Source organism: Pristiophorus japonicus, chromosome 5 (genome assembly GCF_044704955.1).
Source record: "Pristiophorus japonicus isolate sPriJap1 chromosome 5, sPriJap1.hap1, whole genome shotgun sequence".
NCBI lineage: Eukaryota > Metazoa > Chordata > Chondrichthyes > Pristiophoridae > Pristiophorus > Pristiophorus japonicus.
The window spans coordinates 123,985,976-124,058,064 of NC_091981.1; positions in this window are offsets into that span (position 1 = coordinate 123,985,976).

Genomic DNA, 72,089 nt, shown 5'->3' on the forward strand with positions numbered 1-72,089 from the left:
AGAAGACTTTCTGCTTACAGCAGCACCACTTAAAGCCTCATTAACAACAACCTGAGAGCACGCACGAGACTTCCTTGCCCCACTACACTTCACTCTCCTAGAATCACTGCACTACACTTCACCTCCTTCTCCTCATGCTCACACATTCACCACTAATATAACCGTCACTTACACACAACTCATATCTCACACATTAGCTATTCCACAGCGACAGCAACATTCTCCAAATATTTCACAAGACTTTCCTGAAAACACTCCCTTCTTTCTTGCAGAATAGGGTGGCATACAACGCCAGACAATAGGCTGGAACCAGAGGAGGATGAGCCTGCCTGCATTCCCTCTCCCCCATTGAAGACAGCATGCTGGTTATCGTAGGCAGGGGCAGAGTGGAGCCCATGGTGACTGGCAATGCTAAAGGAGATGTCACGCAGGGTTTCTTCATACCTCGTCCACTTTTTCACTTCTGCCTTCCCTCTCACACCACACATACTTGAAAGCAACTACAAAGTGTAAATGCTTTCAACACATATTTATTTCTCTCTGCTCTCCCTTCACACCACAAGCTAACTCTTGTCCCTCTCCCATCACTCTCCTTCACCATTTCTGCCGCGTGGCTTTTGAATGACCAAAACATATTAAAGGGAACATTGGTTCTAGGAGAGGTGTTGGGGAATCCTGGTGTGATCAGCCAGGCAGAAGGACGCAGAGAGATGAAGTACCTTGATTGCAAAGTACCTTGGTTGCAATCATAGCTGCAATGCTTTAGCAACTTTTTGAATAGGAAACTGAAGCAGGGAGCAATTATTGCAGAGGGTGTAGATGGGCTTTTTGAAATGACCTAAAATTATATGTAAATATCCGATCTCCTATGGCATTGCGCAGATTGAGTTGAATAATACGCTGAAGGTTTATAAAGGTTTATATTTGTATATTACAATCATTTTAAGTGTTTGTTAAGAGTTAATTGCTAGAGTGACCAACACATAGATCAGATGCTTGGAGAAAAACTCCAAAGCAAGGTGGGATTCAAGCAAATAGGAAGGCAAGGGTGATTGTGGTTCAGTGGCGATCGGGAGTCGGGACATCAGGGATTGAGGGTTAGAGGCCACTTGGTTTGGGTCACAAGGTTGGGGTTCATGAGGCATGAGCTGGTACATTCAAGACCCAAACACTATTAATGATGATAGGAAACCGGTGCGGAATTGGAATAGGATCCCAATACCGATTAGCAGCTGGAAACAGGTTAGGCAGGTAGGCCCAAGTACTAAACTCAAAGCCAGCTCATTGTTACTGAGGAAGCAGAATGTAGGGAATGAATCGGCCAAGCCTCAGGCCCCAAATCAGAATTGAGCAGCTGTAACTGGGTCATTTAAATATAGGAGGACCCCTAGAAATTGGAGAAAAAGGTCAAAGATTGGGTTAAAAACACCAGAAAATGGGCAAAAACATCACCTGAAAATCAAGTGCAAAAACAAAATGGCTGGTGAACCAGGACACCTTGCATAACAGCACCACCTACTGGTAGAAAGCCTGCAATTATAATTTGACGAGCAAATGTTGGCATTGGGTTTTCCTATTATAAATGTCGCTAATTTATCATGAAAAATTTTGACATATAGGGTTATTAAAAAATTGTGACACAAGAAACAAGTGGAATGTGTACTTTTAATTTATTACAAGTCGATCTCACATGGCATTGCACATGGTAGGCGGGGTGGTGTGTCATGGAAAGGAGCCATCGGTAGCTAAAGACTGTATTTTATAGGTTGTGGGTAAATGTGTCTCTCAGATGCTCGCTTCCCAATGTCTCCTCAAATCACTTATGGGAATTAAATATTCAGAGGTATTTTAAATTCCAGAAGAAAGACAGAAAGGGAAAGGAGGTGTGGCAGCTCTATTGATAAAGGATAGAATCACTGCAATAGTGAGAAATGATATTGGCTCAAATGATTAGAAACATAGAAACATAGAAAATAGGTGCAGGAGTAGGCCATTCGGCCCTTCTAGCCTGCACCGCCATTCAATGAGTTCATGGCTGAACATGCAACTTCAGTACCCCATTCCTGCTTTCTCACCGTACCCCTTGATTCCCCTAGTAGTAAGGACTTCATCTAACTCCTTTTTGAATATATTTAGTAAATTGGCCTCAACAACTTTCTGTGGTAGAGAATTCCACAGGTTCACCACTCTCTGGGTGAAGAAATTCCTCCTCATCTCGGTCCTAAATGGCTTCCCCCTTATCCTTAGACTGTGTCCCCTGGTTCTGGACTTCCCCAACATTGGGAACATTCTTCCTGCATCTAACCTGTCTAACCCCGTCAGAATTTTAAACGTTTCTATGAGGTCCCCTCTCATTCTTCTGAACTCCAGTGAATACAAGCCCAGTTGATCCAGTCTTTCTTGATAGGTCAGTCCCGCCATCCCGGGAATCAGTCTGGTGAACCTTCGCTGCACTCCCTCAATAGCAAGAATGTCCTTCCTCAGGTTAGGAGACCAAAACTGTACACAATACTCCAGGTGTGGCCTCACCAAGGCCCTGTACAATTGTAGCAACACCTCCCTGCCCTTGTACTCAAATCCCCTCGCTATGAAGGCCAACATGCCATTTGCTTTCTTAACCGCCTGCTGTACCTGCATGCCAACCTTCAATGACTGATGTACCATGACACCCAGGTCTCTTTGCACCTGCCCTTTTCCTAATCTGTCACCATTCAGATAATAGTCTGTCTCTCTGTTTTTACCACCAAAGTGGATAACCTCACATTTATCCACATTATACTTCATCTGCCATGCATTTGCCCACTCACCTAACCTATCCAAGTCGCTCTGCAGCCTCATAGAATCCTCCTTGCAGCTCACACTGCCACCCAACTTAGTGTCATCCGCAAATTTGGAGATACTACATTTAATCCCCTCGTCTAAATCATTAATGTACAGTGTAAACAGCTGGGGCCCCAGCACAGAACCTTGCGGTACCCCACTAGTCACTGCCTGCCATTCTGAAAAGTCCCCATTTACTCCTACTCTTTGCTTCCTGTCTGACAACCAGTTCTCAATCCATGTCAGCACACTACCCCCAATACCATGTGCTTTAACTTTGCACATTAATCTCTTGTGTGGGACCTTGTCGAAAGCCTTCTGAATGTTGAAACAGTTTGGGTGGAGATAAGGAATAATAAGGGAAAAAGTCACTGGTGGGCGTAGTCTATAGGCCCCCCAACAGTAGCTACTCTGTTGGTCAGAGCATAAATCAGGAAATAATGGGTGCTTGAAAAAAGGGAACAGCAATAGTCGTGGGTGATTTTAACTTCCATATTGATTGGACAAATCAAATTGGTCAAGGTAGCCTTGAGGAAGAGGATATAGAGTGCATAAGGGACGGGTTCCTTGAGCAGTGTGTATTGGAACCAACCAGGGGGCAGGCTATCTTAGATCTGGTCCTGTGTAATGAGACAGGATTAATAAACAATCTCCTCGTAAAGGATCCCCTTGGAATGAGTGATCATAGCATGGTTGAATTTCAAATTCGGATGGAGGGTGAGAAAGTTGGATCTCTAACCAGCGTACTGAACTTAAATAAAGGAGACTATGAAGGTATGAGGGCAGAGTTGGCTAAAGCAGACTGGGATATTAGATTAAAGTGCAGGACGGTTGATGAGCAGTGGTGTACAGTTAAGGAGATATTTCACAACTCTCAAGAAAAATATATTCCAGTGAGGAGGAAAGGGTGTAGGACAAAAGATAGCCATCCGTGGCGAACTAAAGAAATAAAGGACGGTATCCAATTAAAAACAAGGGCATACAAAATGGCCAAAACTACTGGGAGGACAGAAAATTGGGAAGCTTTTAAAAGCCAGCAAAGAATGACTAAAAAAATGATTAAGAAAGGGAAGATAGACTATGAAAGTAAACTAGCACGAAATGTAAAACAGATAGCAAGAATTTCTATAGGTATATAAAAAGGAAAAGAGTGGCTAAAGTAAATGTTTGTTCCTTAGAGGACAAGACCGGGGAATTAGTAATGGGGAACATGAAAATGGCAGAAACTCTGAACAAATATTTTGTATCAGTCTTTACGGTAGAGGACACTAATAATATTCCAACAGTGGATAGTCTAGGGCCTATAGGAGGGAAGGAACTTAACACAATCGCAATCATTAAGGAGGTGGTACAGTAAGATAATGGGACTAAAGGTAGATAAATCCCCTGGACCTGATGGCTTGCATCCTAGGGTCTTAAGAGAAGTAGCAGCAGGGATAGTGGATGCATTGGTTGTAATGTAACAAAATTCCCTGGATTCTGGGGAGGTCCCAGCAGATTGGAAAATTGCACATGTACTGCCCTTATTTAAAAAAGGAGGCAGACAAAAAGCAGGAAACTATAGACCAGTTAGCCTAACATCTGTGGTTGGGAAAATGTTGGAGTCCATTCTTAAAGAAGCAGTAGCAGGACATTTAGAAAAGCAAAATTCGGTCAGGCAGAGTCAGCATGGATTTATGAAGGGGAAGTCATGTTTGACAAATTTGCTGGAATTCTTTGAGGATGTAATGAACAGGGTGGATAAAGGGGAACCAGTGGATGTGGTGTATTTGGACTTTCAGAAGGCATTTGACAAGGTGTCACGTAAAAGGTTACTGCACAAGATAAAAATTCACAGGGTTGGGGGTAATATATTAGCATGGATAGAGGATTGGCTAACTAACAGAAAACAGAGAGTCAGGATAAATGGTTCATTCTCGGGTTGGCAATCACTAACTAGTGGTGTGCCTCAGGGATCAGTGCTGGGACCCCAACTATTTACAATCTATATTAACGACTTGGAAGAAGGGACCGAGTGTAACGTAGCCAAGTTTGCTGACGATACAAAGATGGGAGGAAAAGCAATGTATGAGGAGGACACAAAAAATCTGCAAAAGGACATAGACAGGCTAAGTGAGTGTGCAAAAATTTGGTCGATGAAGTATAATGTTGGAAAGTGTGAGGTGATGCACTTTAGCAGAAAGAATTGAAGAGCAAGTTATTATTTAAATGGAGAAAGATTGAAAAGTGCTGCAGTACAGCGGGACCTGGAGGTATTTGTGCAAGAAACACAAAAGGATAGTACAGGTATGCAGGGACAGCAAGTGATCAGGAAGGCCAATGGAATCTTGGCCTTTATTGCAAAGGGGATGGAGTATAAAAACAGGGAAGTCTTGCTACAAGGTATTGGTGAGGCCACACCTGGAATACTGCATGCAGTTTTGGTTTCCATATTTACAAAAGGATATATTTGCTTTGGAGGCAGTTCAGAGAATGTTCACTAGGTTGATTCCGGAGATGAGGTGGTTGACTTATGAGGAAAGGTTGAGGAAGTTGGGCCTGTACTCATTGGAATTCAGAAGAATGAGAGGTGATCTTATTGAATCATATAAGATTATGAGGGGGCTTGACAAGGTGGATGCAGAGAGGATGTTTCCACTGATAGGGGAGACTAGAACTGGATGGCATAATCTTAGAATAATGGGCCGCCCATTTAAAACTGAAATGAGGAGAAATTTCTTCTCTCAGAGGGTTGTAAATCTGTGGAATTCGTTGCCTCAGAGAGCTGTGGAAGCTGGGACATTGAATAAATTTAAGACAGAAATAGACAGTTTCTTAAACAATAAGGGACTAAGGGGTTATGGGGAGCGGGCAGGGAAGTGGACCTGAGTCCATGATCAGATCAGCCATGATCTTATTAAATGGTGGAGCAGGCTCGAGGGGCCGAACGGCCTACTCCTGCTCCTATTTCTTATCTTCTTATGTTCTTATGCTTTTATGGTCCTTCATTCCTATCACTACATTTACCTCTTCCCTTTTGAGTTACCTGCTCAAACCTTGTAACCTGCCCTCTCATAGGAATATAGAATCATAGAATCATAAAAACTTATGTCACAGAAGGAAGCCTTTTGGCCCATCAAGTCTGTGCTGGCAGACAAAGAGCTATCCAGCCGAATCCTACTTTCCAGCTTTTGGTCTGTGCCCTTGCATGTTACGGCACTTCAAGTCCATATCCAAATACTTTATAAATGTGATGAGGGTTGCTGCCTCTACCACCCTTTCAGGCAGTGATTTCCAGACCCCCAGCACCCTCTGGGAGAAAAAAGTTCTCTTCAACGCCTCTCTAATGCTTCTACTAATTACTTTAAATCTATGCCCCTGGTTATTAAATCTATGCCTGCTCTTTGCTATGGGAAATAGGTCTTTCCTATCCACTCTATCTAGGCCCCTCATAATTTTGTACACCTCAATTATGTCTCCCCATCAGCCTCCTCTGTTCAAAAGTAAACAACCCTAGCCTATCCAATCTTTCCTCATAGCTAAAATTCTCCAGTCCCGGCAACACGCAGTACTCAAGCTGCAGCCTAACGCGTGTTTTATACAGTTCTAGTATAACCTCCCTGCTCTTACATTCAATAACCAAGTAGGTAATTTAGCCCCTCAAGCTTTTGTATCTCAACTCCGCTTAGCCTTCTTTGTTATATATCCCTAACACAGTTAACTAACAAAAATCAAGCAATCTCAGTTTTGAAATTTTCAATTGACCTGGCATCAACAGCGTTTTGGAGAGAGTTCCAGATTTCTTCTATTCTTGCTCCAGATTCACTGAGCTTGGCCTCAACATTCTACCCACTCTGCCTCTGTTCCCACTTGCCCTCCAAAAGGGCAAGTAGTAATAAGCTAGAGGCTCCCCCACCCTCAAACAGTTTCCTTTCTCCTCTCACCAAAAACTCCCTTCCTTCTCTTTTCCTCAAAGAATAAAGAAACAGCCTGTTTTTCTATTTGTATTTTTCTGTCTCCCCCTGTTTCATAGGTATAAGAAATTACAATCTCTCTCTCACAGGGGCTTAATTAGTATTGTCCTTTATAAGCTGTGAACAAAACACATTTTGTATCAAAGTGTAACTTTTTATTAATTTTGAAAAGTGAAGTAAAATTTAATGAAGGAAGACACAATTGGCCCCGATCTTAACTTCGAGACGCATTTGGTACGGGGGGGAAGGGGGTAGGGGGAGAGAGGGGATTACAATATCATGCGGGAAACCCAGAGGAATTTCAGCACATCTGTCTGCGGCATTTTAACACAGCCGCCTCATTATAATTTTACTTCTGGGTTTGGCCTCGATTGTGCGGCACTGGGCGTGATGGCACAATCTTAAATCTAGTATTTAAAGGGCCAATCCAAAGGTGGAATGTGGAGGGGTTCGGAGGTTTGGAACAGAGACAGCAATCATAGAAGATGCACTGAGGATGCTCAAAAGCTGTGCCCCATTTTAACGACGCCTCCCTTGATGTACAGCTGAGTGCAGTGAGGAGTCGTACTGAGATATCCTTCCCCAGCAACGGGAGGGAGAAACCTAATGCTGCAACAAAGAAGTGGCCAAAGAGGTCAGCAGCAGGAGCATTGTGCCATGCTCCTGGATTCAGTGCAGGAAGCACATTAATGATCTAACTAGGCAGGAAAAGCGATTACAGTTGCACATTCACCTGCATCCTATTGTGCATCTCACATCCTTTCATTCTGCCTTCACAAGCCTACTCCAACATATCACGACTCACACCCACTTATCTTGCAAGTGAAGCTATTGTTTTCTTTCTATGCACTTCCTCACATCCCCATTTCTCCATCCACCACTGCCACTCACCCTGATTCTAATATGATTTGATGCCTCTCCCTGATAGTCAACCTCACCAAATGCACTCCATCCATCGGGTGAACACATGCCATCCCAGTCACTCTTGGTCTGTTCTTTCCCCCGTTGCAGGAGAAGAGAGCACAGAACACAATGGAGAAGGAAAGAATCAGAGATGGTCTTTCACATATCTCACAGCTGACAATTGCAGAGGAAGAAGTATTGGAGATCAGTGGCCCTTCGACGTCCCTGGCCATCGAAGATGGGAAGTTGGGGACTTCCCAGAAACCTGGTGACAAAAGTAAATATCATTGCCCCACCTGTCATGTTGACTTGATTTCAGCAGCGAGTGACATATGATCATCTTCATTATGATAAATTGCAAAATTCTTACCTTGCCAGTATTAAAACATGTGTTTTCTCCCTGTCAGGGCCTTTACGCATGCAGCAATAGCAAGTGGAGCTCGCAGAATACGAATCCTCACAAGACCCCATTCCTCTCACAGCAGATACTCGCACTTTGGTGGGTCCAGTTGGACAGATAGTTGTGTTTTCACCTGGTGATTCACAGTTTGCAAGTGAGAAAGCACAGAGAGTGGTGGCAAGGACACCTGTGGAGAGTCCACATCAGAGGGTGCAGCCCTCTCCAAACTCTGCTCAGCTGGACATAGATGCTGTACCCAGGGGGCTCTCGATGAAAATGATAATCATTCAGGGGCAGCAGAAAATCTGTGGCAGGCCTTCCATGCACACTGTCCACAATTGCATAGAGAATAGAGCAGTCCAACTCAAGCATGAGTGGGTTGATGTCGCCAGGCATTGCAAGGATAAATAGTGTGGCCAACTCTGTGGAACATCAATCACACCAATCAAATGAGTCGATGCAGGCCTTGACCACGGCTGTGCAGACTCTGGATGGCAACATGTCTGGCACCTTAAATAGGATGACAGGTACCTTAGCCTTTGCCTTACAGCGCAGCACTGATCTGCACCAAGCTGCTCTCTGACAGAGTGGTAGGAGTGAAGTGCAGCTGGCCCATGAGAGGGATGAGGGCAGTGGGGACGTAGACGTGGGAACTCCACACAAAGCGCTCCCAATTCTTATATGTATCCCCCCCCCCTCCAGTCAGTACCCAACATGCTGCCTTCTCTCCCGAGTCTGCCCCTGTACAGATGCGGATGGAGCAGTCTTTAGCAGGGCCTTCACAGGCTCCAAAACACAGAAGTTGTCAACCGAGAGCATCTGAGCAGTCAGAGCAGAGATGTGAACAGCCTACCTCTACCTGCACTGAACCCACAGGGGTTGCACAACATAGGAGCAGTAAAGGAATGGTAAGGCTTTGTAGCTGCACAAGTGTATGCAGGTGGGTTTATCAGAAAGTAGTGGAGTTTCTGTTCTTTAGCAGAATCACATAAAATGGATTACTTTTGCATCACTTTCCCATGTTGCACTTTCTTGGTTGTTGGTTGGCAACTCGCCTTGTCAGTTGCTTGTTGATGAATAGGAAAACATGAATTGATGGGGACCAATGGCAGATGTGCAATGGATGGTTGATTGGTAATAGTACTGCTTTGTGTCAATAAAATTTGGGTGGGGAGCAGTGGATGAGCGTGGCCATTGGATGTGAGTGTTACATCGGTCCAGCGGTAGTAACTAACTGAACTATAGGGGAATCCCTGGCATCCCGAGCAGCAATGTAAGCAGCTGGTGCTGTGTTGGGATTGGTATCTTGCCCTTCCTCCTCCTCGGATTCATCCATAGGTGATGTGTGTTCAGCGCCTTTTTCCTCCTGCAACTCCAGTTGTCACTAATGCGCAATGTTATGCAGAACGCAGCACACCACTATCATTCTGGAGACCCTGGGTGGTGACTGGTGAGTACTAAAGGGTGCGTCCAGGCATGTGAAGCACGTCATGTGCATGCCGATCGCTTGCTCAATGACACATTTAGGTGGCATATGGCTTTTGTTGTTCTCTTGGGCTTCATTGGTTGGGTTTCTCACGAGTTTCATCAACCAAGTTTGAAAAGAGTTTCCTTTGTCTCCTAGTAGCCACCATTAGGTCTGAGTCCAGGTTCAAAGAGACCGAGGAGTTTGGACTGCCACAAGATGAAAGCATCATATCAGCTTCCCGGGAATCTGGTGCACACCTGCATTAACCTTTTCTTGCACATTGATGCAATGGAAGCCCTTGTAGTTTACGAATGCTCCTAGTTGATCTTGGGGTGCACGAATCACCACGTGAGTGCAATCAATGATGCTCAACACCTGTGGGAAGCCAGCCAGAGACGCAAGGCCAAACGCCCACTTATTCTGACTGGCGTCATCACAGGCGAAGTTGATATAATTGCCGGACCTGGCTAACAAGCCATCAGTCACCTATCTTATGCATTTGTGTGCATCCCACTGGGAGATCCTAGATATGTCTCCGGCAGAGCCCTGGAAGAATCTGGAGGCAAAAAGGTTGAGGGCAGTGGTCACTTTCACAGCCACTGGTAATGCGTGGCCACCAGGTCCTCTTCTGGGAGGCTGAAGATGTCTGACATCACCTGCGATACCCTGAGCCTCCTGAAGTACTGCTGTTCCGAGAGATCAAGGAAGTTGAACCTCTGCCTGTTATGCGTGTAGTGCCTCCTGTGAGCTCGACCTGTCTGCTTCTCCCCTCTCTGCTCAACACCTGCTGGTCTACAAACAGCAGGCTGTTGTTACTGCTGATGATCATCTTGCTCCTCGTCCGAGGTCCAATCTAAGGCAGCCAAGGCAACACCCATTCTGAGCTGAGTCTTAATACCTCCAAAGTGCCTAAACTAACCTCTCAGCACAAGTATTCTCAACAAACTCTTTCCCAGTGACACATAAGAAAGCAACTGTGAGCACCGAGTATTTGGCTGACTTTTAATGAGCCCCATGAATTGCGGTTGTGGTCTCACCTTGATTTCAAAGACAAGTTTCAGGAAGCCCAGGAAACCCGTGGATACGACATTAAATTCGAATGTAGGTTAAAATATCGGTAGAAATGAGTGATTAACATATTTATATTGCTAACCCGCCTCTCTGAACAGAACAGTTAATCCCAGAAGTCGACAGACTGGAGCCGGCTTTCAGATACAAATGCATTTTTGTCCATTTTAACTCCCCACCGTATCTAAACATACATGCTGCTTCAGGTTACATTCCCTCCAATGGGGCCAATTTTGGTTTATGGCACAGATCGGGTGGCTGGACACACAGAGCATCTACTCTATATGCCTGATGATGAAGAAGGCCGAATGGATTTTCTTGGTTAGGCTTCATTTAAATGTAGGAGGCCAGCTGCCAGTGCTAATTGTGTTGTTTCTAGGCAGATCCCTATTTAGGAGGGTAAGAAATCTGGTGGGTCTGCCACTGCTTCAGTCCAGCCTGCAGCCCTCAAAGGTGACATGGATTTTTCAGTGGGGGTGAGTGAACAGCACACTAGGAAGGCAGCAGGCAGAATGATGATGAATAGGGGGTACCTGGAGGTCATTGTGCAGCAAGTGCCAAATAGGTAAGAGATCCTCGTTCCTTCGGATAGGTGACGGTGCCCCGGCAAATTAGTCAATAGCAGTGGAGAGAGGTGGCTGGATAAATCAATGCCAACAGCATAGTTTCTAGGACTTGACTGCAGTGCCAGAGGAAATTTAATGACCTTATCGGATTTGACAAGGTAAGACTCTTCCAGATCTCTCTTACTCTCTACACAGCCCTGCAATACGAAACCTTAGCCGCAGCACTTGAAAGAGAGAGTCAGTACACTGACAGCTTCACAAGCTTCTCCTCCAATCACGACACTTCACTACACCTCCTCTGCTTGCTCTCACACACTGAACACCTGCTATTGCCCTCAGAACAACTTCTCTCTCTTGCCCACATCTGTTGCTTCTTCTCAGACTTTACACTATGCTAAGCTGCTTCACACATCGTCAGAGCCCTTTAAAAGATCACACACTTCTTCTTGCAGGAGAAACTGCCATTCAATCAGAAGGAGACCTCAAGAACAGGAGGAGGCCCCTCCATGATTCAAACTTTGACTCCAATGGAAAACACTGCCATTGACACAATTGGCAGAGGGAGGATGCACAGCAGTGGAAATGGTAAGGCTGGATGTCATACACAGCAGGGTATTTAAGCAGTTTCCCTTTCTTTTCTCTATCCATTTAATTCTTGCTCACATACACAGCATGACAATCTGAAGCTGCATTACATTGCCATTCATCTGCTACTGCTTCCCCCTGCCAGTATGTGCTAAACTTTGTTCCTCTGCCCTATTATTTAGGACCTTTACATGACTTGGGCCCTGCAGCTGTACAAATGCCCAAGCACTAACACAGAAATCGGCAGCTCAGACAGTGAGTTTGTCATAGCTCCTGTCTAGTGCCTTTGGATGTTTTGCTAGGTTAAAGGTGCTATAGAAATGCAAGTTGTTGTTGTTCGAGGAATCTGCACAGGATGATTCACAGAGCATAAGTTGGCAGGAGCAGGTGTAAAGGGAAAGGACAGCCCAGGAAATGGTGCATCGGAGGACAAATTCCAGTCCTAAAAACTTTTGGAGGCTCAACCGTTAAAAAAAGATAAATGCTTTCTGTGCACCATTTGCCTGCCAAGAAGCCAACACAATATATTAGAGATTGTGGAAACATTTTTCTTTTTTTTATACGTTCCGGGATGTGGGCATTGTTGGAAAGGCCAGCATTTATTGCCCATCCCTAATTTCCTTTGAGAAGGTGGTGGCAAGCCGCCTTTTTGAACCGCAGCAGTCCGTGCAGTGAAGGTACTCCCACAGTGCTGTGAGGGAGAGAGTTCCAGGATTTTGACCCAGTGACAATGAAGGAATGCCGAGATATTTCCAAGTCAGGATGGTGTGTAACTTGGAAGGGAACTTGCAGGTGATGGTGCTCCCATGTGCCTGATGCCCTTGTCCTTCAAGGTGGTAGGGTCGCGGGTTTGGCAGGTGCTGCCGAAGAAACCGTGGCGAGTTGCTGCAGTACATCTTATAAATGTTACACACTGCAGCCATGGTGCCCCAATAGTGGAGGGAGTGAAGGTTTAAGGTGGTGGATGGAGTGCCAATCAAGTGGGCTGCTTTGTCCTGGATGGTGTTGAGCTTCTTGAGTATTATTGGAGCTGCATTCATCCGGGCAAGTGGAGAGTATTCCATCACACTCCTGACTTGTGCCTTGTGGATGATGGAGTCAGGAGTTGAGATATTCGCTACATAATACCCAGCCTCTGACCCGCTCTTGTTGCCACAGTATTTATGTGGCTGGTCCAGTTAAGTTTCTGGTCAATGCTGATCCCCAGGATGTGGTTGATGATGGGGATTTGGGGATGGTAATGCCGTTGAATATCACGGGGAGATGGTTAGACTGTCGCTTGTTGGAGATGATCGCTTAGCTCTGTTTATAGCAAACTGTTTCCGCTGCTTAGCATTCATGTTGTCCTGTGTTGCAGCTTCCCCAGGTTAGTACCTCATTTTTAGGTACACCTGGTGCTGCTCCTGGCATACCCTTCAGCACTCTAATCACTGTTGGTCCCCTGGTTTGATGGTAATGATAGAGTGAGAGATATGCCGGGTCTTAAGGCTACAGATTGTGGTAGAATAAATTTCTGCTGCTGCTGATGGCCCACAGCACCTCATGGATGCCCAGTTTTGAGCTCCTAGATCTGTTCTGAATCTATCCCATTTAGCACGGTGGAGAGTGTCTTCAGTGTGAAGATGGGACTTTGTCTCCATAAGGACTGTGCGGTGATCAGTGCTACCAAGGACAGATGCATCTGCAACGGGTAGATGGGTGAGGATGAAGTCAAGTAAGTTTTTCCATCATGTTGGTTCTCTTACCACCTGCTGCAGGCCCAGTCCGGTAACTCTGTCCTCAGGAGTCGGCTAGCTCAGCCAGTTGTGGTGCTACTGAGCCACTCTTGATGATGGACATTGAAGTCCCCCACCCAGAGTACATTCTGTGCCCTTGCTACCCTCAGTGCTTCTTCCAAGTGGTGTTCAACAAGGAGGAGTACTGATTCATCAGCTGAAGGAGGGCAGTGGGTGGTAATCAGCAGGAAATTTCCTTGCCCATGCTTGACCTGAAGCCATGAGTCTTCATGGGGTCCGGAGTCAATGTTGAGGACTCCCACGCCCACTCCCTCCTGACTGTATACCACTCTTGGTGGCTCTGTCCTGCTGGTGGAACAGGACATACCCAGGAATAGTGATGGAGGAGTCTGTGACATTGGCTGAAAGATATGATTATGTCAGGCTGTTGCTTCACTAGTCTGTGGGACAGCTCTCCCAATTTTGACACGTCCCCAAGATGTTAGTGAGGAGGACTATATAGGGTTGACTGGGCTGGGTGTGCCTTTGTTGTATCCTTGTCACTCAATGATGAGTGAACCGTCTGGTTTTATTCTTATTATTGTTTCTTGTAGCTGTTTTTTTACAACTGAGAGGCTTGTTAGGTCATTTCAGAGGACAGTTAAGAGTCAGCCATATTGCTGTGTGTCTGGAATCACATATGGGCCAGACCAGGTAAGGATGACAGATTTCCTTCCCTAAAGGACATTAATGCACCAGATGGATTTTTACAACAATCTGGTAGTTTCATGGTCACCATTACTAACACTAGCTTTTTATTCCAGATTGATTTAATTAACTGAATTTAAATTCCACAGCTGCGATGGTGGGATTTGAACTCACATCTCCAAATTATTGTTCCAGGCCTCCTGCATTACTCGTCCTTTAAGCCAACCACTATGGTATCCCCATGATTTGTGGGAAGATTGGTAGCAGTGGTAGTGTTGATTGACATGAAAATCGTTTTGGGGTCTTGACTGCTTCATTTGACTCCTATTTATTAATTAAGCCCCGACCTGTTTCTGGCAGGAGCAGCATTCACATAAATCGAGGACCATGCAAAAATCAGAATGGTTGAATCCCAGCGATAGGTTAGCAGTTTTTCCCCCAAAATTTTGTCCCACCACGGCCCTTTTTACAGCCTTAAGCAGGTTGGTAGCAAGAGGATAATTGGCCCCAGTATCTATCACTCTCTCTCTTTCTCCTTGTCACCTGTGAATTTTCATGGACCTTTTCTAATTGTCAACAGAAGATTAGTGAGATAATTAGTTGCCATGAAAATTCAACTTGTGATTTTTTTTTGGAAAACTGCACTTACATTAAACATGGCCTCTGGACCTGAAACATCAGGGTTGAGAGAGGGCATAAGTCAGAAATTATACCTTTGCTGGGCCAGGAATGTTTTAGTTAGGCTGATGTACTGTTGTGCTGGAGAAGTGCCTCTGCATTCATTCTGTGGTGTTTTGAAGGGGAAGAGTTCATTAACCTGTTTGGGGCAGTAACTTTTACATTTTGGAAAATTTAGCTCCTGGCGAACTGCCTTGTAAAGTTGTGGGAAATTGGGCGTTTTTGCCCCAGAAGAGTGAAGAGGGGGCAGTAAATGCGGCGTTAATGGCCTCAGCTGGGTGCTGCAGGGATGCTATTCACAGAGAGTTAACCAATTTTAGCTGAGTTCCATTCAGCAATCAACCTTCAATCCTTGACTCCAGCTCGATCTAGCTCATAAAGGGAAGGTAATTTCAACTTGCTGCTGCTCATTTTCAGCATAGCTGCACTTGGGTCAGTGATCTCAGCAACTGAGAGACCTTTTCTGAAATGGCTGCTGTGAATTCTGCTTCAAGGGAGAGGGCCACACGGTTTAATGATTTGGCACTAGAGACACTGGTGGGGGCTGTCATGTATCTTACATTATTATATATAATTGTATCCTAACATGCTATACATGACTGTAATAAGATATGACCTGTAACCACCAGCATACCTTATCACCAGGGGTGCACTTGCAAGAGACAGGTATTTAAGGACAGGTCTCTGGCAAGTGCAGCATTCCAGAGCTGTGAAATAAAGATGCAGGTCCAGAGTGACCTTAACTTCACGATATGCCTCGTGTGAATCTGTACTGAGGGGACAAGAATTTACAGTGGCGACGAGTTACGGGATTACAGAATCCACAGAATGGCGAACAAAGGATCAGATGAAAAGTACAATGCGGGAGACAATTGGGAGGACTTGATAGAAAGGCTCCAACATACGCTTTAATGAAGGATCTGTTGGCACCCGAGAAACCAGCAAGCAAGTCATTTGATGAATTGAGTACACTGGTAAGAGACCACCTGAAGCCAGCAAGCAGCCTACACATGGCCAGACACAGGTTCTACAACTACAGACGCTGTGTGGGCCAGAGCATACCCAACTACGTGGCGGAACTTCGGAGGTTGGCTAGTTTATGAGAGTTCTCCGATGAACTGAGGAGAGAAATGCTGAGAGACTTTTTCATTGAAGGAATAGGCCACACAGGCATATTCCAAAAGCTCATAGAGACCAAGAACCTGACTTTAGAGGCAGCAGCACTGGTTGCACAGACATTCTTGGTAGAGGAAGAAGAAACGAGGCTGATTTACAATGCAGGTACGACAACTAACAAAATATCGGAAGAAGAAGTTCACAGCACTAAACAAGCTGCTACCCCCACACATAGACAAAACTGGGATAACAGGCTCTTGATAGAAGGCAGAGGCCATCAAGGGCCACAGGAACGGCTGTTCACACCTCATCAATCCACAATGCAAGCAATCAACTACAAACTGAGAGAAGCTCAAGAGAGATCAGCCAGACGCAGCTCATTCTTTGGGAATTCTTTGAACAATGGAACAGGTCTGTGCTGGAGGTGTGGGGGTGGGCACTCGTCAAGGGGATGTTGATTTCAGCAGGCTGTTTGCAGAAACTGTGAATATACAGGGCATTTGGCCCGCATGTGCAAAAAAATGGCAGCTCGGCCGGTATACGAATCAGATGGTTCGGAAAGAGGACCAGAAGATGGTGGAGACAGTACCCGGGACATCGGTGTACAGTGGGTCAACACAATAAATGGCCGCTGCTCCTACAACAGGATGCCTCCTATAATGATGAGGGTCCTACTCAACGGGATATCTGTCAACATGGAGCTCGATACGGGAGCGAGTCAATCTCTCATGGGCGCTCAACAATTTGAACAACTGTGGCCGCATAAAAGAGACAGACCAAAACTCACAAGGATCGACACCAAACTAAAGACCTATACCAAAGAAATCGTACCAGTCCTCGGCAGCACCATGCTCTCTGTCACACACAAAGGGACAGTGAACCGACTTCCCCTGTGGATTGTTCCCGGAGACCCCCCAGCACTGCTGGGGAGAAGCTGGCTGACAAAACTAAACTGAAAATGGGATGATATCCATGCCATGTCATTAGAGGAATGGACCTCCTGTTCAACAGTTATAAAGCGATTTGAACATCTCTTTCAGCCAGGTGTGGGCACTTTCAAAGGGGCCAAAGTCAAAATCTACATCACATAGGATACCAGACCGGTCCATCACAACGCCAGAGCTGTACCCTATGTGATGAGAGAAAAGATTGAACACGAACTAGACAGGCTTCTGCGGGCAGGCATTATATCACCTGTGGAATTTAGCGACTGAGCAAGTCCCATCGTCCCAGTCATGAAGCCTGATGGATCCGTACGAATCTGTGGAGACTACAAATCTACCATAAACAGAGTCTCCCTACAGGACCAGTACCCGCTGCCCAGAGCGGAGGACTTATTTGCCACATTGGCTGGAGGTAAACTTTTCTCAAAATTAGACCTCACATCTGCGTATATGACGCAAGAATTGACCGAGTAATCCAAGCTACTCACCACCATCAACACACATCGAGGCCTTTTCATGTCCAATCGATGCCCATTCGGCATCAGGTCGGCAGCTGAAATATTCCAGTGCAACATGGAGAGTCTGCTCAAGTCCATCCCGGGGACGATTGTATTTCAAGACGACATACTTATCACGGGCAACGACACCGACTCCCATCTCCGTAATTTGGAGGAAGTACTAAAGCAGTTGGATCGGGTAGGCCTACGAGTCAAGAAATCCAAGTGCCTGTTTCTCGCACCCGAGGTTGAATTTTTGGGCAGGAGGATTGCCGCTGATGGAATCTGCCCAACAGAGTCCAAACCAGAAGCAATTCGCCTGGGACCCAGGTCCCGGAATGTCTCAGAACTGCGCGCCTTTCTCAGGCTACTCAATTACTTTGGGAACTTTATGCAGAACTTAAGCACGCTGCTGGAGCCTCTCCACATGCTACTCAGGAAGGGGTGCGATTGGTTTTGGGGGGACACCCAGGAACGCGCCTTCAATAAGGCACGCAACCTTCTGTGTTCCAACAGTTTTTTGACTTTCTTTGACCCAGGTAAAAAGCTAGTTCTCACATGCGATGCGTCAGCGTATGGGGTCGGGTGCGTTTTGCAACATGTCAATAGTGCGGGCAAATTCCAACCCATAGCTTATGCCTCCAGGTCACTTTCGCGGGCAGAGCGCGGGTACGGAATGGTAGAGAAGGAGGCGCTCGCGTGCGTGTACGGTGTCAAAAAGATGCACCAATACCTTTTCGGGGCCAAGTTCGCATTAGAAACTGACCACAAGCCCCTCACGTCCCTCATTTTCCAAGAGCAAAGCAATAAACGCCAACGCCTCGGCACGAATTCAATGGTGGGCACTCATGCTGGCGTCCTATGACTATACCATAAGGCACAGACCAAGCACAGACAACTGTGCCGACGCGCTCAGCAGGCTAACCCTGGCGGCCACGGAAGGGTCTGACGAACAGGACTGCGAGATAGTCATGGCAATCAATGCCTTTGAGTCCACAGGTTCGCCCATGACGGCTCGCCAAATCAGAGCCTGGACGGCCAGCGACCCCACGTTATCCTCAGTAAAAAGATGTGTCCTAACCGGTGACTGGGCAGAGTCTCGCGATGCCTGCCCCGAGGAATTAAAACCCTTTCACAGGCGCATGCATGAGCTATCACTACAAGCAGACTGCCTGATGTGGGGCAGCCGAGTAGTCATGCCTCTGCTAGGCAGAGAGGCATTTGTCCGGGAGCTCCACCGCGAGCACCCACGGATCATTCTCATGAAGGCCATAGCCAGATTCCACATCTGGTGGCCTGGTATTGACGCCGACTTCGAGCTCTGCGTCCGAGGGTGCACCATTTGTGCCCAACTCAGCAATTCCCCCAGGGAGGCTCCACTGAGCCCCTGGCCCTGGCCTACCAAACCGTGGTCGCAGGTGCACGTAGACAATGCGGGCCCATTCATGGGCAAAATATTCCTTGTAGTTGTAGATGCATTTTCAAAGTGGATCGAATGCACCATTTTAAACTCGAGCACAACCTCCACCATTGTGGAGAGCCTCGCAACCATGTTTGCAACGCACCGAATCCCTGACATATTGGTCAATGACAATGGTCCGTGCTTCACCAGCGCAGAATTCCAAGACTTTATAATTGACCACGGCATAAATCACGTCAAGACGGCACCGTTCAAGCCGGCCTCCAATGGCCAGGCGGAGAGAGCAGTGAAAATTATTAAACAAGGCATGCTTAAAATCCAAGGTCCCACGCTGCAGGGTCGCCTGTCGCGACTGCTGCTGGCATACAGATCTCGTCCGCACTCACTGACTGGGATCCCCCCCGTGCAACTGTTGATGAAAAGGACTTTAAAAACAAGGTTCTCATTAATCCTCATTGACATGCACGAAATCGTTGAGGCAAAGCACCGTAAACTGACTGAGTACCATGACAGAAATTCGAGAGGGAGATGGAATGAGATAGGGGACAAAGTGTTTGTACTAAACTATGGCATAGGTCCCAAATGGCTTGCAGGGACAGTAATGGGCAAGGAAGGAAACAGGCTACTGGTAGTACAAATGGACAATGGCAAAACCTGCCGGAGGCATGTAGACCAAGTCAAAAGCAGATTTACCAACAACACTGCGGAACCAGAGGCAGACTACAATGTGGAACTTGCACCACACCTGGTGGACAGAGAGAGGGAACAACCTGAGGAAAGGGCAATCCCAACAGACAGCCCAGGCGAGTCAACAACAATCACACCAATTGAAACAGACAGCCCAAGCGAGATACCAGCAACCACACCCAAAGAAAAACAGACACCAAGGCAAACAACTGAACCACAACTCAGATGCTCCACGCGAGAGCGCAGACCACCTGAGAGACTGAATCTATAAAGACAATAAGACCTAGGGGGAGGGTGATGTCATGTATCTTACATTATTATATATAACTATCCTAACATGCTATACATGACTGTAATAAGATATGACCTGTAACCACCAGCATACTTTACCACCAGGGGTGCACTTGCAAGAGACAGGTATATTAGGACAGGTCTCAGGCAAGTACAGCATTCCAGAGCTATGAAATAAAGGTGTAGGTCCAGAGTGACCTTAACTTCACTATATGCCTCGTGTGAATCTGTACTGAGGGAACAGGACTTTACAGGGGCAGTGGAGAGAAGGAGGGAGTCACTATTCCCTTCATCTGGAAGGAGGCCATTGCACAGGTTTTCAGGGCCATGTAGCGAGAGGTGCCCAGGAGATGTCAGCCAGCACAGTGGTGGACAGAACCTTGACACAGTGCAGAAAGAAATTCAATGACCCCAGTTGGGTAGGGAAGGTGAGTACATGCTTACACACCTCTTAAATACCAGGCTTTGCACACTGTGCAAAGCAGCACTTCTCCACCACTCAACTACCAAACATCTGCAGATACTCACACTCACACCCTCATCTCTTACCTTGCCTACACTCACAGCTATTCAACCACGGCAGGCATATCTTCCACATACATAGCTGGATTCTTACTCATCCAAGTTCTTTCCTTTTACAGGCCAAGAAAGCACATAACTGGAGGGAGCAGCAGCGGACTAGAGGAGGGGAACCTGCACTGTGTGAGCTGAGTCACCTTGAAGAGTGAGTCCTGCGGCTAATTGGCTCACAGGTGGTAGGTGCCATGGCTTATGGAGACGTCGACGCTGCTGGGGGCAACAACGGTATCTTTATCCCCTCTCCATGTTATGTCTTTAATACTCCTATGAATGACTCCACAACGTCTAGTATTGTACTTGAGCTTTTGTGACCTTAGTCCCATTTATTGTAACTCCAGAGTGAGGCACAAGCAGGGTGGGCAGCCTTTTATACTGGGCCCTGCACACCTATGCAGGTGACCCTCAGGTCTCCCACCGCAGTGCCCTCTGGTGGCATACCTTATGTGACTATACAGTTAGTATACATGGTCTACATACATGACATCCCTTCCCACCAAGTCTTTAATGCACATTGACTCGTACATTGACAGTGACTTGGGCTTTGCTCTTCCTGGTTGACCATTGGAGGGTCGCTTCTAGTTTGGGTGGGTTGGTAGTGAAATTTGTTGCCAGTGGAGGTCCCAGTAGTTTCTGGTTGTGAGTTCATGACTACTCCATTAGCCCCCCCCACGCAGAGATCATGCTAATGGCCCATTACATGCAAGTTGCATTCAAGTTCATCACATTGTTTGAAATTTACATCTTGGTACATATGTTGGGTGGATTATGCTATATATGTAAACTTGTATTTACTCTGTACAGCCACCAAAGGGCTCATCCCCTGGAGTCCCAAGGGATCCCATAATCTTTTGGGAGCACAGTTATTTAAGGAGGCTTCACAGGTTGGAGAGGCACTCTGGAGACCTGCAATAAAAGTCTAGGGTACTAGGGTCACACTTTACTTTGAGCTCAGTGTTCAGTCTGACTCTTTCTCCATACACGACAACTGGTGACGAGATACAGATAGCAAACCCAAAGATGCAGAGAACAGTGGGCATCCTGGAGAAATTTTCGGAGGGAGATGTTTGGGAAACTTTTGTGGAGCGATTTGACCAACACTTCGTGGCCAATGAGCTAGATGAGGAAGAGAGCACTGCCAAACGAAGGGCGATCCTTCTCACCGTCTGTGGGGCACCAACGTATGGCCTCATGAAGAATCTGCTCACTTCAGCGAAACACACGGAGAAATCATACGATGATTTGTACACACTGGTCCGAGAGCATTTAAACCCGAAGGAAAGCGTTCTGATGGCGAGGTATCAGTTTGACATCTACAAAAGGTCTGAAGGACAGGAAGTGGCGAGTTATGTCGCCGAGCTATGGCGCCTTGCAGAACATTGCGAATTTGAAGGACATTTGGAGCACATGCTCAGAGACATTTTCATACTTGGCATTGGCCTCGAAACCATACTTCGCAAACTTTTGACTGTGGAGACCCCAACCTTGAGTAAGGCTATAGCGATAGCCCAGGCATTCATTGCCACCAGTGACAATACGAAGCAAATCTCTCAGCACACAAGTGCTGCTACAAGTACTGTGAACAAAGTGATGTTGTTTTCAAATCGTAACGTACAGAGCAGGTCACACATACCTGCAGCTACACGTCCGCAGATGTCTCAGAATCCACCATCAAGGGTGATGAATGCAAGGCCATTAAGACTTTGTTGGCGCTACGGGGGTGATCATCATTTCCATTTATGCCGATTCAAAGGATACATTTGCAAGGGCAGTGGAACAATGGGACACCTCCAACAAGTGTACAAGCGAGCTGCTAAGCCTGTTAAACCTGCAAACCACCATGTTGCAGAGGAGGACAGATCCATGGAGGATCACGTTGAACCAGAGCCTCAAATCGAGGAGGCAGAGGTACATGGGGTGCACACATTCACCACGCATTGTTCCTTGATAATGCTGAATGTTGAACTAAATGGATTCCCGGTGTCAATGGAGCTGGACATGGGCACGAGCCAGTCCATCATGGGCAAAAAGACTTTCGAAAGATTGTGCTGCAATAAGGCCTCAAGGCCAGTTTTAACTCCAGTTCACACGAAACTAAGAACTTACACGAAAGAACTGATACCTGTAATCGGCAGTGCTACCGTAAAGGTCTCCTACGATGGAGCGGTGCACAAGCTACCACTCTCTGTGGTACCAGGCGATGGTCCTACGCTGCTCGGCAGGAGCTGGCTGGGAAAGATACGCTGGAACTGGGACGACGTCCGAACACTATCATCCGCTGACGACACTTCGTGTGCCCAGATCTTAAACAAATTTCCGTCGCTGTTTGAACCAGGCATCGGGAAAGTCCAAGGTGGAGAAGTGCAGATCCAACTAATTCCGGGGGCGCGACCCATCCATCACAAGGCGAGAGATGAGAGAAAGGGTAGAGATCGAGCTAGACCAGCTGCAAAGAGAGGGCATCATTTTCCCGATCGAGTTCAATGAGTGGGCCAATCCTATCGTCCCAGTCTTCAAGGGAGACGGCACCGTCAGAATCTGTGGCGATTATAAAGTAACGATCAATCATTTCTCCCTGCAGGACCAATATCCACTACCAAAGGCCGACGACCTCTTTGCAATGCTGGCGGGAGGAAAGATGTTCACAAAGCTGGATCTGATTTCAGCCTACATGATGCAGGAACTGAAGGAATCATCAAAGGCCTTCATCTGCATCAACATGCACAAAGGTCTTTTTGTTTATAACAGATGCCCGTTTGGAATCCAATCGGCGGTGGCGATATTCCAGAAAAACATGGAAAGCTTACTGAAGTCGGTTCCACACACCATGGTCTTCCAGGGCGACATCTTGGTCACAGGTCAGAACACAGTCGAGCATCTGCAGAAACTGGAGGAGGTTCTTAGTCGACTCAACCGCATGGGGCTCAGGTTAAAACGCTCAAAGTGCATTTTCCTGGTGTCTGAAGTGGAGTTCCTGGGAAGGAGGATTGCGACGGACGGCATCAGGCCCACCAACGCGAAGACGGAGACAATCGAGAATGCACCAAGGCCACAGAACGTGACAGAGCCGCGGTCATTTCTGGGACTCCTGAATTAATTTGGTAACTTCTTACCCGGTCTCAGCACACTGTTAGAACCACTACATGTCTTACTATGAAAAGTGGATGAATGGGTTTGGGGCAAAAGCCAAGAAAATGCCTTTGTAAAAGCGAGAAAATTGTTATTCTCAAACAAATTGCTTGCGTTGTGTGATCCATATAAGCGTTTGGTACTAGCATGTGATGCGTCGTCATATGGCGTCGGGTGTGTATTGGAACAAGCTAATGATTTCGGGAAACTGCAAACGGTTGCTTATGCATCCAGGAGTCTGTCTAAGGCTGAGAGAGCCTACAGCATGATTGAGAAAGAAGAGTTAGCGTGTGTCTATGGGGTAAAGAAAATGCACCAATACCTGTTTGGGCTAAAATTCGAACTGGAAACTGACCATAAGCCACTTATATCCCTGTTCTCCGAGAGTAAAGGGATAAATACCAACGCATCGGCCCGCATGCAGAGATGGGCGTTCACGTTATCCACATACAATTACGCCATCCGACACAGGCCAGGCACAGAAAACTGCACCGATGCTCTCAGTAGGCTGCCATTGCCCAACACGGGGTAGAAATGGCGCAGCCCGCAGATCTAGCCATGGTTATGGAAGCATTTGAGAGTAAGCAATCGCCCATCACTGCCCAGCGGATCAAAACCTGGACAAGCCAGGATCCCTTATTATCACTAGTCAAAAGCGATGTGCTTCAATGGAGCTGGTCCAGTGTCCGAATGGAAATGCAGGAAGAGATAAAGCCGTTCCAGTGGCGCAAAAATGAAATGTCTATTCAGGCAGACTGCCTTTTGTGGGGCAATGGAGTAGTGGTCTCCAAGAAGGGCAGAGACACATACATCAATGACCTCCACAGTATCCACCCAGGCATCGTAATAATGAAATCGATAGCCAGATCCCACGTGTGGTGACCTGGTTTCGATGCGGACTTAGAGTCCTGCGTTCACAGATGTAATACATGCTCGCAGTTAAGCAATGCACCCAGGGAGGCGCCGCTAAGTTTATGGTCTTGGCCCTCCAAACCATGGTCTCGGGTACACGTCGACAATGCAGGCCCGTTCTTGGGTAAAATGTTCCTTGTGGTTGTAGACACGTACTCCAAGTGGATTGAATGTGAGATAATGCCGGCTAGCACATCCGCTGCCACTACTGAAAGCCTGCGGGTCATGTTTGCCACACACGGCCTACCCAATGTCCTGGTGAGCGACAACAGGCCATGTTTTAACCAGTGCTGAGTTCAAAGAATTCATGACCCGTAACGGGATCAAACATGTCAGATCTGCCTCATTTAAACCAGCGTCCAATGGTCAGGCAGAGAGAGCAATGCCAGCCATCAAGCAAGGCTTGAAGAGGGTAACTGAAGGCTCACTGCAGACTCGTCTATCCTGAGTACTGCTTAGCTACCGCACAAGACTCCACTTATTCACTGGGATCCACCTGCTGAACTGCTCATGAAAAGAGCACTTAAGACAAGGCTCTCATTAGTTCACCCTGATCTACATGAACAGGTAGAGAACAGGTGGCTTCAACAAAGTGCATACCATGATAGCGCAAATGTGTCAGACGAGATTGAAATCAATGATCCTGTATTTGTATTAAATTATGGACAAGGTCCCAAATGGATTCCCGGCACTATTGTGGCCAAAGAGGGGACCAGGGTGTTTTGGGTCAAACTTTCAAATGGACTCATTCACAGGAAGCACTTGGACCAAATCAAACTCAGATTCACACTCTATCCTGAGCAACCCACCTTGGACCCTATCTTTTTTGATCCCCCAACATACACACCAGTGGCAACCGGCACCACGGATGACCATGGAGCAGAACCCATCATCCACAGCAGCCCTGCAGGGCCCAACACACCAGGCAGCCCAGCAAGGCCAGCTGCACAGCAACACAGCGAGGGCCCAACAAATGATTCAACAACACCAGCTTTCACACCGAGACGATCAACCAGGGTAAGAAGGGCTCCAGATCGACTCACATTAGAAATAGTTACACTATTGACTTTGCGAGTGGTGGGGGAGGGGGGGGCTTGTTATATATGTAAACTTGTATTTATTCTGTGCAGCCACCAGAGAACTCACCCCCTGGAGTCCCAAAGGATCCCATAATCCCTTGGGAGCAAGGTATTTAAGGAGGCTTCACAGGTTGGAGAGGCACTCTGGAGACCTGCAATAAAAGACTGTCATACTTTACTTTTGAGCTCACAGTGTTCAGTCTGACTCTTTCTCCATACACTACAGATTACAGTTGCGTTTCTTTTTGTGTGGTACATTTACATGATCAGTACAGGTACACAAGAACAGTCTAGTTTCAGCACGGCCAGATGAGATCCGGGTCGGCTGGTGACAGCGCAGCACCCCATGCTAGTGGGTCTGTGGGCGAGGTGAGCTCATTTTGCTCAAGTTGCCAGAGCTCAGGGCTCTTGCTGTTACTCCTAGTGTCAGGCAGGCCCAAAGACAGCTGATGTGTCTGTGATCTCCATGTCCTTTTTGTTCACACAGTGTCGCTGCTGCTCCCTGGGAAGTGGTCTGAGTGTTTGAGTGTTTTGTCTAAGCGATGGTGGGGCTGCCTCGTCTTGTCTAGCAGTTCACAGGGGCCTGCTGACTCGCTTTCCTTGAGGGCACTGCTGTGAGCACTCTCTAGTTTGGGATCCTGGCTGGTCCAGGTCCCATTCGGAAGAGCTGTTGTAGGTGACCCTTCGCTCTTGGGATTGCCGTGGTGGTGAGTAGGTTTGTGGGCTGTGCCTTTTCCACCCGGATGGTGGGCGATGGTAGCTGACCACCTGGCATAGGCGCAGTCTACTGTTTCTGGCCCATGGCGGTTCATGCCATCGGGTGCCTGCAATGTTAAACCGATCAGAGGCAGGGTATCGCTACCGATGCCTCTGCTCTCTGGGGATCGTTTACTCTGCGGTTTGTCTACTTCTGTCAGCTGTGGGGACACTTTATGATACATCGTTCTGGTCCCGGAGATGCAGGCTACAGCATTGGGCAACCCGCTGGACCTGTATATGACCGTTAGGTGTTCGCCCGCTACATTGGCTGATTGCAATTTGCAACCGACATCGCTCAACAACATTTTGCTCGTTACAGCTGGACTTTTACATTGGTTACCAATTTCAAGCTGTTCAATCAAAAATGGCGGGTTGCTGGCCTCCTTTAAAATGGCCTCACTGCTTTTACCCCAGTTGTCTTCCTTGCGTGGAACCACGTGTCGTTGCTCCATTAGCGCTGCACCTCGTGGTTTGGACGCTATCTTTTCCCTGTCCATGATGTCGACTGCCACAATCTTCCTCCCCAGGAGTCCTGCCACTGAAACTGGGAAGGTGCGTTCGGCCAGATCATCGCCATGCAGTCGTGATGAGTGGTCTGTGCCTCAGGGGCTGCATGGATCTGCTCTCCGGTGCCTGGTCCAACTGAAGGTGAGGGCTTACTCTACCTCTGAGCATGGGGGATGTCGATCGCTGGAGGGATGAAGTCTTCCCAGTTCCAATGAATCTTCCCCAACTATCTTCTTCCAAGTAGCGTTGGTCCATCACCTGAAACAATCCACAATGATAAATCGTGCACCGCACCATCACGGGATACACTTACATCCACACTACCAACAACTGATATCAGTTTCTTGGAATAGGTGTGCAGGTTTGCCTGAACCGGGACCAGCTTGGGTCGTTCAGTTTGATCATTTCATAGCCTCTCAAATGCTTCCTGGCTCATTACTGACTGACTCGCCCCCGTGTCCATTTCCATGCAGACTGGAATGCCATTTATCTTGACTTCCATTATCACTGGAGGACAATCTGTGGTGCAGGTATATATACTCCATACACTTCGTCCTGGGACTGAGCTGCCTCTCTAGCCATCTCCTCGTAATCCCCCTGGATTCACAGCCACCTGCTGACTCCTCTTCCACATGGTGAGTCACAGCTGTTTTTCACATTCGCTGGAGGTGGCCCTTTGTGCTGCAGCCTTTGCACACATAGTCTCTGAACCGACACTGATGAGCCCTGTGATTACCTCCGCAACGCCAACATGGTGCTACTCGACTTACATTTGCATCCCTTGGCGGACTCTGAGTTAAAGGACTCGGGAGCCTGTACTCTCTGCCCTGAGCAGATTCACGTTCAACAGTTCTGCCTGTGAAAGGCACCATCCTATTTACAGTACTTGCCGGGTTTGAGTCCTGAGAGTGAGTAATCATCTGCTTGAAGCTGCAGCTTGAGGTCATGAACACCTGACTGATGCTGATGGCCTTCTGCTGAGTGACGGTAGTTTCGGCAGACAGTAGCCTGTGAAGGAGGGCCTCGTGACCGATGCCAATTACGAAGACGTCCCGCAACGCATCGGCGAGGGATGCGCCGAATTCACACGATCCTGCCAGCCTCCTGAGGTCGGCAGCGTACTTTGCGATTTCCTGGCCCTCGGGGTGGCGGTGTGTATAAAATCGATGCCTGGCTGTGAGGATGCTCTCCTCCGGTTTGAGTTGGTCCCAAATTAGCACTTTCAGCTCCTCGTATGACTTGGTCGTCGTTTTCTCTGATGCAAGCAAGTCCCTGACGAGGCCGTAGACCGAGGGCCCACAACTGATCAACAGGATAGCTCTGCGCTTATCTTCCAGCGTGGCTGGAGCATCGCCTACCAGGTCGTTTGCTACGAAATATTGGTCGAGCTGCACTGTAAAGGCTTCCCAATCTTCACCCTCTGAGAACTTATCTAATGCACCAACGTTAGTCATTTTTGCATGAAAGTTCATAATCTCATCGCCAGTTATGTCTTTAATACTCTTATGAATGACTCCACGAGGTCTAGTATTGTACTTGAGCTGTTGTGACCTTAGTCCATTTATTGTAACTCCAGAGTGAGGCACGAGCATGGTGGGCAGCCTTTTATACTGGGCCCTGTACACCTATGCAGGTGACCCTCAGGTCTCCCACTGCAGTGCCCTCTGGTGGCACACCTTATGTGACTATACAGTTGGAATACATGGTCCACAAACATGAAATCTCCTTTTCTCATCCCACCTTTCCCTCACACCAGAAGGCTTTATCACTTTACAATCTCCTCTCCTTTCCTCATCCCACTTCCCCCTCACACTGGAAGGCTTTCTCACTTTCCTGCTCCTATACTGTCTGCATTCCTTGCTCCATTCCTGCCCCACTGCCCTCACTTTAATGCGAGTCTTGTGCCATTTATGCTTTCAGATAATCAGGCATCAGCTGTGGAGCCTGCACCTGAGCCCCTTCACCAAGAGGAGGAAGATCAGGAGGAGGAGGCGCAGAGCACTGCGTCATTGCTTCTCTAACCCGCAGACACTGGCATACGCATTTGTTAGTAGAGGGGTCTGCACAGGGTAATGCACCGGGGCCTAGCGGGTTGCAGCAAAGCCAAGGGGAAAGGGAAAGGGAAGCTTGGGAACCATCTCCCCAGAGGGTAAGTTTGCGCACAAGTTCTGCTGCACAGGACTCAGATGAGGACCTCGATGGGGAGGCATTCACACAAAGGGTGATAGCCATGCACTCTGACATCATAGGTGCAAAGGGTGCTCGTGAGCCTCTCGGTATTGGTAAGGAGCGTGGCAGAGCTCTACACACACCATGGAGCCCTTCATTGCCAATCTGCAGATGATGGTGGACGCCCAGAGAGACAGTGCAGATCCAGACCTCATGATGCATGTCATGAGCGATGTGGCAGCTTCCATTGCAGCACAGTCTTGGTGTTGTAATGCAGACAATGGTTGGCGGCATCGAGTCTCACACTGCTTTCATGCAGTCTCAGCTGGATGCCATGCGTGCTCTGACTGTTGCCATTGCTGCTGGGTCTACCACAAACCACCAGGGATCTCACAGTGCCGCAGCAGCCCAACTAACTGTGCTCCAATAGATTGGTGGAGATGCTGAGGTGCTGCCCCAGGGGACTGGCACTGGGTCAATGAGCAGGACCTGCTGTCCTCTCTCAGGATGACAGCATTCCTGAGTGCACCACTGCCACTCTGCCATTGCACATGTCACTGCCTGTCACCCAGCCAGCCCAGACTGCTGCTGCCCAGCCTGAGGTGGTGCAGCCTACAGCCGGGTCTTCCAGGCCCAGAGCTGGTCGAGCGCGTCCTGCAAGGCCATCTGTAGTCTCTGGCCCTGACACACAGCAGGCTTCCACCATTCATGCTGCATCCATAAGGGATACACTGTGGAGAAGCACTAGAATAGTCAAAGCAAAGAAGGGATATAAAGAAATGCACAAGGGTGATTATTAAATACTTTATGATACTGTTTATTGTTGTTAAAATTTTGATTGGAATGTTTCATCTTTGCTGTCGTCTCTCATTTCAGTTTTGGTGCTTTGTTATGGAAGGGCAAATTGATGTGGTGATGGGGACGTCCAGATTAACTGGAAAGTGGGATGGAATTCATTGGAACTGAACTCTGATGAGATGGTCGCAAACCGCCTTTGCAGAATCGTGATTGATTGGCTGCCTCCTCCGTCGCTGTTGTTGCTACTCTGGCTCCTCCTCCTCGTCCTCCTCCTCTTGCTCTTCCTCCTGTTTCTCCTCCTCAGGTGGTGCAGCTATGCCTGGTGGCAATGGCTATACCCTCATGCAGCAGACAATGACAAATTGGGACACCTACTCAGGCGAGTACTGGAGGACTCCTCCCGAGCAGTCAAAGCAGCGGAACCGTAGCGTGAGCACTCCAATGGTCTGCTCAATGTTGGCCCTGGTGGCGGCAAGGCTCTCATTGTATGAGTGCTGGACAGGAGTGTTTGGTTTGTGGAGAGGATTCATGAGGCAAGGGAAGAGATCTGGCACACTGGTCTGGTGCAGGATGGAGGCATCGTGGCTACTGCCAGGATAGCGGGCATTGACGGTGAGGATTCTGCATGTGTGGTCACACACCAGCTGCACATTCAGTAAGTGAAAGCCTTTACAATTACAGAATACCTCAGGATTGTGATACAGTGCCCGCAAAGCAACATGGGTGTAGTCAATAGTGCCCTGCACCATGGAAAATCCCACTATCCTGACGAAGCCACGTGCACGTTCATGCTGTTTCTCTCTGGTCTTGGGGAAGGAAATGTATTCCCTTCTCCTTCTGTACAGAGCATCAATCACCTCATGGATGGAACGATGGACAGCAAACTGGGAGATCTTGGAAATGTCTCCTGTCACACATAGCAATTGAGCACGATGGTGACCTTGACCGCCACTGAGAGTGCCGTTCTCACCCTGGTCTGAGGCTCGAGGTCTGGTTTCAGCAGATGGCAGAGCTCTGTGACCACATCCTTGCTGAAGCGCTGACTTCGAACACATTGCTTTTCAGTGAAATTGATGTAGGAGAACTGCTGCCTGAATACCCTGGGAGGGTAATGTGGTGTATGAAATGAAACAATGAACTCTGTACTGTGAGCCAGTGACCAGGTGTAACCTGGTCAGTCTTTAATGGCTTCCAGAAGTGAAGATACAAAAGTGAAGTTCAGGTTATATACCGGGCCCAGCACAAGTGTACCAATGACTCTAGGACCACCGATGGTAGTGCCCCCTGGTGGTGGGCAGACCTTATGTACATACATTACATCATTCCCACCCCCGCAGTTCTTGGCACAAGTCCATATTACAAGTTCAGACGGTCCGGAGCCCTTCGCTCCCTGGTTGACCGTCTCAGTACAATCCCAGTGCTTTCCGAGTCTCTCATGACTTGGGACTGGGCGTTGACCACAGTGAGTTCTTCTGATGGCTGGACGTGAGTTGGTTGGTCGTCTAAGCTCGCGGTGCCTTCTTCCAACTGTTCCGGTTCATCAGTGTGTCTTAGTTTGATTTGATCAATTTGTTCCCTGCACATCTGCCCATTCTTGAGCTTAACCATATACACCCAGTTACCCTCCTTATCAGTAACATTGCCCAGGAGCCACTTGGGCCCTTGACCATGGTTAAGTACTTAAACTGGATCATTTACAGATATGTCGCGTAACACTGCGATGCCTTCGTGATACCACTGCTGGTGTTGACAGCGGGTTTCAACATGATCGTTAAGGCCAGGATGGACTAGAGAGAGCCTGGTTTTGAGGCCTCTCTTCATCAATAGTTCCACAGGCGGGACCCCGGTCAGCGTGTGTGGCCTTGTTCTGTAGCTAAGCAGTATGCATGACAAGCGTGTCTGCAAGGAACCGTGAGTTACGTGTTTCAGGCTCTGCTTGATGGTTTGAACTTTCCGCTCCACTTGACCATTGGACGAGGGTTTGAACAGGACTGACCTCATGTGTTTTATGCCGTTGCGTTTCTTGAACTCTTGAAACTCCAAGTTCGTGAAACACGGTCCTTTGTCGCTGACAACGATGTCTGGCAGACCATGTGTGGCAAACATGGCTCTCAGGTTCTCAACGGTGGCAGTGGAAGTGCTGGATGGCATGATCACACATTCTATCCATTTGGAATATGCATCCAACACCACAAAAAACATTTTACCGAGGAAGGGGCCCGCAAAGTCGATGTGGATTCTAGACCACGGTTTGGATGGCATGACCATAGACTGAGCGGAGCTTCCTTTGGGGCATTGCTTAACTGCGTGCAAGTGCTGCATTGATGCACGCATGGCTCTAAGTCCGAGTCAATGCCAGGCCACCAAACTTGGGACCTGGCGATGGCCTTCATCATGACAATACCGGGATGCATACTACGTAGCTCGTGTACAAATCTCGCCCTGCCTTTCTTGGGCATTACAACATGATTACCCCACAGTAAACAGTCAGAGTGGATGGAAAGCTCATCTTTGCGCCGGCTGTATGGTTTGGTTTCATCTCCCATTTCCTTGGGGATGGTCGACCAGTCCCCGTTAAGAACACAACGTTTTACAACCGATAGTGTCGGATCCTGGCTGGTCCAGGTCTTAACTTGTTGAGCAGTGACAGGCGACCCTTCACTCTCAAAGGCATCCATGACCATGAGTAGCTCTGTGGGCATTGGCGTTTCCACTTCTGCTGTGGGCAACGGTACCCGGCTCAATGCATCAGCGCAGTTGTTGGTGCCTGGTCTATGGCGAATGACATAATCATAGGCAGATAATGTTAGCGCCCACCTCTGGATGCAGGACGACGTGTTGGTATTGATACCTTTATGTTCCGAGAAGAACGATATAAGCAGCTTGTGATCGGTTTCCAGCTCGAAGTGAAGCCCAAACAGGTACTGGTGCATTTTTTTACCCAATGAACACATGTCAAAGCCTCTTTCTCTACCATGCCATAGGCTCTTACGCCTTGGACTTTGAGATGCGTGTGCAACTGGTTGTAGTTTGCCTGACTCATTGGCTTGCTGGAGTACGCAGCCGACCCATAGGATGATGCATCACAGGTCAAAACTAGAGGCTTGCATAGGTCATACAGTACCAGTAGCTTGTGGGAACACAACAGATTTCTAGCCTTCTCAAAGGCTCTGTCTTGAAGTTTACCTCACACCCAGTCATCTCCTTTCCTGAACAACTTGTGCAAAGGCTCTAATACTGTGCTCAATTTGGGTAAGAAGTTACCGAAGTATTTTCGAAGACCCAGAAACGAATGCAGCTCCGTCACATTCTGGGGCCTGGACGCATTTTTGATGGCCTCTGTTTTCACATCTGTAGGCCTGATTCCATCTGCAGCAATCTTTCGTCCAAGGCATTCGACCTCTGGTGCCATGAAAACGCACTTCGAACATTTCAGCCTGAGTCCCACTTTGTCCAGATGACGCTGAACCTCTTCCAGATTGTGCAGGTGCTCGGCGGTGTCACGACCTGTGACTAGGATGTCGTCTTGGAATACCACGGTCCTGGGGATGGATTTCAATAGGCTCTCCATGTTTCTCTGAAATATGGCTGCCGCCAAACGAATGCCAAAAGGGCACCTGTTGTAAATAAAGAGTCCTTTGTGCGTGTTGATGCACGTAAGTTTCTTTGATGATTCAACCAATTCCTGTGTCATGTAGGCTGACGTTAGATCCAATTTGTTGAACGATTTTCCCCTGGCTAGCATTGCAAACAGGTTATCATCTTTCGGTAGCGGGTACTGATCTTGTTTCGAAACTCGGTTGATCATGACCTTGTAATCTCCACAAATCCTGACCGTGCCATCGCTCTTTAACACCAGAACAATGGGGTTGGCCCATTCATTAAATTCGATCGGTGAGATGACCCCCTCGCATTGTCGCCTGTCCAATTCGAGCTTGACCTTTTCTCTCATCATGTGCGGGACCGCCCTGGCTTTGTAATGGATGGACCTTGCATCTGGGCCTAGGTGAATCTATCTGCACCTTGGCTCCCTTGAAGCTGCCAATTTCCGGTTAAAACAGTGAGGGAAATTTGCTCAGCACTTGAGCACACAAATCATCATCCGCTGATGACAAAGCTTTGCTATCATACCATTTCCATTTTATTTTCTCGAGCGAACGCCTGCCGAATAACGATGGGCCCTCGATGGCGAACTTTGAGCGGCTCCCGGGCTTGCAATCACAGTCGAATAGGCCCTGCCATGTGCAGCTCTGCTGGCCATCGATACAATTTTGTACACAGTATTTGCCGTGGAGTTCCTGTTTTGTCGTTATATCTGCTTCGTGCTTTTCTGCGTGGACATGCAAGCCTGGGCGATGGTGATGACCTTACTGAGGTCCGGCGTCTCTGCAGCCAACAGCTTACTTAAGATCGGCTCGTGGTTGACCCCAATCACAAGAAAGACACGCAGCATGTCTTCCAACGCAGGCCCAAATTTGCAAGGCCCTGCAAGACGTCTCGGGTCGGCAACAATTGCCTCTACGTCCTGGCCTTCTGGACGAATGTGCGTATAGAAGCAATATCTGGACATGAGGTTCTTAAGGTGTTCCCGAACTAGAGCACATAGTTCTTTGTAAATTTGTAATCCTTTTCATTTAGGAAGAGTGGGTGAGAGCAGATTCTTGGTGAATGCATAGATCGTGGGGCCACAGACGGTGAGAAGAACTGTCCTGCGCTTCTCTGCATCTTCGTCTTTGTTTAGGTCGTTTGCCATGAAATACTGGTCAAGACGATCCATGCAATCTCCCCAATCCTCTCCCTCATTGAATCTCTGGAGAATTCCAACAGTACTCGATCATGCTGTGCTCGCCATATTTTTGCATGGGTTCGTATTTGCCTCTTCACCAGTTATGGTGTATGAAATGATACAATGAACTCCATACTGTGAGCCAATGACTAAGTGTAACCTGGTCAGTCTTTAATAGCTTCCAGAAGTGAAGATACAAAGATGAAGTTCAGGTTATATACCGGGCCCAGCACGAGTGTACCTATAACCCTAGGAACTCCGCCGGTAGTGACCCCTGGTGGTGGGCAGACCTTATGTACATACATTACAGGTAAGGTCTCCTGTTGCCAGCCCTGTTGGACCTTCTCAATCTGGCCACATATTATTGCCTTTCTCCCTGCTTTTCTCCCTGTCCTTCTTCCTCTCCTTCTTCCTGTCCAGCTCCCTGTCCAGATCCATGTCCAGATCCATGTCCAGCTCCATGTCCAGATCTGTCATGTATTCAACCAGCATTGTAACCCATGTATAATCTGACCTAAGTTGTACAATGTGAGAACAATGACCAATAGGTGGGAGACACTCCAAACCTGGACCTTCAGGTATAAAAGGGGAAGCTCCACCCACCTTCATCACTTGAGTGCTAAGGAATAAAGGACAGGTCACAGACTGACCTTCTCTCAAGCATGGGCCTCGTGTGCATTTATACTGTATAGTAAGGACGTATCAATGGCGACGAGAAACTGGGATTTAAACCACGAAAGCATGGCCACAAGCAGAACAGATGAGAGGCACTGTGTTAAGGAATGGTTGGGACAGAGATTGAACATTGTTAAAGCAGCACACAGTTCTCCAGGCAGACAAGGGCAATCGGGCATGCCCCAATATGTAGTCGAACCCAGAGGGGAAGTTCGACAGAGACAATGGCAAGCTGAATGGTGATTCACGCCATTGCAAGGGACAATGCGACCAGTAATGGGGCCATCAACACCTGTTAATGGCGCATTCAAGGACAGTCACAGGGGCAGTCAGGGACGATCGACTGGCAAGGGACCTTTTGTTTCAAACAACAGCTCATGTTGGAGGCGTGGAGGCACACAATCAGCCGGAGTTTGCAGAGATGAGCAAAATACCTGCAGAAATTGCAGAAGTGAACGCTGGGGGAAATTGCTGGAAGCTGAAGTTCAGCGAGTTCATGTGGAGCACGGATACAGTTCATACACCAGGACGCCACCGATAATGATGAAAGTGCTCCTCAATGGCATCCCAGTATCAATGGAGCTAGACATGGGGGCCAGCCAGTCCCTGATGGGTATCAAACAGTTCGAAAAGTTGTGGGCGTCGAAGGCCAGGAGGCCAAAATTATCGCCGATTGACACACAGCTACGAACTTACACAAAGCAGATCATTCCGGTGCTAGGCAGCGCCACGGTAGTCGTGACCCACGAAGATTCGGAGAACAGGTTGCCACTCTGGATTGTCCCAGGGGACGGTCCCGCACTACTGGGGAGGAGTTGGCTTGCTGTCATGAACTGGAAATGGGGCGATGTCAATGCAATTTCCTCTGTGGAGCGAGTATCATTCTCATGTATCCTGGACAAATTTGACTCATTATTTCAACCCGGCATCGGCACTTTTATGGGGGCCAAGGTAGTGATCCACATAAACCCGGACGCCAGGCCAGTACATCACAAGGCCAGAGCGGTGCCGTACGTGATGTGGGAAAAGATAGAAGGCGAATTGGACTGCCTGCTGCGGGAAGGCATCATCTCGCTAGTCGAATTCAGTGACTGGGCGAGCCCGATCATGCCGGTGCTCAAGGTGGATGGGTCGGTCAGGATATGTGGTGATTACAAGGCCACCATCAATCGGGTGTCACTCCAAGACCAGTACCCGCTACCGAGAGCGGAGGACCTCTTTGCGACGCTATCCGGTGGCAAATCTTTTTCAAAATTGGACCTGACCTCAGCTTACATGACCCAGGAGCTGGCGAGTGAGTCGAAGAAATGGACCACCATTACGGCACACAAGGGGTTGTTTGAGTACAACAGATGTCCATTCGAGAGTCGCTCGGCCGCCGCGACCTTCCAACGAAATATGGAAAGCCTCCTCAAGTCGATTCCAGGGACGGTGGTTTTTGAGGACGACATCCTCATCACGGGTTACGATACTGAAGAACACCTCCACAACCTGGAGGAGGTGCTACGCAGACTGGACTAGGTAGGGCTGCAATGGAAAAAGGTGAAGTGCGTCTTCCTAGCTCTAGAGGTAGAATTCCTGGGGATGAGAGTAGCAGCAGACGGGATCAGCCCTACTGCGTCCAAGATGGAAGCGATCCAGAGAGCACCCAGACCCCGTAACACGACGGAGCTGCGTTCGTTCCTGGGGCTCCTGAACTATTTTGGTAACTTTCTTCCCAAATTGAGCATGCTGCTAGAGCCGCTACACGTGCTCCTACGCAAAGGTCGCAAATGGGTCTGGGGGGGACAGCCAGGAAAGGGCTTTTAATAGAGCACGCAATTTGTCATGTTCCAACACTCTGTTAACACTATATGACCCATGTAAGAAACTTGTGTTAACGTGCGATGCGTCGTCCTATGGTGTCGGGTGTGTGTTGCAGCATGTCAATGTTACAGCCGGTAGCTTATGCCTCCAGGAGTCTCTCCCAGCCAGAAAGAGGTTATGGGATGGTAGAAAAGGAGGCACTCGCAAGTGTATATGCAGTAAAGAAAATGCACCAGTACCTGTTTGTCAGGAAATTTTAGCTGGAGACAGATCACAAGCCCCTAACGTCTCTTTTGGCCGACAACAAGGCCATAAATGCAAACGCATCGGCCCGCATACAGAGGTGGGCACTCACGTTCGCCGCCGATGACTATACAATTCGGCACAGACCGGGCACCGAAAACTGCGCCGATGCGCCACCACTGAGGGGGCTACCGAGCATGCTGCTGAGATGGTCATGGCTGTTGAAGCTTTCGGCAGCGAAGGCTCACCCGTGACAGCCCGTCAGATTAAAGTCTGGACAAATAGAGACCCACTATTGTCTCTCGTCAAGAAATGTGTCCTGAATGGGGACTGGGCAGCCACGTACAGGGCATGCCCTGAGGAATTTAAACCATTTCACAGGCACAGGGATGAACTCTCGATTCAGGCCGATTGCCTACTGTGGGGAAACCGCGTAGTCATGCCCCAGATGGGCAGAGAGGTGTTCATCAGAGAACTCCACAATGGGCACCCGGGCATTGTCATGATGAAAGCAATTGCCAGGTCACACGTTTGGTGGCCAGGGATGGACGCAGATCTGGAACTTTGTGTTCGCAAGTGCAACACGTGTGCCCAGCTGGGCAATGCGCCCAGGGAAGCCCCCCTTAGCCCCTGGCCATGGCCCGCCAAGCCTTGGTCATGCATCCATGTGGACTACGGAGGTCCTTTCATGGGAAAAATGTTTTTGGTTGTAGTAGATGCCTACTCCAAATCGATCGAGTGTGTCATTTTAAATTCAAGCACAGCCTCTGCCACAGTAGAAAGTCTGCGGGCAATGTTCGCCGCCCACGGTCTACCGGACGTCTTGGTCAGTGACAATGGCCCGTGCTTCACAAGCACTGAATTCCAGGACTTCATGGCAGGCAATGGAATTAACCATGTCAGAACGGCACCGTTCAAGCCGGCCTCAAACGGCCAGGCAGAACGAGAAATGCAGATAATCAAACAGGGGATGCTCAGAATCCAAGGGGGTTCCCTACAAAGCCACTTATCACGCCTCCTGTTGGCCTATAGATCCTGACCACACTCGCTCACAGGGGTCCCACCCGCAGAGCTGCTAATGAAAAGGATGCTCAAAACCCAGCTATCCCTTATACACCCCACCATGAAAGAAATTGTCGAGAGCAGGCGCCAGCCACAATATCACTACCATGACAGGAATGCGAGGGCGCGATGTCTTGATGTAAATGATTCTGTTTTTGTCCTCAACTACGCTGCAGGGCCCAAATGGCTCGCAGGCACTGTGATTGCCAAAGAGGCAAATAGGATTCTGGTAGTTAAACTTACCAATGGACAAATCTGCCGCAAACACGTGGATCAAACAAAAAGGAGGTTCAGCAACCACATAGAAGAAGCAGAGGAAGAACACGATGTAGAGTTCACTCCACCACAGGTGACCGAACACCGGAACCAAAGGGAGGAGAGCCCAATCACTGTGGGCAATCTGGATAGGCCTGAGGCACCGTAAACAGCAGACACTCAGGCCAGCACCCAACAACCGGAGCCCCAACTCAGGCGCTCTACAAGAGAGCGTAAACCACCAGAGAGACTCAACCTGTGATCCCAATAAGAGGTGATGTCATGTATTCAACCAGCATTGTAACCCATGTATAAACTGACCTAAGTTGTACACAATGACCACTAGGTGGGAGACACTCCTAACCTGGACCTTCAGGTATAAAAGGGGAAGCTCCACCCACCTTCATCACTTGAGTGCTCAGGAATAAAGAACAGGTCACAGACTGACCTCTCAAGCATGGGCCTCGTGTGCATTTATACTGTATAGAAAGGACGTATCAAGATCCCTGTCCTGCTCCCTGTCCTGATCCCTGTCCTGCTCCCTATCTTTCCCCTTGTCTTTCCCTCTGCCTTTCTCTCTACATTTGTTGAGTGCCAACACAGCCCCTATGAAATGATATAAATGTTGTCTTTCAAATCTGCCCTCAATGAAACAAAGGAATATTTAGGAGGCAGAGTTGTCTTTGAATTAAAAATCGCTGCAATCTGTCCAGCAGTCACTCTGCCTATATGTTCGCAAGCTACACATAGTAATGGCTGGCAAAAATGGTTAGCAAAGATGGCGCCTTTAAATAGCACTTCTCCAGCCAACTCCCGACTGCAACTCGACATCTGAATCTGTCGTTGTCAGTGCCAGGCAGTAAGTGAGGGGGTGCGGCTGAATTTCAATTCAGGGTCCGTAACGTGGCACTGCACACAGCGATGATGCCATCATCCCAGGCGTAGTCGAGCGGGGTACTAACAGCAGGAGTGAAGCGTTGCCTCTTAACGCCTCTGCAAAACCCCCACCCAATTTTGGGAGGGGCGCTGTTCTTGTCGCGCCCGGGCGAAAAACCATTTGTATTGTTAGTGCCCCCGCTGTGGGGCCAAAGTTGCTCCTTTTTTAAGCGCAGTTACTCACGGACGATCGGAACATTGCCCTCATGATTTTCTGAGGTGGAGAAGGTGCGTACGGCGATAATGATGTCATAGTAACGTGCACCTCCTGGTCCCTGCCCCGGAAATGAAATTGCCCTCAATAGTCAATCGACCACTTGTCGGTGCCCCCAGCAGCTTCACATGGCGGAAAGCTGCCAGTGGCTGGGCGGCGCGTCCACCAATAAAGGGGAGGGCACACCATTTTGGATGCTGAGCCGATCGCCCGGCAGAAGCCCATCCTGGTAGCCCAGTCAGCGTCAAGTAGGCCTCGCAGCGTGAAGGGAAGGGAGATTGCTATGCATTAACACATAACAGGCCCAGCAGCGTCGGAGGAGGAGCGGGAGTCCGGGGGAGGCCCATAAAAGGCCCAGCAGTGTCGGAGGAGGAGGAGTGGTGAGTCGAGGGGGAGCCAGCTGGTGCTGCTGCAGCAGGGAGAGTAGGCAAAAAAGAAGTAAAAATAAATCGATGTGTGACATCATAGCCAAGGAAGTAAGTGATTGGCTGGTGATTGGTGAGTATTTTTTCTTCATTTTCTTTTCTTTTATCAGTAAGAAAGCTTTGGTACTGTTGCCAAATTAAATTCATTTAAAGGGTTAAGTCATGGCAGGAGAGTTCAGACACATGTCATGCTCCTCCTGTGCTATGTGGGAAGTCAGGGACGCTCCCTGGGTGCACTTCCTGCACCTGACAACTACAGGTGCAGGAAGTGCACCCAGCTGCAGCTCCTGACAGACCGCATTGCGGCACTGGAGCTGCGCATGGATTCACTCTGGAGCATCCACGATGCTGAGGATTTCATGAAAAGCATGTTTAGTGAGTTGCTCACACTGCAGGTAAAGGTTACTCAGGCAGATAGCGAATGGGTGACAATCAGGCAGAGCAGTGGATGGAAAGTAGTGCAGGGGTCCCCTGCGGTCATCCCCCTCCAAAACAGATACACCGCCTTCGGTGCTGTTGGGGGGGATGACTTTTCAGGGGAGGGCAGCAGCAGCCAAATTCATGGCAACATGGTTGGCTCTGCTGCAAAGGAGGGCAGAAAAAAGAATGGGAGAGCTATAGTGGTAGGGGATTCTATTGTAAGGGGAATAGATAGACATTTCTGCGGCCACAATCGAGACTTCAGGGTGCAAGGGTCAAGGTTGTCTCGGAGCGGATGCAGGACATTTTGGAGGGAGAGGGTGAACAGTCAGTTGTCGTGGTGCATATGGGTACCAGCGATATAGGAAAAAAACGGGATGAGGTCCTACAAGCTGAATTTAGGGAGCTAGGAGCTTAATTAAAAAGCAGGACCTCTAAGGTAGTAATCTATTACCAGTGCCACGTGCTAGTCAGAGTAGAACTAGCAGGAGAGCTAAGATGAATATGTGGCTGGAAGAATGGTGCAGGAGGGAGGGATTCAAATTCCTGGGAAATTGGAACCAGTTCTGGGGGAGGTGGGAACATTAAAAACCGGACTGTCTGCACCTGGGCAAGACCAGAACCAATGTCCCAGAGGGAGTGTTTCCTAGTGCTGTTGGGGAGGGGTTAAACTAATATAGCAGGGGGATGGGAATCTATGTAGGGAGACAGAGGAAAGTAGAATCGGGGCAGGAGCAAAAGATAGAAAGAAGAAAAGTAAAAGTGGAGGTCAGAGAAACCTAAGGCAAAAATCAAAAAGGTCCACATTACAACAAAATTCTAAAAGGACAAAGTGTGTTAAAAAGACAAGCCTAAAGGGTCTGTGCCTCAATGTGAGGAGTATTCGTAATAAGGTGGAAGAATTAACTGCGCATGCAGCTATTAACGAATATGATATAATTGGGTTTACGGAGACATGGCTCCAGGGTGACCAAGGTTGGGAACTCAACATCCAGGGGTATTCAACATTCTTGAAGGATAGACAGAAAGGAAAAGTAGGTGGGGTAGCGTTGCTGGTTAAAGAGGAAATTAACGCAATAGTAAGGAAGGACATTAGCTTGGATGATATGGAATCAGTATGGGTAGAGCTGCGGAATACCAAAGGGCAGAAAACGCTAGTGGGAGTTGTGTACAGACCACCAAACAGTAGCAGTGAGGATGGGGACAGCATCAAACAAGAAATTAGGGATGCATGCAATAAAGGTACAGCAGTTATTTGGGCAACTTTAATCTACATATACATTGGGCTAACCAAACTGGTAGCAATGTGGTGGAGGAGGATTTCCTGGAGTGTATTAGGGATGATTTTCTAACAAATATGTCGAAGAACCAACTAGAGGGCTGGCCATCCTCGACTGGGTGATGTGTAATGAGAAAGGACTAATTAGCAATCTTGTTGTACAATGCCCCTTGGGGAAGAGTGAACATAATATGGTAGAATTCTTTATTAGGATGGAGAGTGACACAGTTAATTCAGAGACTAGGGTCCTGAACATAAGGAAAGGTAACTTCGATGGTATGAGATGTGAATGGGCTAGAATAGACTGACAAATGATACTTAAAGGGTTGACGGTGGATAGGCAATGGGAAACATTTAATCATCACATGGATGAACTTCAACAATTGTATATCCCTGTCTGGAGTAACAATCAAACGGGGAAGGTGGCTCAACCGTGGCTAACAAGGGAAATTAAGGATAGTGTTAAATCCAAGGATGAGGCATATAAATTGGCCAGAAAAGCAGCAAACCTGAGGACTGGGAGAAATTTAGAGTTCAGCAGAGGAGGACAAAGGGTTTAATTAGGAGGGGGAAAATAGAGTATGAGAGGAAGCTAGCTGGGAACATAACAACTGAATGCAAAAGCTTCTATAGATATGTGAAGAGAAAAAGATTAGTGAAGACAAACACGGGTCCCTTGCAGTCAGAATCAAGAGAATTTATAATGGGGAACAAAGAAATGGCAGACCAATTGAACAAATGCTTTGGTTTTGTCTTCACGAAGGAAGACACAAATAACCTTCCGGAAATACGAGGGGACCAGCGAGAAGGAAGAACTGAAGGAAATCCTTATTAGTCAGGAAATTGTGTTAGAGAAATTGATGGGATTGAAGGCCGATAAATCCTCAGGGCCTGATAGGCTGCATCCCAGAGTACTTAAGGAAGTGGCTCTAGAAATAGTGGATGCATTGGTGATCATTTTCCAATAGTCTATCGACTCTGGATCAGTTCCTATGGACTGGAGGGTAGCTAATGTAACATCACTTTTTTAAAAAGGAGTGAGCGAGAAAATGGGTAATTATAGACTGGTTAGCCTGACATCAGTAGTGGGGAAAATGTTGGAATCAATTATTAAAGATGAAATAGCAGCGCATTTGGAAAGCAGTGACAGGATCGGTCCAAGTCAGCATGAATTTATGAAAGGGAAATCATGCTTAACAAATCTTCCAGAATTTTTTGAGGATGTAACTAGTAGAGTGGACAAGGGAGAACCAATGGATATGGTGTTTGGACTTTCAAAAGTCTTTTGACAAGGTCCCACACAAGAGATTGGTGTGCAAAATTAAAGCATATGGTATTTGGGGTAATGTTTTGACGTGAATAGAGAAATCGTTGGCAGACAGGAAGCAGAGATTCGGGATAAATGGGTCCTTTTCAGAATGGCAAGCAGTGACTAGTGGGGTGCCGCAGGGCTCAGTGCTGGGACCCCAGCTATTTACAATATACATCAATGATTTAGATGAAGGAATTGAGTGTAATATCTCCAAGTTTGCAGATGACACTAAGCTGGGTGGCGGTGTGAGCTGTGAGGAGGATGCTAAGTGGCTGCAGGGTGACTAGGACAGGTTAGGTGAGTGGGCAAATGCATGGCAGATGCAGTATAATGTGGATAAATGTGAGGTTATCCACTTTGGTGGCAAAAACATGAAGGCAGAATACTATCTGAATTGCGGCAGATTAGGAAAAGGGGAGGTGCAACGAGACCTGGGTGTCATGATACATCAGTCATTAAAAATTGGCATGCAGGTACAGCAGGCAGTGAAGAAGGCAAATGGCATGTTGGCCTTCATAGCGAGGGCATTTGAGTATAGGAGCAGGGAGGTTTTACTACAGTTGTACAGGGCCTTGGTGAGGCCTCACCTGGAATATTGTGTTCCGTTTTAGTCTCCTAATCTGAGGAAGGACGTTCTTGCTATTGAGGGAGTGCAGCGAAGGTTCACCAAACTGATTCCAGGGATGGCTGGACTGACCTATGAGGAGAGACTGGATCGACTGGGCCTTTATACACTGGAGTTTAGAAGGATGAGAGGGGATCTCATAAACATATAAAATTCTGATGGGACTGGACAGGTTAGATGCAGGAAGAATGTTGTGGAAGTCCAGAACCAGGGGTCACAGTCTAAGGATAAGCGGTAATCCATTTTGGACCGAGATGAGGAGAAACTTCTTCACTCAGCGAGCTGTTAACCTGTGGAATTCCCTACCGCAGAGAGTTGTTGATGCCAGTTCATTGGATATATTCAAGAGGGAGTTAGATATGGCCCTTATGGCTAAAGGGATCAAGGGGTATGGAGAGAAAGCAGGAAAAGGGTCCTGAGGTGAATGATCAGCCATGATCTTATTGAATGGTGGTTCAGGCTCGAAGGTCCGAATGACCTACTCCTGCACCTATTTTCTATGTAACACGATGTGGCATGTCCGCGATGCGCTGACATCATCAGCGCTTACATGCTCAGCGCGCCGCTGACGACACCGCTTACCTTCCACCCACCTCCCGACTCGCTTCCGCCCCTCTGCCGCCCCCAGCACCACCCCGATGATTTTTTCCAGCAAAGTGGACAAATTTCCTCTATTCCCCACCTCATGGATCCCAGCAGTAATTATCCATCTAATTCCAATTATCCGCCCCAAACGGCTTCTCTGAGTTTAAACTGCAGAGACAGCACAATGCAGATATCACTTAAGAGGCTCCGAGAAGCTTTCATATTAACAGTCCTCTGGATTACAAAAACAACTGATAAGGAACGAGGTAAATTCCACAGGAGCAAATTATCAAAGACTGCCGAGGCAGTTAGCAACAATAGCACACATTTTGAGACACAAGGTCTTGCGAGGGTTGCACCCAAATATGATGGGCCTACACATTCTAATCGTCCATAAAACCAAGTGAGATTATTGCATCAGGTTTTAGCATCATAGAGAAGCTGAATACAAATGAACAACTGTCCATCATTGAGACATATAACTATTGAAGCATAGCGACAGGGGGTTGATTGGACAAAATGGGAATCTCCCCTCATCATCATAGGCAGACCCTCGCAATTGAGGAAGACTTGCTTCCACTCTAAAAATGAATCCTTAGGTGACGGAACAGTCCAATTCAAGAATGACAGTCTCTGTCACAGGTGGGACAGATAGTCGTTGAGGGAAGGGGTGGGTGGGACAGGTTTGCCGCACGCTCTTTCCGCTGCCTGCGCTTGATTTCTGCATGGTCTCGGCAATGAAATTCGAGGTGATCAGTGCCCTCCTGGTTGCACTTCCTCCACTTAGGGCGGTCTTTGGCCAGGGACTCCCTGGTGTCAGTGGGGATGTTGCACTTTATCAGGGAGGCTTTGAGGGTGTCCTTGTAACGTTTCATCTGCCCATCTTTGGCTCATTTGCCTTGAAGGAGATCCGAGTAGAGCGCTTGCTTTGGGAGTCTCGTGTATGGCATGCGAACAATGTGGCCCGCCCAGCGGAGCTGATCAAGTGTGGTCAGTCCTTCAATGCTGGGGATGTTGGCCTGGTCGAGGATGCTAATGTTGGTGTGTCTGTCCTCCCAAGGGACCTGCAGGATCTTGCGGAGACATCATTGGTGGTATTTCTCCAGCGACTTGAGGTGTCTATTGTACATGGTCCATGTCTCTGAGGCATACAGGAGGGTGGGTATCACTACAGCCCTGTAGACCATGAATTTGGTGGCAGATTTGGGGACCTGGTCTTCGAACACTCTTTTCCGAAGACGGCCGAAGACTGCACTGGCGCACTGGAGGCGGTGTTAAATCTCGTCGTCAATGCCTGCTCTTGTTGATAAGAGGCTCCCGAGGTATGGGAAATGGTCCACGTTGTCCAAGGTCGCACCGTGGATCTTGATGACTGGAGGGCAGTGCTGTGCAGTGGGGACAGGTTGGTGGAGGACCTTTGTTTTACGGATGTTTAGTGTAAGGCCCATGCTTTCGTACGCCTCAGCGAATACGTTGACTATGACTTGGAGTTCAGCCTCTGTATGTGCGCAGACGCAAGCGGGTCCGTGTACTGTAGCTCGACAACAGAGGTTGGGGTGGTCTTGGACCTGGCCTGGAGATGACGAAGGTTGAACAGGTTCCCACTGGTTCTGCAGTTTTAGTTCCATTCCAGCGGGGAGCTTGTTGACTGTGAGGTGGAGCATTGCAGGGAGGAAGATTGAGAAGAGGGTTGGCGTGATGAAGCAGCCCTGTTTGACCCTGGTCCGGACGTGGATTGGGTCTGTGATGGTCTATCTTTTACTCACACCCCTACTAGCAAGTACCATATGAGAATGGGACATTGTGGCAGATCCAGCATTGCAGTCAGCAGGTGCCTAAAGAAGCTCCGCCTAGCCGAGGACATTCACCAGAAGAAGAATCAAATGCCATGCAATATCTGATCACTCTGCTGCCTTGATGTTTATTCCTTGGTTTAAAGGTTGGATGTATTGCTTGATGTTCTCTTTCTGCTTAAGTAAACTGTTTTAATGCTGTGTACAATGCCAAATCATTAAAGGTAACTTTGATTGATTAACATACAGAGCCGTGTTTGTCTTTCTTTGGCTGGCTCCTGTTCATGTCCATGAATCACTGAAATATATGTATCCCTGCAGTTTTACAATGTGCAGAAGAAGCAACTGTCCTCACAGTGACAGCCACATCCAATGTCAGAGTTCGGACACGAAGACGTCATCTGTCCTAAATGCCCTGATTTCCACCTTCCCATGAAATTGTGCACCACTGTTTAAAAGGTACAATTGGCTAGGACCCTAATGGTAGATGTCCCAGAGAGGCAGTTGATGCTGAAGTCTAGGCCCATGAAGAACATAAAACAGGTACACTGGCAATGGCTGCTAGACAGCTGAGAGACAGACTCAATTGGCACACCTTCACAGTTCAGTAGAGTCTGAAGTTTTGCAGGTCTCTGTCATCAAATTTCTGCCTCTTCTCATCAACCTCTTTATCATCTAAGTAAAACCCTTGCTTCTCACAGCTAACCATCACATCCTAAACCTGAGCCTCAACATCAGAATATTACCTGTTTCCCACTGTCATACAAGAGAACCAAACAGTCCTCATGTCAAATATTCCAATGATTTATTACAAAACAGTACTAGGTTTTGCCACTGTGCACACCCACTTCGCGAACCTTTCTCTACCTGGTTCTAAAATTTCTATGTGCCACCTGTGGGCCTAGGGTTTGAGATGTAGATGGATCCTGCAAAATATTGGGCTCGATTTTCCCCAAAGCCATTTTTTGGCATATTGCCAGAGTTACGGGCATTTTTCTAGGCCACAACAGCTCCAAAAATAAATGTGCCAAATTTTCCCATTCTATTTTTTGAAATTGGCGCCGCGCAGCCTGTCCTGTAGCCTCGGGGGGGTGGAGCCTCATGTGTGTGCCAAAAAAACGATGCTGACCCCTCTGCGCATGAGCAAAAGAAAAGGATGTTTTTGATGTGATTCCTATGGGTGCGCATGCGCAGTACAGCTCCCATTCTGCAATAAGCCATTTTTAAAGAGCCAGTTGTGTGTGAGAACTTTAATTCTCATTGGAAAAATTGGAGCTGCAATACAAGATGCAACGCAGCTCAAGGACGAAGAATTTCTTACAGGATGAAGTGGAGTTACTGTGATTGAGGCCAGATGGCAGGAGCTGGATACCAGCAGAGGTCACATAAAAGTTTCAACCAAAGAAATGAAGAAACGCTGAAAACAACATGAAGAAGATTACTGTGCAATGATGACCAACTCGAGGTCTGGGGACCAGTGCAAAAAGAAATGGCAGGACCTTGGTCAAGTAGTTAGTGTAAGTAATATTTTAATTTTTCAATGCAATTGTAAATGTGAGCATCTGTATATGTCCCACCTAGCAGAAAGACGCTCTCTCTAAAATGTTATATTTTCATCTTTGCAGAGGAAGGTGGCACACAACAAATGAGAAAGAACTTGAACAGGAGGAGGCCTGGCAAATCTGCACCCACTGGCACCATTGGAAGAAAGGTTCGCTGTTTTGATGGGTCCTGCCTGGGGAAAAGCAACCATCACTGCACAAGCTGGGCCCACACTCGAGGGAGAGGGTAAGTCCTGCAAATTCCACAGTCTGGCTTTGCTAAATATTACGTACTGCGCGGGCTAGCCATGCTTCGGTTCATGGGGATGTCTCCGTCAACTACGCTTTGGTTGATGCAATGTGCTATCATTCATCGTGGTCCTTCAAATCAGCCTGCTGCCTGCGCTGTGTGAGTCTACTCATGCCACCCACCCTGTCCCCTCCTCTGCTGCTAACCATTTGTCTATTCTGTTATATTGTGCAGAACTTGAGGCTGACCCTGACGATGCAGAAGAAGATTCAGACGAGGACGAGCTTGAAGAGGAGATCATCTTCCAATCCCACCTGCCAGACCAAGAGCATGGTGGTGAGGGGGAGGGGATGGATAAAGTCCCCAATGTTGCACTCACTTTCAAAGAGGTGCAGGTTCTGCCCATTGAGGTGCTAGCCCCTTCCCTGAGAAGTGGTTTGAGTGTAGGTGGGACATTCCATGGTTTCCCACCGTCCGAGGCTCGGGATCCTAGTGGGGTGCAGCGAGGCACACCCAGGGCCCCACCGTCCCAGGCTGCGGGTCCCAGTGGTGGGGTGTAGCGAGGCACACCCAGGGCCCCACTGTCCCAGGCTGCGGGTCCCAGTGGGATGCAGCGAGGCACATCCAGGGCCCCACTGTCCAAGGCTACAGGTCCCAGTGGGATGCTGAAAGCCACACCCAGGTTGAGGAGGGGAAGGAAAGCTCGACAGCACTCTCCTGAGGTGCAAGATCTAACAGATGTGGTTCACATGATGACAATGAGTCAGTGGGGTGTGTGATGAGGTATCGGGACTGTCAGAAGAATTAACAACACTCATGAGAAATGGGAATACTGTCCGGGAACATGAGGGAGGGAATATCTCAGCCAACAGAAACAATGTTGGTGCACATGAGGGAGGGAATGTCGCAGGTAGCTGATGCACTGTCGGCGAACATGAGGGAGGGAATGTCGGAGTTAGCTGCTTCAATAAGAGAACATGCACAGAACCCGTGCCCATTGACATAATCAACTGCCACTCCCACTCCAATCCCCAGACCAGCCTCTGAAGAGGCCCAAGCCAGGCCTTCCACATTACCGGCTGCCCGCCCCCCCCACTCCGACAACAAGAAGTACGCATTATCCGAGATGTTCGAAAGAATGAGCTTGGTACCAAGCCCAGAAACACTGCATCACCGTCTGCGGGCAGGGGTGGTGGAGTTACCAAGGTCAAGCACAGTGGGTGGTCTTAGAATAAGGTGGAGGAGAGATGGGTGCAGCCTTTCTTTGCTGCTGTTGTTGTTATTGTTAAGTCCTGACTCTAATGTACTGACTTACACGAGACACATGCTAAAGTCAAGGTCACTCAGGACCTGCACCTTTAATTCCAGCTTTCCAGTGCTGCACTTGCCTCAGACCTCCCTTTATTTACCACAGTGGGACAGGTATGGAGTGTCTCCTGCAAGTGCTCCCCTGGTGGTAAGGTATGCTTATTGTTGCAGGTCATATCCAGTTACAGTCATGTATAGCATGGTAAGATACAGTTATATACAGTATTGTGAGATACATGACATCACCCTCCCCCAAGGTCTTATTGCCTTTATAGATTCAGTCTCTCAGGTAGTCTGCGCTCTCGCGTGGAGCGTCTTAGTTGTGGTTCAGTTAGTTGCCTTGGTGCTTGATTTTCGTTCGGTGTGATAGCTGGTATCTCGCCTGGGCTGTCTGTTTTGTTCAGTGTGATTGCTGGTATCTCGACTGGGCTGTCTGTTGAGACTGCCCTTTCCTCAGGTTGTTCCGCCTGTCTGTCCACCAGGTGTGGTGTGAGTTCCACATTGTAGTCTGCCTCTGGTTCTTCAGTGTTATCAGTGAATCTATTTTACTTGGTCGACATGCCTCCGACAGGTTTGGCCATTGTCCATTTGTACAACCAGTAGCCTGTTTCCCTCTTTGTCTGTTACTGTCCCTGCAAGCCATTTGGGACCCCGGCCATAGATAGCACAAACACTTTGTCCCCTATCTCATTCCACCTCCCCCTCGAACTTCGGTCATGGTACTTTTGACGCTGAGCTTCAACAATTTCATGCATGTCTGGGAGGATTAACGAGAGCCTGGTCTTTAAGGTTTGTTTCATCAATAGTTGCTTGGGGGGAACCCCAGTCAACGAATGCGGACGAGATCCGACAGGTGGCTCTGCAGCGTGGGACCTTGGATTCTGAGCATGCCTTGTTTAATGATCTGCACTGCTCGCTCCACCTGGCCATTGGAGGCCGGCTTAAAAGGTGCCGTTTTAACATGATTTATACCGTGGTCAACTGTAAAATAGTGAAATTCTGCACTGGTGAAGCACAGACCATTATCACTGATCAATATGTCAGGAATTCCGTGCGCTGCAAACATGGTTCTAAGACTCTCCACAGTGGTGGAGGTGATGCTCGAGTTTAAAATGGTGCACTTGATCCATTTTGAAAATGCATCAACGACTACGAGGAACATTTTGCCCATGAATGGGCCCGCATAGTCTACATGCACCCGCGACCACGGTTTGGTGGGCCAGGGCCAGGGGCTTAGGGGGGCCTCCCTGGAGGCATTACTGAGTTGGGCACAAATGGTACACCGACGGACGCAGAGCTCCAAGTCCGCATCAATGCCAGGCCACCAGACATGAGATCTGGCTATGGCCTTCATAAGGACGATCCCCGGGTGCTCGCAATGGAGCTCCCGGACAAACGCCTCCCTGCCTCGTAAGGGTATAACTACTTGGCTGCCCCACATCAGGCAGTCTGCCTGTAGTGAGAGTTCATGCATGTGCCTATGGAAGGGTTTGACCTCCTCAGGGCAGGCATCGCGAGCCTCTGCCCAGTCACCGGTTAAAATGTATCTTTTAACTAGAGATAACGTGGGGTCGCTGGTCGTCCAGGCTGTAATTTGGCGAGCCGTCATGGGCGAACCTGTGGATTCAAAGGCATTGATTGCCATGACCATCTCACAGACCCTTCTGTGATCGCCAGGGGTAGCCTGCTAAGCGCGTCGGCACAGTTGTCTGTGCCTGGTCTGTGCCTTATCGTACAGTCGTAAGCCGCCAGCATGAGTGCCCACCGCTGAATGCACACCGAGGCGTGGCGTTGATTGCCTTGCACTCGGATAGTAGGGACGTGAGGGGTTTGTGGTCGGTTTCTAATGTAAACTTGGCCCCGAAAAGGTATTGGTGCATCTTTTTGACACCGTACACGCACGGGAGCGCCTCCTTCTCAACCATACCGTACCCGTGCTCTGCCTGCGAAAGTGACCTGGAGGCATAAGCAACAGGCTGCAATTTACCCGCATCATTGACGTGCTGTAAAACGCTCCCGACCCCGTATGCTGATGCATTAACGTAAGGACTAACTTTTTACCTGGGTCAAAAAAGGCTAAAACACTCTTGGAACATAGAAGGTTGCGTGCCTTATTGAAGGCGCGTTCTTGGACGTCCCCCCAAAACCAATCGCACCCCTTTCTGAGTAGCACGTGGAGAGGCTCCAGCAGCGTGCTCAAGTTCTGCATAAAGTTCCCAAAGTAATTGAGTAGCCCGTGAAAGGCGTGCAGCTCCGAGACATTCCGAGCCTGGGTGCCAGGCGAATCACTTCGGTTTTGGATTCGGTTGGGCCGATTCCATCAGCGGCAATCCTTCTGCCCAAAAATTCAACCTCAGGCGCGAGAAACAGACACTTGGATTTCTTAACTCTTAGGCCTACCCAATCCAATCGACTTAGTACTTCCTCAAGATTGCGAAGATGAGAGTCGGTGTCCCTGCCCGTGATGAGTATGTCATCTTGAAACACAACCGTCCCCGGGATGGACTTGAGCAGACTTTCCATGTTGCGCTGGAATATAGCAGCTGCCGATCTGATGCCGAATGGGCATCGATTGTACACAAAAAGGTCTCGATGTGTGTTGATGGTGGTGAGTAGCTTAGACTCTTCGGTCAGTTCTTGCGTCATATAGGCAGATGTGAGGTCAAGTTTCGAGAAAAATTTTCCTCCAGCCAACGTGGCAAATAGGTCCTCCGCTCTGGGCAGCGGGTATTGGTTCTGTTGGGAGACTCTGTTTATGGTAGACTTGTAATCCCCACAGATTCGCACGGATCCTTCAGGCTTCATGACGGGGACAATGGGGCTTGCCCAGTCGCTGAATTCCATGCGAGAAATTATGCCTTCCCGCAGAAGCCGGTCCATTTCGTTTTCAATCTTTTCCCTCATCACATAAGGCACAGCTCTAGCCTTGTGATGGACCGGTCTGGCATTGTGTGTGATGTAGATTCTAACTTTAGTCCCTTTGAAGGTGCCCACACCTGGCTGAAAGAGATGTTCAAAACGGCTTAGAACTGTTGAGCAGGAGGTCCGTTCCTCTGACGACATGGCGTGAACATCATCCCATTTCCAATTAAGTTCTGCTAGCCAGCTTCTCCCCAACAGGGCTGGGAGATCCCCGGGGACAATCCACAGGGAAAGTCAGTGCACCATCCCTTTGTGTGTGACTGAGAGCATGGCACTGCCAAGGACTGGGACGATTTCTTTAGTATAGGTCCTTAGTTTGGTGTCGACCTTTGTGAGTTTTGGTCTGTTGCTTTTGTGCAGCCACAGCTGTTCAAATTGTTGAACGCTCATGAGGGATTGATTGGCCCCCGTGTCCAGTTCCATGTTGACAGGTATACCGTTGAGTAGAACCCTCATCATAATTGGAGGCGTCTTGGTGTAAGAACAGTGGACATTGATCGTGTTAACCCGCTGTACCTCGGCATCCTGTGCACTGTCCCAAGCGTCTTCTGGTCCGCTTTCCGACCCTTCCAATTCGTATACCAGCCGAGCTGCTGTTTTTCTGCACGTGCAAGCCAGATGCCCTGTGTAGTTGCAGTTTCTGTAAATGGCATGCTGAAATCGAAATACCCTGGTTGAGTGCCTTCCCCCACATCTCCAACACAGACCGTTCCATTGTTTCCAAAGGATGAGCTGCATCTGGCTGATCTCCCTTGAACTTCTCTCAATCTGTTGTTGATTGCTCGCATTGTGGGTTGATGAGGTGTGATCGGCCGTTCATGTGGCCTTTGATTTTGATGGCTTCTGGCGCCACTGTCTGCTGTTGAAGGCCTGCTCTCCTGCCTTTGTCTGTGTGTGGGGTAGCGGTTTGTTTCACAATGTGAACCCCTTGTTCCGATGCCTCGTTGGTTGTCATACCCGAAGTATAGATCAGCCTCGTTTCTTCTTCGCCTGCCAAGAACGTCTGTGCGACCAATGCTGCTGCCTCTCGAGTCAAGTTCTTAGTCTCGATAAGCTTTCGGAATATGCCTGCGTGGCCTATTCCTTCAATAAAACAGTCTCTCAGTACTTCTCTCCTTCGTTCATCGGGAACTCACATGAATTAGCCAGCCTCCGAAGTTTCGCCATGAAGTCGGGTATGCTTTGGCCCACACAGCATCTGTAGTTGTAGAACCTGTGTTTGGCCATGTGTAGGCTGCTCGCTGGCTTCAGGTAGTCTCTCACCAGTGTGCTCAACTCCTCAAACGACTTGCTTGCTGGTTTCTCGGGTGCCAGCAGGTCTTTCATTAAAGCGTATGTTTTTGAGCCACAGCTGGTCAAAAGATGGGCTCTTCTCTTGTCTGCCTTATCGTCACTCAGCCAGTCTTTTGTCACAAAGCTTTGCTGGAGCCTTTCTATAAAGTCATCCCAATTGTCTCCAGCATTGTATTACTCATCTGAGCTGTTGGTAGCCATTCTGTGGATTCTGTGATACCGTAACTTGTCGCCACTGTTAAGTCCTGACTCTAATGTACTGACTTACACGAGACACATGCTGAAGTCAAGGTCACTCAGGACCTGCACCTTTAATTCCAGATCTCCAGTGCTGCACTTGCCTGAGACCTCCCTTTATATACCACAGTGGGACAGGTATGGATTGTCTCCTGCAAGTGCACCCATTGTGGTAAGGTATGCTATTTGTTACAGGTCATATCCAGTTACAGTCATGAGTACTGTTGGGGGGGGATGACTCATCAGGGGAGGGCAGCAGCAGCCAAGTTCATGGCATCGTGGCTGGCTCTGTTGCACAGAAGGGCAGGAAAAAGAGTGGGAGAGCGATAGTGATAGGGGATTCAATGGTGAGGGGAATAGATAGGCGTTTCTGTGGCTGCAACCGAGACTCCAGGATAGTATGTTGCCTCCCTGGTGCAAGGGTCAAGAATGTCTCGGAGCGGGTGCAGGACATTCTGAAAAGGGAGGGAGAACAGCCAGTTGTCGTGGTGCACATTGGTACCAACGACATAGGTAAGCAAAGGGATGAGGTCCTATGAAACGAATTTAAGGAGCTAGGAGCTAAATTAAAAAGTAGGACCTCAAAAGTAGTAATCTCGGGATTGCTACCAGTGCCACGTGCTAGTCAGAGTAGGAATCGCAGGATAGCGCAGATGAATACGTGGCTTGAGAAGTGGTGCAGCAGGGAGGGATTCAAATTCCTGGGGCATTGGAACCGGTTCTGGGGGAGGTGGGACCAGTACAAACCGGACGGTCTGCACCTGGGCAGGACTGGAACCAATGTCCTCGGGGGAGTGTTGGCTAGTGCTGCTGGGGAGGAATTAAACTAATATGGCAGGGGGATGGGAACCAATGCAGGGAGACAGAGGGAGACAAAAAGGAGGCAAAAGCAAAAGACAGAAAGGAGATGAGGTAAAGTGGAGGGCAGAGAAACCCAAGGCAAAGAACAAAAAGGGCCACTGTACAGCAAAATTCTAAAAGGACAAAGGGTGTTAAAAAAACAAGCCTGAAGGCTTTGTGTCTTAATGCAAGGAGTATCCGCAATAAGGTGGATGAATTAACTGTGCAAATAGATGTGAACAAATATGATGTGATTGGGATTACGGAGACGTGGCTCCAGGATGATCAGGGCTGGGAACTCAACATCCAGGGGTATTCAACATTCAGGAAGGATAGAATAAAAGGAAAAGGAGGTGGGGTAGCATTGCTGGTTAAAGAGGAGATTAATGCAATAGTTAGGAAGGACATTAGCTTGGATGATGTGGAATCTATATGGGTAGAGCTGCAGAACACCAAAGGGCAAAAAACGTTAGTGGGAGTTGTGTACAGACCTCCAAACAGTAGTAGTGATGTTGGGGAGGGTATCAAACAGGAAATTAGGGGTGCATGCAATAAAGGTGCAGCAGCTTTAATGGGTGACATTAATATGCACAGAGATTGGGCGAGCCAAACTGGAAGCAATACGATGGAGGAGGATTTCCTGGAGTGCATAAGGGATGGTTTTCTAGACCAATATGTCGAGGAACCAACTAGGGGGGAGGCCATCTTAGACTGGGTGTTGTGTAATGAGAGAGGATTAATTAGCAATCTCATTGTGCGAGGCCCCTTGGGGAAGAGTGACCATAATATGGTGAAATTCTGCATTAGAATGGAGAATGAAACAGTTAATTCAGAGACCATGGTCCAGAACTTAAAGAAGGGTAACTTTGAAGGTATGAGGCGTGAATTGGCTAGGATAGATTGGCGAATGATACTGAAGGGATTGACTGTGGATGGGCAATGGCAGATATTTAGAGACCGCATGGATGAACTACAACAATTGTACATTCCTGTCTGGCGTAAAAATAAAAAAGGGAAGGTGGCTCAACCGTGGCTATCAAGGGAAATCAAGGATAGTATTAAAGCCAAGGAGGTGGCATACAAATTGGCCAGAAATAGCAGTGAACCCGGGGACTGGGAGAAATTTAGAACTCAGCAGAGGAGGACAAAGGGTTTGATTAGGGCAGGGAAAATGGAGTACGAGAAGAAGCTTGCAGGGAACATTAAGGCGGATTGCAAAAGTTTCTATAGGTATGTAAAGAGAAAAAGGTTAGTAAAGACAAACGTAGGTCCCCTGCAGTCAGAATCAGGGGAAGTCATAACTGGGAACAAAGAAATGGCAGACCAATTAAACAAGTACGTTGGTTCGGTATTCACTAAGGAGGACACAAACAACCTTCCGGATATAAAAGAGGTTAGAGGGTCTCATAAGGAGGAGGAACTGAGGGAAATCTTTATTCGTCGGGAAATTGTGTTGGGAAAATTGATGGGATTGAAGGCCGATAAATCCCCAGGGCCTGATGGACTGCATCCCAGAGTACTTAAGGAGGTGGCCTTGGAAATAGTGGATGCATTGACAGTCATTTTCCAACATTCCATTGACTCTGGATCAGTTCCTATCAAGTGGAGGGTAGCCAATGTAACCCCACTGTTTAAAAAAGGAGGGAGAGAAAAAACAGGGTATTATAGACTGGTCAGCCTGACCTCAGTAGTGGGTAAAATGATGGAATCAATTATTAAGGATGTCATAGCAGTGCATTTGGAAAATGGTGACATGATAGGTCAAAGTCAGCATGGATTTGTGAAAGGGAAATCATGATTGACAAATCTTCTGGAATTTTTTGAGGATGTTTCCAGTAAAGTGGACAAGGGAGAACCAGTTGATGTGGTATATTTGGACTTTCAGAAGGCTTTCGACAAGGTCCCACACAAGAGATTAATGTGCAAAGTTAAAGCAACATGGAATTGGGGGTAGTGTGCTGACGTGGATTGAGAACTGGTTGTCAGACAGGAAGCAAAGAGTAGGAGTAAATGGATACTTTTCAGAATGGCAGGCAGTGACTAGTGGGGTACCGCAAGGTTCTGTGCTGGGGCCCCAGCTGTTTACATTGTACATTAATGATTTAGACGAGGGGATTAAATGTAGTATCTCCAAATTTGCGGATGACACTAAGTTGGGTGGCAGTGTGAGCTGCAAGGAGGATGCTATGAGGCTGCAGAGTGACTTGGATAGGTTAGGTGAGTGGGCAAATGCATGGCAGATGAAGTATAATGTGGATAAATGTGAGGTTATCCACTTTGGTGGTAAAAACAGAGAGACAGACTATTATCTGAATGGTGTCAGATTAGGAAAAGGGGAGGTGCAACGAGATCTGTGTGTCATGGTACATCAGTCATTGAAGGTTGGCATGCAGGTACAGCAGGCGGTTAAGAAAGCAAATGGCATGATGGCCTTCATAGCGAGGGGATTTGAGTACAGGGGCAGGGAGATGTTGCTACAGTTGTACAGGGCTTTGGTGAGGCCACATCTGGAGTATTGTGTACAGTTTTGGTCTCCTAACTTGAGGAAGGACATTCTTGGTATTGAGGGAGTGCAGCGAAGATTCACCAGACTGATTCCCGGGATGGTGGGACTGACCTATCAAGAAAGACTGGATCAACTGGGCTTGTATTCACTGGAGTTCAGAAGAATGAGAGGGGACCTCATCGAAACGTTTAAAATTCTGACGGGTTTAGACAGGTTAGATGCAGGAAGAATGTTCCCAATGTTGGGGAAGTCCAGAACCAGGGGTCACAGTCTAAGGATAAGGGGTAAGCCATTTAGGACCGAGATGAGGAGAAACTTCTTCACCCAGAGAGTGGTGAACCTGTGGAATTCTCTACCACAGAAAGTAGTTGAGGCCAATTCACTAAATATATTCAAAAGGGAGTTAGATGAAGTCCTTACTACTCGGGGGATCAAGGGGTATGGCGAGAAAGCAGGAAGCGGGTACTGAAGTTGCATGTTCAGCCATGAACTCATTGAATGGCGATGCAGGCTAGAAATTCTGAATGGCCGACTCCTGCACCTATTTTCTATGTTTCTATGTTTCTATAGCATGGTAAGATACAGTTATATACATTAATGTGAGATACATGACAGTTATTATTGTTGTAACTGTTCTCAAATTAAAAATTTTTGTAAGTTATGTAAATTTACACGTTTAAAAGTTAGTAAGTGTTCTTAAAAATTTTTCAGCAATCTTCGAATTTGTAAATGATCTTAAAGTTTGTAAGTGATCTTAACTGAAAACTTTCAAGTTTGATACAAGAATATGTTTATTGAAGTTAAGTTAAGTACAAACAAGTGTTTGTTAAACTTTTGAATAAAATCTATTTTAAATTATAACTGAATCATTTCCATCATTTGTTCCATTAACACAACACAATATTACGGAAAAGATTAAACAATAAAGGTGGTCCATGTGGAATAGTTGCCACTGAGCCTTCAGGCAGCAAAGCGTTCATGGTTGAGCTGCTGGTGCAAGGCTCGAGCAATCATTCAAGGGGCATGGCGGCCTGCCCGCCTCTGCTGTCATGCTCCGGGTTCAGGTAGTTGCATCGCTTCCACCTTATCCTCTTTCTTCTCCTCCTCGTCACCTGCATCTTCCTCCTCATTATCATCAGCCACTCTCACCTCAGGTGGGTCTTCTACTATCAACTGCTGCTGCCTCATGATGTCTAGGTTGTGAATTGACCGACAATCTCAGGGGAATATTGCAAGTAGCTTCCGGAATGGTCCAGGCATCGGAACCGTTGTTTCAAGATGCCAATGGTCCTCTCTAATATGCTGCGCGTCGCAATATGCGATATGTTGTATTCCCATCCGGGTTACGTCCAGCTTACTTGTAGGGGCGCCATGAGCCAGGTGGCAAGGCTGTTCCCTTTGTCTCCCAGCAGCCAGCTCTGCCCTACTGGCTGCTGCTGAAACATGGCAGATATAACGCTCTCTTGTAGGATGAACGCATCATGGGTGCTGCCAGGGTATCTTGCATCAACTGACATGATGCGATGCATGTCATCACACATGAGCTGCATATTAATGGAGTGGAGTCTTTTCTGTTCCTGTCCATCACGGACTCCTCCAAAGGTGCTTGCAAGGCAACGTGGGTACAATCAATGCAGCCCTGTACCTTTGGGAAGCCAGCAATCCTGGAGAAGCCCACAGCCCTGTCACACATTACCTGTGTGGTCATGTACTTTATGTGGTCATTCCTCCAGGCATATAATGCAGCAGTCACCTGCCGAATGCAGACATGTGTTGCATGGTGAGAAATGGCACACACATCCCCAGTTGTGGCCTGGAATGATCCAGATGCATAGAATAATAGTGCAGCTGTAACCTTCACTTCAACTGACAAAGCAGTCCTCCTGATGCTTCTCGGTTGCAGGTCTGCTTTTACTAACTCACAGATCTCCATTACAACTTCTTTGCGGAAACGCAGCCTTCTGACACAGTCTGCATCATTCAGGTGCGGGTACAAATGCCTGTCTTGATATACCCAATGTGGATAAGGCATCCTGCCCATCACCCTACGTGCTCTGAGGTTCCTCATGCGATTACATTGAATCAATTGTCTCCTCCACAGAAGGCTTGCGCAAGATATTGCATTGTCAGTATTACCCCCATGATTAAATTTTACCTTTGCAAGAAGCTCAAAATGATAGTCAGGCAGGACAAGGTTCTTTGTTCTCTCTCCCCATAAGGTCTGCATGGACCACACCCTGATCTGAGCAGTCGCAGTGATTGTGATCCCCCCCGCTCCCCCGCCCCGCAATCCCCCGGGCTACATTTGGTGCCTAGTGCAGGCTTCTGATGCCTTCCGTATGCCTTCCACAGCCCACCCCCCCACCCTCCCCGCCCCACCCACACGGGCTTGATTTGTTTCTGATGCCTATTGTATGCCTTCCACAGCCACCCACCCAACCGGGCTTGATTTGATGGGTAGTGCAGGCTTCTGAGGCCTTCGGTGTGCCTTCCATAGCACCACTCCCCCCACCCTCAGGCTTCTTTTGATGCCGAGCCCCGAGCCCCTGTGTTCGGGTGAGTATCAGATTCTGCCGTCCGACACTCCGAGGGCAAGCCCTATTTGCAGACGTTTGGTTGTGGCGTCAGTTTAAAAAAAATGAAAACTTACAGAATTCCATCAAACTTCCATTTACTGCCTTTTAAGGTAAAAAAAAATGTCATCTTTATTATGCATATTTAAGTGTTCTTCGCTCCCTCCAAAATTTCACTGAAAAACAATGTTGTCATTTTCACTGCGCGCTGGTTTTTCTTAACTCACCAGAAAGTTTTTCGGAGTGGTCACATACGCCGATCTAGGAGAAAACTTTTGGGCAAACTTACATAATTGAGAAAAACTGGCGCAGACCTAAAAAGAAACTAACCTAACAAAATCATAACGAACTGAGTTACTCTGGCGCACATTCACTGGGGAAACTTTAATTTTTTAACTTATGCCAAAAAAAACGGCGCAAATCACTGGGGAAAATTGAGCCCTATTTGAGTATCTTGAAATGGTGATGGCCCTTTTTCAAGCTTTCCAAGTCTTGCGATGGACAGAGGACAAACTGACTTTTTGGCATGGGTTCCTTGGCAGCTTGGTCCTGCAAAGGTGAAGGCTTCTTCAGGGAGCTGATGGAATTAATGCTCCTCTGTGATGCTGCTGTTATGGGAAGTCGTGCCTAAGGCACACACACCAGCATTTACACTTGCACTGGGAACAGGGTTCAGAGGGAGAATGGAGTTACTGTTAGAGGGCACTGCAAGGTCTTGCAATCTCCTTTGCTCGATCATGGCTTGCAGCCTCTGGAGGAAAATACAGTAGTGTTAACTTTGGTCTGATAGAGCAGCATTGTATTTTAATCAGTTACTTTATGGAAAATTTTTATGAGGAAATTGGTGGTTGGTGAAGTGATTGAAGAATACAAAGAAACATTAAATAAGAAAAAGTATACACTTTCACAAATCCACCGAAGACACAGACACTCTTACATCTCTATCGCCAATTGCAAGACGAGTCTGGAAGCCAATTATTGCCATTACTTCTTCTTCATGTGCTGTTAAGTTAGAACATTCTTCTCCTGGAGCCTGGTGTTCCCTGGAATTGTGCGCTGTCTTCTCCCGGATCCTGCAGTCACAATTAGTCAAGATTTGTGGAATGGATGGTAGTAATGATAGACAGGGGTGCATTAATGCACGGACTTAAGAGGTCTGTGCCCAGGGCCTCCTACAAAATAGTGGGGTGAAGCGTAAAATAAGGTTGGGTTCCAGGCTGAGTTGTTGATACGGTCATATGTGGAGTTTGTCAGTTGGAGTGGGCTGTAACAACGCCTGAAGTCGATATGGGGATGGCGGTTCAGGAAAGAGGCTACAGCACTGGACCGTAATTGAGCTTAACTCCAAATTGATGTGGCAGGGTGCAAGAATGGTGGTTGAACTGTAAGTAGGCACAGGGCATCAAATAGGCTGTGAGTAGAGTTGGGGTGGAGAAGGCTGATGTGGCATCAAATATTCGTCATTTTGTTTGTTATAATTCTCATATTTGTCTGGATCTTGCTAACCTTATGACCAATGACATCATATGCTTTCCAAGGATCTGTTAACGTGTACAAAAAGGACACACAGGCAGAGAGACATGTGCAGAAATTAGCTGAATTGGAATGATATCAGACTAAGGGCTAGTCTTTCAACATTTATCCGCCTATTTACCGCCCATATAACCGCCGAGATACTGTTTACCACCCATATTTGATTATAAATGGAAAGTAACGCCTGATTATCACCCATTTATCGCTGGCAGAACTTTCGGCATACAATTATCGCCAGGAATGAGATGAACAGCCCGCCCATATTTTTTTAATAAAATCTGACATCATCACTCATGCACCGCCCAGAAGACTGTTTATAATGGAAACTAGCGCCCAAATACCACCCAGATTATCGATGTAGGTCCCCTGCAGTCAGAATCAGGGAAATCATAACGGGGAACAAAGAAATGGCAGACCAATTGAACAAGTACTTTGGTTCGGTATTCACTAAGGAGGACACAAACAACCTTCCGGGTATAAAAGGGGTCAGAGGGTCCAGTAAGAACAAGGAACTGAGGGAAATCCTTATTAATTGGGAAATTATGTTGGGGAAATTGATGGGATTGAAGGCCGATAAATCCCCAGGGCCTGATGGGCTGCATCCCAGAGTACTTAAGGAGGTGGCCTTGGAAATAACAGATGCATTGACAGTCATTTTCCAACATTCCATAGACTCTGGATCAGTTCCTATGGAGTGGAGGGTAGCCAATGTAACCCCACTTTTTAAAAAAGGAGGGAGAGCGAAAGCAGGGAATTATGGACTGGTCAGCCTGACATCAGTAGTGGGTAAAATGATGGAATCAATTATTAAGGATGTCTTAGCAGCGCATTTGGAAAGAGGTGACATGATAGGCCCAAGTCAGCATGGATTTGTGAAAGGGAAATCATGCTTGACAAATCTTCTGGAATTTTTTGAGGATGTTTCCAGTAGAGTGGACAAGGGAGAACCAGTTGATGTGGTGTATTTGGACTTTCAGAAGGCTTTCGACAAGGTCCCACACAAGAGATTAATGTGCAAAGTTAAACCACATGGGATTGGGGCTAGTGTGCTGACTTGGATTGAGAACTGGTTGGCAGACAGGAAGCAAAGAGTCGGAGCAAATGGGTACTTTTCAGAATGGCAGGCAGTGACTAGTGGGGTACTGCGAGGTTCTGTGCTGGGGTCCCAGCTCTTTACATTGTACATTAATGATTTAGACGAGGGGATTAAATGTAGTATCTCCAAATTTGCGGATGACACTAAGTTGGGTGGCAGTGTGAGCTGCGAGGAGGATGCTATGAGGCTGCAGAGTGACTTGGATAGGTTAGGTGAGTGGGCAAATGCATGGCAGATGAAGTATAATGTGGATAAATGTGAGGTTATCCACTTTGGTGGTAAAAACAGAGAGACAGACTATTTTCTGAATGGTGACAGATTAGGAAAAGAGGAGGTGCAACGAGACCTGGGTGTCATGGTACATCAGTCATTGAAGGTTGGCATGCAGGTACAGCAGGCAGTTAAGAAAGCAAATGGCATGTTGGCCTTCATAGCGAGGGGATTTGAGTACAGGGGCAGGGAGGTGTTACTACAGTTGTACAGGGCTTTGGTGAGGCCACACCTGGAGTATTGTGTACAGTTTTGGTCTCCTAACTTGAGGAAGGACATTCTTGGTATTGAGGGAGTGCAGCGAAGGTTCACCAGGCTGATTCCCGGGATGGCGGGACTGACATATCAAGAAAGATTGGATCAACTGGGCTTGTATTCACTGGAGTTCAGAGGAATGAGAGGGGACCGCATAGAAACTTTTAAAATTCTGATGGGTTTAGACAGGTTAGATGCAGGAAGAATGTTCCCAATGTTGGGGAAGTCTAGAACCAGGGGTCACAGTCTAAGGATAAGGGGTAAGCCATTTAGGACCGAGATGAGGAGAAACTTCTTCACCCAGAGAGTGGTGAACCTGTGGAATTCTCTACCACAGAAAGTTGTTGAGGCCAATTCACTAAATATATTCAAAAAGGAGTTCGATGTAGTCCTCACTACTTGGGGAATCAAGTGGTATGGCGAGAAAGCAGAAATGGGGTACTGAAGTTGCATGTTCAGCATGAACTTATTGAATGGTGGTGCAGGCTCGAAGGGCCGAATGGCCTACTCCTGCACCTATTTTCTATGTTTCTATGTTTCTCAGCGCTACTTTCGGCATTTTGCCCATATACCACCCAAGTTATTGCTCGTCCAAAAAAACGCTCAAGAAAAGCTGCACTCACCTGACCTTAACCCAGCGGTATGGACGCCATTTTGTTAATCGGAAGAAGTTTAATAAAAGGCTGCTTCAAGTGGAAGGGAGCATTGAAGTAATTCGTGAGTGATTTTCAGGGCATTTTTAAATCTCGACAATCCTCTAATCCTGTTGTGGTAAATTTTGAGTTTATATTGTGTTTGTTGAGGACAAGTTAATAATTTTGAAGACAGATTAGGGCATTTATAGTAATGGGGCCTGTAATTTCTGTGTTGATGACGACTCACATGCTGCAGAATAGAGATGGGAGAAGATTCATTGAAGAGCATTATGTGCCTAATCAAAGAGGTGGAAGACTGTTGAGGGGGAGGAGACGTTACACCCAACGCATTTACAGGGATAAGCGATAATACCTGGACTTGTCCGATAACATGTGCATTAGAAGGCTGCGCTTCCAAAAGGAGGTCATCAGTGAGATATGCCAGTTAATTAAGGAAGATCTGCAGCCTAACAGCACCATCAGGACCGCACTGCCCGTTGAGGTTAAGGTTACTGCAGCATTTTCCTTCTATGCATCGGGCTCCTTTCAGGCCTCAGCCGGCGACATTTGCAGCATCTCTCAGCACGCCACACATTGCTGTATTCGACAGGTGACTGAAGCCCTTTACGCTTGTAGGATGGACTTTATAAACTTCTCTATGACCAGGGAGGCACAGAGTGAGAGGGCTTTGGGTTTCTCGTGAATAGCAAACTTCCCCAAGGTGCAGGGCGCAATAGACTGTGCGCACATCGCTCTGCGAGCACCTTTAGAGGATTCAGTGGTTTACCATAACCAAAAGGGATTTCATCCCCTGAATCTGCAGCTCGTTGTTGACCACAAGCAAATAATCATGGCAGTAAATGCAAATTTTCCAGGTAGCATTCATGATGTGCACATCTTGCGTGAGAGCACTGTCTCTGACCTGTTTAAGAGTCAGCCACAAGATCATGGCTGGATGCTGGGGGAGAAAAGATATGGCATTGCCAGCTGGCTCATGATCCCCCTACGAAAGACTCAGGCAGAAACCAAGAAGCGCTACAGCGAAAGCCATATAGCGACATGCAATATCGTCGAAAAGACAATTGGAGTGCTGAAGCAGCATTTCAGATGCCTGGACCACTCAAGAGGCAACCTACAATACCAGCCTGAGCAGGTCACTGAGTTCATTGTGGTGTGCTGCATGTTGCATAACCTAGCTATTGGGAGGGGACAAGAATTGCCAGATGTGACCGCCGGTCCACCTCAGGAGAGAGGGGAGGCAGAAGAGGAGCAAGAGGAGGAGGAGGATGAGGACCTTGAGGAGGACAATCAGCCTGCCGATGAACCCATGCCCCTTCCCCCGCGCCCCCCCCCCCGCCTCCCCACTGCCCCCAACACTGCAGGAAAAGCCCTGTGGTAGTTACACAGCTGCAAGACTGTTGCGTCAGCAGCTCATAAATGACCACTTTGCGTGAAGTTACATTGGTGACAGTTATAGTTGCGTTATGTTACGTTTCATCCTTGCCTGGCCATTGTTTGCAACCCTTGTATTGATGTTTAACCTTTCTGTTCTATGAATACACTGCACAACAATTGTAAGTTAAATAAAAATCTTTAATAATTTAACACTTAAAAAAGAAATGTAAGCAAACTATAAAAGTGAAAAAACAAACAAATACATTAAATAAATAATTGAATAGAAACACCCATCTTCCCCCCCCTCACCCCCAACAGTTAACACATTTTTAATAACAATAACTCCCACAACAATAATTTTTCAATAACAATTAAAATATAACAGGACACAAACATCCAGCCACACACCCACTCACCAGCCCCCCAACAGTCAACAAATTTTTAATAATAATAATAACTCCAACAACAACAGTAACCCCGCCAACAGTCAACAATTTAATAACAAGAATACGGACCCCCCCCCCCCCCCCAACAACCATGCGAAATGTCCTACCTGCGGCCACATTACTCTCTGCCTCTACCCACCCTTTTCCACTTACGCTCCCCCTTCTGCCCGCATTAACACCAAGCCGTCTTGGTCTTGCAGCAGGACACCTCGAGCGCTGCTGCTGTGGGGAGTGTGATGGTGGCCGAGTCAAATCTTGGGAAGCTGGAGAAGATGTTTCGGAAGAACCATCTTCCGAGTCAGAAGCAACTGCTTCCTCCTGACTCGCATCTGTCGGCATAGGTGGTAGTGCACTTAGTGGTGCAGTGCCGTATCCCGAAACCACCGTCTGCCACATGGCATCGACGGAATCGAACATTCTCTGCATTGCTGCAACGATCTGCGCCTTGTCCTCTGAAATACCCGCAGAGAGTGCGGCAATGTTCCCGGTCAACCCACCTATCACCTGGAGGAGCACTCGACCAATGTCGACGCTCACCCTCAACAGTGCGACCATGTCCAGGTTGACATCCACCTGTCACTGCGCATGCCTACCTTGTCGAACCAACCTTCGCCAGGTCGGCGTAGGTGCTGGACGACTCGGAGTGCCCTGCTGCAAGAGGCTTGGCCCCGCTACTTCATCAGTCGATGAGAACGTGGCCGCTGATACATTAGACCCTTGAGTTGATGCCTCAACCTGCGATGAGCAGCATGGTTGAGGCCCATCATCCTCCTCCTGTGGTCAGCACGACCTGTAGCAGAAGAGGTGACGCTCTAGGAGCCGCCACATTCCTGCCTTGCGCCTGGGGAGCCTGGGGAGCTAGAAAACATAAATTAAGTTAGTAGAAGAGAAGAGGAGGCCAGGGTGACATGAAAATGCTTATGTTGCACAGGCATATGTACGAGGAGCAACACTACTGCAATAAATATCACCGACAGACGTTACATATAATTAACATGAGAGTACAGAAGCTGCATGGCATTAAAATAAGGGGCTAGACTTTCCACTTCACATCGCCCATCTATGGCCCATCTATCACCCAAAATGGACCTCTTTCGCCCATTTTGAGCAAAAAGTGGAAACTAGGCCCAAAATATCGGCGGAAAAATAGGCCCCCAAGTTTCCACTTTGATTGCTGAGATGATCGCCAAAATGATCGCCCACACAAGGCCCATCCCAAGTTTCAGCACTTAGCATGCACTTCACTGGGCCGATGCAAGGCCCAAAAGAGTGCTCAAAATTAGTTGCTTTTTAAGGGCCTTAGAGAGGGAAATGGGCACTACGGACGCCATTTTTAGCCTCTGAGGAAGGGTGGAGAATTGTCCTGAGTTATTTAGAGAGTAAAATTGAAGTAAATTGTACTCAGAAATTTGGGACAGGGAATATAAATAGTTATTATCACCTTATTTATGCTAAATAGATCTCATATATTGGAATTATTTAGTAAATAGCTTTTACATAGTGAAGTTATTAAATTATATTCCATGGGGAAACAGAATAAACAAACAAATCTGCATGAAGAACCGTACGTTGTAAAACTTATGTATATAAGAGAGAAGGTATAAAAGTTGTAGAACATTTTTTTTTTATTAACAAAAATAATTTTTTTTTAAGAACTAATGAACAACTCCCTCCCTTCAACCCCCCACACTAACTTACCCTTCCCTCAAAATCCCCAAAACGTCAGAAGAAGAATAAATTGAACACCTTAAAGAACAAGTGGCCATTTAAGTAATGACAACAAATGACCATTTCAGTCATGATAACAAGTGACCATTTCAGAAAGAATGGAAAGTGAACAGTTAACTTATGAAAAAAATTGAACAAGTGAACATTTAACTTTTGAATACAATTGGCCAATTCAGTAACATTAACAATAACAATAACAATAACAAGAGTATAATAAATTGATAACAGCAAGTGAACATTTTAAAACAAGTGAACTACATAGAAAAGGATTCCCCCCTCCCTACCTGCGGCCACATTTCCCTCCAGATCCTGTCCCGCCCCGTGTTCGCATCCCACCCGCCCGTTTTGGTCTACGGAGACCGACACCAAGACGTCGTGCAGAGTGGGATGTCAAGACTTTCTGCCGTGGTGGAGGTAATGGAGAGGAAGCGGAAGCCTGAGGCTCCACTTCCGAGTCCGGAGGAACTGTGCCCTCTGTACTCGCTTGCGTGCTCGGGGTTTCGCTGTGAGCAGGCACGACACCTTGGGGTGCAGCGCCGTGTCCAGCCAGCAATGCATGCCATAGGGCATTGGTTGAGGCTGTCTGCTGCCGAATAGCCTCCAAGGTCTCCCTTGCAGTCAGTGACTGCTCAGAAGACCAGTTGGAGAAGTTCTGCCAGAACTCGCTCCAGGATGCTGGAAACTGGTTCCAGTTCACAGAGAACTGGCTCCAGTTCACAGAGAATCCCTTGAATCCATGGATAAGGTCACGACCAATCGTGACCGTCGCCCTGCACAGGGAAATCAAGCTCTCTGTCTGGCCCTCCAAGGCAGGCGATTGCTCGCCACGCTGACCAGACCTCCATGGGGTCGGCGTTTGCAATGTGACGTGCCTTGGCGTCGCCACCTGCACACCGCTTGGTCCTGGTGCTCCTTCCAGCTCAATCGAGATGGCCGCAGGTTGTTTCCCCCCCCTCACCCCCCCGCAAAAAAAATCTCTTCTTCTTCCTCCGTCTCCATCTCCTCCTCCTCCTACTGTTGAAGCACAGCAGCAGGAGTCTGCAGTGGCTCCTCTTCTTCTTCAGCCTCCTGCGATGGTAGAGACGGTTCAGTGGTAGTGGACTCCACTGACTCGACGACCACTTGACCTTTACATAGAAACATAGAAACATAGAAAATAGGTGCAGGAGTAGGCCATTCGGCCCTTCTAGCCTGCACCGCCATTCAATGAGTTCTAGGCTGAACATTCAACTTCAGTACCCCATTCCTGCTTTCTCGCCATACCCCTTGATCCCCCTAGCAGTAAGGACCTCATCTAACTCCTTTTTGAATATATTTAGTGAATTGGCCTCAACAACTTTCTGTGGTAGAGAATTCCACAGGTTCACCACTCTCTGGGTGAAGAAGTTCCTCCGCATCTCGGTCCTAAATGGCTTACCCCTTATCCTTAGACTGTGACCCCTGGTTCTGGACTTCCCCAACATTGGGAATATTCTTCCTGCATCTAACCTGTCTAACCCCGTCAGAATTTTATATGTTTCTATGAGGTCCCCTCTCATTCTTCTGAACTCCAGTGAATACAAGCCCAGTTGATCCAGTCTTTCTTGATAGGTCAGTCCCACCATCCCGGGAATCAGTCTGGTGAACCTTCGCTGCACTCCCTCAATAGCAAGAATGTCCTTCCTCAGGTTAGGAGACCAAAACTGTACACAATACTCCAGGTGTGGCCTCACCAATGCCCTGTACAACTGTAGCAACACCTCCCTGCCCCTGTACTCAAATCCCCTTGCTATGAAGGCCAACATGCCATTTGCTTTCTTAACCGCCTGCTGCACCTGCATGCCAACCTTCAATGACTGATGTACCATGACACCCAGGTCTCTTTGCACCTCCCCTTTTCCTAATCTGTCACCATTCAGATAATAGTCTGTCTCTCTGTTTTTACCACCAAAGTGGATAACCTCACATTTATCCACATTATACTTCATCTGCCATGCATTTGCCCACTCACCTAACCTATCCAAGTCGCTCTGCAGCCTCACAGCATCCTCCTCGCAGCTCACACTGCCACCCAACTTAGTGTCATCCGCAAATTTGGAGATACTACATTTAATCCCCTCATCTAAATCATTAATGTACAGTGTAAACAGCTGGGGCCCCAGCACAGAACCTTGCGGTACCCCACTAGTCACTGCCTGCCATTCTGAAAAGTACCCATTTACTCCTACTCTTTGCTTCCTGTCTGACAACCAGTTCTCAATCCATGTCAGTACACTACCCCCAATCCCATGTGCTCTAACTTTGCACATCAATCTCTTGTGTGGGACCTTGTCGAACGCCTTCTGAAAGTCCAAATATACCACATCAACTGGTTCTCCCTTATCCACTCTACTGGAAACATCCTCAAAAAATTCCAGAAGATTTGTCAAGCATGATTTCCCTTTCACAAATCCATGCTGACTTGGACCTATCATGTCACCTCTTTCCAAATGCACTGCTATGACATCCTTAATAATTGATTTAATTTGATAAACAACGATTAACTATTCAAATCATTGCATTACAATTTTTCTCGAACTCAAAACATTGCAATGCTTTCCATTACCCCATATGCACAGGTGATCACAAGGTTTAACATTACCTAACATGACCTCATTCGAACATCTATAGTACATCACCATTATATATCAGATTATATTATAATTGCATACATTACATTGTAATTGCATAACATTGCATAACATCAAATTACATTGTAATTGCATAACATTGCATAACATCAAATTACATTTTAATTGCATAACATTACATGCATAACTACGATATTTTCAGTATTTACTAATGATTCAGACATTGAACAATGCACATTTCTCATTACTCACATGTCTCAAGGGTGGGATGTGACCGAATGGCTTTCTGGCCCCACCAAGGCCACCGTGAGCTCCTCGTGAGCACTTAATGTATGCATCGTGGCAGAGCCCCCGCCCGTCCTGCGTTGCTCCCGATTATTGATCGAGATCTTCTTCTGTAAATGATATGATAACATTGCACGGCATAAGCAAATGGATCAGGCAATTTAAGACATTGAAGACATTTATTTCACACTGCAACATTTAACTTTATGCTGGGTTGTATAAATGTATTCATAATTTAGTTATGTTTAAATGTAACCAAATAATATTGCAGATTCTAGTTACTATTTAGATCATTAAATAATACATAAATATAAATTTCAACTTACTCTCGCAGCTGCCAGTAGGCTGTTCCAACGCTTGCGGCACTGGTCCAGTGTCCGAGCTTCGTTAGATGCCGACGTGACCACGTCGGCAATCTCTGCCGAAATCCTACGATATGCACGGGGTGGAGGTTTCCCATGCCCACCCCATATCAGATCCTCCCACCTGGTGCTGACAACATTCACGAGGGCATCATTGGCCTCCTCGCTGAAAGGCATGGCCCTACTCCTTTCAAATGATGCCTCCATTATCGATTACTATGAGATTATTCAGAACACAAAACGCTTTCTCCTCTCTCTCTCTCTCGCTCTGTCCACGACCCTCACAGAGCTTCTGAGCATGTGTGATGACCCCTGACCTCCCAAAACGCGGGAAGGAGCATCAACCTGAAAAGAAAATCAACCTGCACATGCGCAGTAATGCGTTGCTAGGGAAGGTTTTTTTTTCATTCACTTCCGTTTTCTTTGGGCGATCGTGAGATTGGCGAGAAATCACATCACCCATTTGACATCGCTGGGGTAAGGCCGAGTGGAAAATCGCAAAAAAAAAGGGCCTTGAGCTGGCGATTAGCACGGGCGATAGGTCCCGCATCGCTGGAACAAGGCCCATTTTTTTCGGCCTTAGCCAGAAAGTGGAAAGTCTAGCCCAAAATTTCATGATCCCAGCATTAATTACATAACATTTCATCATTCATATATTATACTCACATGGCAGTAAATTACTTTAAATTACCAATAGTTTATACATTACTCACGTGGCGCAACAATGGGATCTGAACCATCACAGGTGGCCGAACGATTATGAGCACTGACAAGGGCTGAGGCCCATTCCTCTGGGTCGGTGAAAAGCTACAAATCAGCAGGCCCTCCTTCTGTCCGCCTGCGCTCGGTGCGATTCTTAGATATCCTCTTATGCAAACGTGACAAGAGCATGGCATAAGCTAATTGCCTAGGTACTATTATGGAACACACAGATATTATAATCCACAATTAGTCATTGCCCATGCTATTCATCATTAACATTATATGCTAATAGGGTTTGTATGCAATTGATGCATGGTTATAACATCTACTTTCAGAGAAGAAATTTAATAAGATCTTGGTTTGGAACTAATGCGTGACACCAAGATTACCCAGCTTAATTACAATCTGGCAGATTTACATTTTAATTAATGAGTCAGTGCATCATTACAATTATAAATGTAATAATTTAATTCTTACTCTTGCAGACCCAACCAGGTCATTCCAGCGCTTGCAGCACTGGTTTGGCTCTCGGACATCGTGGGCCGCTGAGGAAACAACTTCAGCTATACGCGGGGGGGGAGGGGGTTTCCTGCGCCCACCCCGGTTTAATTTGCCCCACCGAGTCTCCACCTCATGGCAAGGGCTGCATTCACCTCATCAGAGAAGCGTTTCACCCTCCTTCTCCCTCCAACCTCCACCAAATCACTCTCCTCACCCACCTCTGGCAGCTCCTCACTGCGGATTCCTCATATTCCTTTTCCATTTTGCCAAATAGTTGTTATTAGATCAATTGGAATTTTATCACAGCCTCGAGTAAGACAACCTTCACAAGCAGGCTCAAAAAATGCGGTCTCTCTCTCTCCCTCCCTTTGTCTTCTGAGCATGCGCAGATGACCCTGGCTTCCCAAATCGCGGGAAAAATTAATTGCCTGAAAAAACCGCGCATGCACAGAACGGCCGTTGCTATGGACGCTAGCCTTGCACAACTGAATACATCACTATCGCCCATTTCATATCGCTACGGCTATTGCCTAAATTAAAGAGGCAAAACAAGCATTTTTTAAAATGGGCAATATTCCCGTGATCCTGAAAAATAAAATAACCACTAAAACGGAAAATATAGCCCATTTTTGGGCGAT